This window comes from Macrotis lagotis, chromosome X (genome assembly GCF_037893015.1).
Source record: "Macrotis lagotis isolate mMagLag1 chromosome X, bilby.v1.9.chrom.fasta, whole genome shotgun sequence".
Taxonomy (NCBI): Eukaryota; Metazoa; Chordata; class Mammalia; order Peramelemorphia; family Peramelidae; genus Macrotis; species Macrotis lagotis.
The window spans coordinates 704,079,774-704,151,862 of NC_133666.1; the positions used below are offsets into that span (position 1 = coordinate 704,079,774).

Genomic DNA, 72,089 nt, shown 5'->3' on the forward strand with positions numbered 1-72,089 from the left:
AAATTATGAAGGTAATCAATGTAGACAGGCCTTTCCACAGAAGTTCAGCCTTCAAAACAGCATAGAATGCACACTGAAGAGAAACTTCATGATTGTGATCAATGTGGAAAGACTGCCTCAGAGTGCCAATTTTATTGCACATTAGAGAACCTACACTAGAGTGAATGTAATCATTGGGTAATCATCTTTTATACCGATGTCCTGCCTAAATTTGCACTTTCCATCCATAGCTCTTGGTTAATACCAATTTAACTATAAAATATATATGAAGAAAGAAACTATCTGAATCCAGAGAAAGAGTTGATAAATAAAAAGTTTGTTAGAAAAATTGATGAATATACCTGTGCATGTCTAATGGTAGCTGTCTGTAGGGCAGGGGGATGAAGAGAAAGAATAAAAGGAAATGTATATGATCATTTTGTTTTATTTGAAAGGAATAGCTAATTATGCTGAGCAGATTTGCATATGCAATCATTTTTAATGTACAATGTAATGAAAATGTCTTTTATTTCATAAGTTAAAAATAAAAGGAACACATCAACATTTTTAAGACGGAAAGAGTTCTTACTAGCCCACGTTTCAGACTTTCAGCTAATCATGTTGTCCCTGGTCCCATGACACTATCAGTCCTTTAACTAATTATAGTGTTTTTACTCCCAATCAACTTCTGTTCTTTGTTCTATCTTTAAAAGGGGATGGGAGCAGCTAGGTGGCACAGTGGATAGAGCACTGGTCCTGGAGTCAGGAAGACCTGAGTTCAAATCCAGCCTCACACATTTAATAATTGTCTAGCTGTGTGACCATGGGCAAGTCACTCAATCCCATTCTTTTTTTTTTTTTTTAAGTTTTTGCAAGGCAATGGGGTTAAGTGGCTTGCCCAAGGCCACACAGCTAGGTAATTGTCTGAGGCCAGATTGGAACCCAGGTACTCTTGACTCCAGGGCTGGCGCTCTATCCACTGCACCAGCTAGCTGCGCCCCCATTGTCTTAAATAAAACAAAAAAAATAAAAGGGGATGTCTCTTCTCAATACCTTTGTATTCAATGAGAAATTCATTGACTCTATTAGTAAATTTATTCTTAAATAGTAAACTATTACTAACCAGAGTTTTGTACCTCAACTGACTGAATTGTATTTTGGACAATTAGGCCTAGTTGCCTTGAAACTACTGGTGCAATCTTTCCTGAATGAAGGCTCTAGTTTATAAAATCTATGCATGGAAATCACTGTTATCAAATTAGAACTGACTGTCTTGAGGTCATCTTATTTGCTGTTCAGTAATTTCAGTCAAATCTGACTCTGTAGGCCCCATTAAGGATGTGGAGGAGGGGTTTCTTGGCAAGGATACTGGAGTGTTTGCTATTTCCTTTTCCAGATCATTTTACTGATGATGAAACTGAGGCAAACAGGGTTAAGTAACTTGCCAGGGTCACACACTTAGTGTCAGAGGCTGAATCTGAGCTCATGAATTTTAGTCTTTGTGATTCCAAGCCCATCCTCTATGTGGTGTAGTGCCACCTAATCGCCCTTAGAATCACCTTAAAGGAGGTATCAAACAATTGTTCATTTCAATTTTGCTAACCCTTTTGTGACTCTATGGACCATAACACAGCAGGCCCTCCTATCCTCCACTAGTTCTCAATGTCTTTCCAAGTTCATGTTCAAAATCTATCCCATTTCTTCTTTTGTCTTTGATTGTTCTCAAGATCAGGTTAATTTTCCTTGAACCCCGACTTCTCATTTTGCAGTCAAACAATATCAGCTTCAATGTTTGAAACCTCCAGGGTATAACTGAATTAATTTTTTGATGTATTGACTGATTCTATTGTTTTGCTATCCAAGGGAATCTCAAAAGTCTTCAACGCCATAATTCAAAAGCTTTTATTTTGTGGCAATCAGCTTTCCTGAATGCAAATATTACAGTCATACATTGTTACTGGAAACCCCATTGCTTTGACTATGTGGATCTTTGTTGGCAAGGAGATGCCTCTGCTTTTTGGTATGGTGTCTAGATTTGTCATAGTTTTCCTCCCAGGATCAAGTATCTTAATTTCATGACTGCAGTTGCCACCTGCCATGATCTTTGAGCCCAAGAATATAAACCTGACCTACTTCTATCTTTTCCCTCTGTTTGCCAAGAGGTGATGGGTCCACTTGCCACGTCTTCATTTTTTGTTCATATTATGCTTCAAACCAGCTTTTAAACGCCTCTTTTACCCTTATCCAGAGGATTCTTATTTTTCCCCTTGACTTTCTGCCATCATATATCTGAGATTATTGATGTTTCTCCTGATAACCTGAATTCCAGGTTTTGATTCCTCTAGTTGGCATTTCACGTGACGTACTTTGTATACAAGTTAGATGAATAAGGTGACAGCATATAACATTATTCTATTTCTTTTCCAATAGAAGCCCATTCAATTATTCCATGCTCAGTTCTAACTTTTCTTTTGTGAGCCTCATGTAGGTTGCTCAGGAGGTAAATAAGATGATTTGAGGACTTGCTGGATTTTTGTTGCACACAGTCCAAGACTTTAGTGTAGTCAATGAACCAGAAGTAGAGATTTCCCCCAAGCATCACCACCCCCTTGGATACTGAGAGGTCCTAGTCACATGGAATTGGCTTCATTTAATAACTTCTTCTCCTGAGGATAAGATCTTTCCAAAGAGAAGATCCCAAGCTACCTGGTAAGTCTTCAAAGGACTTCCCAGATAAAGAGAATTTACAAGGTCTTTTGTTCCTTTCCCAAATAGTAAATTATCATTATTTGTTTTAAAATAAAGAACACCTAATTCAATACTTAAGTTGTTCAGCATTGTGACCACACTATTGAGGAATAACTCATCATTTGGCATCTAGCTCTGAAGAGGAGTTAATTTAATAAGGGTGCAATTGCACTACCCTCTAGTAAACTTTTTTTATTAGCCATATCTCATGCATGTTTTTAAAATACAACTATAAGAAAGATAGAAGATAGTAAATGAAATGATAGATTTATAATGACATAGTAAGTGACATCAATTCAGATGAATATTTCTAAATTATATTACATAAAAAAATCACTCCATGCATCTATCAGTTTGATAGCCTAAACTTAATGAATTCAGTGACCAATTAGCTGATTTTAGTTATATTACATTTTCATTTCTTAAACTGACATTTCTAAATATATCACCCTAAATGAAATTGTAACTTCTACATTCAGGTCTATCTTACCTATACAAGGTCAAATATCAGAGTTATCCTAATAGGAAAATATATGTGATGTTAATACCCCATGGTTTGGAACAAACTCAGTCCCATCCAATCTGGATTTACAGTTATAAATGGTACCACACAAAATCCCAATTTTCTTAAGAACTGTTTGCTGTCAGCACTTTAAATTATTGAGGCCACAAGTGTACAAGTTATTTTACCTAAAGAGACTTTTCTCAACCCAGTGCATTAAATCCTGCCAAAAAATGATGCCACACCTTCCCCAATATCTTGTTTGGCATTAATTCAGCTATACCCTGGAGGTTTCATCATGTATATAAAACAAAAATGCCTCTTATCTGTCCTCCATGAAATGAATGATATTGTTTGCAAGAGAAAATCACAGACTCCTTTGTAAAGTTCCATATGGTGGGAGTCCACATTCTGGGTATCTCTAGATCTGCCAGAGATTTAGAGTTAAGAGATCTTAGAATCTGATAGTGTAAGAGCCATAGCCAGAGGAGCAGTGTGGTCCTGTGGACAAAGAACTGACTATGGAGTCCATAGACCTTAGTTCAAATCCTATCTCTGATGCTTAAGACTTGTGAAACATTAATTGTCAATTAACATCCTTATGCCTCAATTTCCTCATCTGCAAAATGAGGGAATTGGACTTCATGGCACCTGAGGTGCCTGTGAACTGACAAGAAAATCACAAAAATAGCAACTGATGGTTCTATGTTTTACATACATCCATATTATATAAATGTCAATGTTCATACATATTTACTTTACAAGGACCATCTTTTCAAAGAGATGTCCAAGAATCCTTACAGAGGACACATGGGGAGAGGAGGGTTAGAACAACTTCAGAAGCTGTTTCATTTGATCTTAAGGACCAGTGTCAGGATCGTCAGCTTTGTTGCCTTTGTTCCACCTTTCCCATCTATCTCCTATTAGATTTTATCTTTGATAAATGCACAGCCCAGGTCCAGTTCCCTGCCATGCAATTGGCCTGACTGCTCCCTCTCAGTCCTCTGGAACATGTTCTGCTAGCTTGTGAGTGTGAGGGCTACAGGGAGGATCTTTCCTCCTGCAGTGACCCAAGCAAGTCATTCTAACAGTGCTTCATCCTGGCCCCCTAGCCATAGTCTATAAATGTTTCCTCTGTCTCACCATTTCCCAGTGTCAAAGTTTCTTATTGAGGTCGCTAAGAAGTGATGTGGACAAAGGGGGAGTCTTGGAGTTGGGAAGACCTGTGTTTACTAGCTATATGATCCTAGGTAAAACCCTTAATCTTTCCCTGACTCAGTTTTCTCATCTGTGAAATGGGCATCTTACCTTACAGGGCTATTATCAGGATCAGATGAGCTCAGTTATGTAAAGCATTCTGAAAACTTTAAAGAACTAAAAAATCCCAGCTAATATTTCATTATTATCTTTTGTGCAAAACCCATCTTTCATCAGTTACTTCCAAATCCATATGATCTGTCTCCGAGAAGTGAGAATCGCCACCTAAAACAATCTGAAGACTAGGTAGCTCTTCTGTCCAACTATATCAGAGCATTTTGTCCATTTCCAAGTTCCTCGGTGTGAATAGACATTGCCTGTCAGTAGACATTCAGTGGAAGCCAACAAGGAGAAGGAAGAGATTGGCTATGGTATCACTTGAGAAGCAGAATGATAGAAACTTGGAGGGTCTGAGTTGCAATTCATAAAGTAAAGAGAAAGGTAACAGAGGACTGGCCAATAAGCGTATTATCCTCATAGCTTCCTCTACTCTACCCACTGCCCAATCAGTTGGAGGAGCATGGTGTAAGGGGTGCAGACTGGGGATTCAGCTTCTGGATGGGTGTGATAGTGTGTAATGGAGGGCCTGGGTCTCCCCCTTAGAGTGGGTACAGTTTTCTCTCTTCTTTTCCACTTCCTTTTGTTTGTTCAAGTCTTTTTGTACAAATTGACTTAGAGGGAAATGTTTTACACAATTTCACATGTATAACCTTTACAGAATTGCTTACAGTCTCAGGGAGGAAGAGAAGTGTGAGGAATGTAGGGTGTTCATCTTCACAGGATGGAGGGGAGCCCATAGGGAATCCATCACAAAGGGGAAATGGCCTAGCCAGTCACAAAACTGGGAGAGTTTTCTTAATCCCATTCCAGAGATGGCAAACCCAAAACCTAGAGATCTTGACCTGATGCAACGGAGTTTGCTCAATTAGGTAATTAAATATTAACCCACACACCCCCTGTGATCATGCCTCTTATGATGTGGGGGCAGGGATCATATTAGGGGCATATCATGGGATGAGTGGACCTCTTAGATTGTAACTCAAATGCTGAGAGCCTATGAAAATCCAAGAGGGAGGGGAAAGAGTTTCTGAAGACTAAATTACCTGATGTTCCAAGACCACCTTGAGCCTCACACCAGGTGAGGTCCCCATATCTTGCATGGTTCATGAATAAAATCTACAATTTTCTCCCACTCGAGCAGGTTTTTCTTTCATTCATTTATGACAGGAAGGAAAGAGAGGAGGGAGGAAAGGCCAGATGGAATCTAGTATTCAGAATGTAAAAACAAATGTTAAAAATTGTTCTGACATGGAAGTGAGGGAAAAAATAAAATAAATTTTAACAAAAGAATTCAAGCTCCTTCAGGATGGTAACTAGTATAAATGGCTTGTGAATACTTAGTCCAGAGTGATTAAAATGGTTTTTTAATTAAGACATCTCAATAAATGCCACACCTCTCTCAAGGTGGGAGGGGGCAAGGAATCCCAGAAATGTTAGCTCTTTTATGCACTTTGAAAGGCTTTGTTCCTGCCCGTTCATGCTAATCACTGGCTGGGGGTCACAATCTAATTGATACATTGGTTCCCACCCTGCCCTGCTCATCATACTAATGAGCAAGAACAGCTAACTTCTTGAACATGTATGTGCAAAGGAGAAGGCAGAAGACCTTAGATTAATTTAGAAGTAGATGAGGCTGACCTAGCCTAATCTTAGTTTTTGATGAGGTTGAGGCTAAGTCTTTTGTCTTGACTCGCATACCTGCCCATAGGCAACAATACAGGCAGACTCCAGTCTTTGTACTGTAAACTCATAATTTTCCCTTCACATTCTTGTGGAACCCAAACACCCCCATATTCCTCACAGTAACTATCTTTCTTTTGGCTTTCCTTTGTATCTCCAGAGCTGAGAGTGATATACATAGTAAGTGTTGTATAAATTCTTGCTGATTGACCAATATATTGATGAGTGATGGAACAAGTCCTGGAAGAAACAGAAGGGGGTGGAATCAAAGCATCGAGTTAGCCTTAAAAAGGAGACTCACCTTATGCTTTAATTCCAAATGTACTCTATTCCTTCCTTCCGTGGTCAGAAGATTTCTTGGAAAGTCAGAGATTTAGGGGAATCATTCCAATCAACTTCACTTCCACAAATAGTTTAAGCATTTACTGTGTGGAAAAACCAAGGCTTAGAACTATGAGGAGACCATGTCCCGCAGCCTCTCGTTAGAAAAAAGCTCACCTCATTATAATATTCATTCTCATTAGTTGTTGACAAATCAAAGTTGATTTCTGTCCTCAAGAGTATGCTAATCTAATTAAGAAATTGCTTATTAATTGCCAAAAACTCCGTTTCTTGGAAATTTTTATATATAACATCTGCATCTAGAAAAAGATCTGGCAAATAGAAACAGGTATAAAATGACTTTACATATATACATACACACATATATGTATATATATATGCATATATATATATATACATATTTATGTCTAATGGTCATTATCTAAACGGGTGGGTAGGGTTGGAGGGGGAAGGAAAGAGAAAAAAGAAAAAACAGAAATTGATAGACATAATGGGTTTGTAGTTTCATGTACAGTCATCTCTTTTTATTCTACTGTGTATTGGAAATGCTTGTTTTTCACAAATTTAAAGAAAGAAATGGCAGAGGATGAGCTGGATAGTCTTATGGAAGCCTGAGCTTGTATTGACTTTGGGAAATGCAGGACAGAAGAGTCTGTTGAGCTAGGATCCATGGGATCATGAAGAATTAGACAGGACAGGATAACTCAGCAATAAAAGTAATCACATCAACAACCCCTAGAGATCATTTTTTAAAAAGATTTTATTTATTTATTTTGAGTTTTACAGTTTTTCCCCTAATCTTACTTCCCTCCCCCACCCCCCCACAGAAGGCAATTTGTCAGTCTTTACATTGTTTCCATGGTAATACTGATCCAAATTGAGTGTGATGAGAGAGAAATCATATCCTTAAGGAAGAAATGTAAAGTATAAGAGATAGCAAGATCAGACAATAAGATATCAGGTTTTTTTCCTAAATTAGAGGGAATAGTCCTTGGTCTTTGTTCCAACTCCACAGTTCTTTCTCTGAATACAGATAGTATTCTCTATTGCAGACAGCCCCAAATTGTCCCTGATGGAATGAACAAGTCCAACAAGGTTGATCATGGCCCCCATGTTGCTGTTAGGGTGGACAGTGTTCTTCTGGTTCTGCTCATCTTGCTTAGCATCAGTTTGTGCAAATCCCTCCAGGCTTCCCTGAAATCCCATCCCTCCTGGTTTCTAATAGAACAATAGTGTCCCATGACATACATATACCAGTTTGCTAAGCCATTCCCCAATTGAAGGACATTTACATTAATTTACAATTCTTTGCTACCACAAACAGGGCTGCTATGGATATTTTTTGTACAAGTGATGTTTTTACCCTTTTTCATCATCTCTTCAGGGTATAGACCCAGGGGTGGTATTGCTGGGTCAAAGGGGATGCACATTTTTGTTGCCCTTTCAGCATAGTTCCAGCCTGCTCTCCAGAAAAGTTGGGTGAGTTCAGAGCTCCACCAACAGTGTAATAGTGTCCCAGATTTCCCATAACCCTTCCAACATTGATCATTGCCCTTTCTGGTCATACCGGCCAGTTTGAAAGGTGTGAGGTGGTACCTCAGAGAAGCTTTAATTTGCACCTAGAAATCATTTTTTAACTAACACTATTTTGTAGGCAGTGGTTTCTCCAGAGTCCCAGTATAAGAATAGTAAAGATACTAAGACGAAATCAAGGTTGCATTTACAAATTAACTTCCACAGAAAATCACTTCCTACATCTCTCAGTTTGACAATCTGAACTCATTTACATTCACTAGTAGAGCAAATTTTCATCCAATTTGATTTCTTTTTATTATAATTTCTAAATATCATGTTTTAATTTTAAGCATATTTTGCATTAAGGTCTAACCTACCTAAGTCAGGATCAAACATCACAAGTATTCTAACAGACAAACCATTGTGACTTTAAATGATCCTACATCAGAATTTAATTTAGGACAAACTCCCATCAAATCTGGAATCTGTAAGTGGGACCATGAGATATAGGGCCACTAATTTCGGTGAGTTTGCCCCCCCCCCCCATGGCAGTCTTTCTATTTAGGAGGAGGAGGAAGGTCTGAGAACTAGAACAGGATGAAGGGGTGGGGGGGGACTGGAGGAGGCAGCTTCCAGAGATAACCTCGACGGGGCAGTTAGCAGCTCAGTTGTCCTGCCTTCATCCCAGGCTCACTGCAAATTGATAATGAATGAAATGGGATGTGTCACACTTGGGTCTTTGGGTATTTGCTGGCAAAGACTCCAGCGAACAGTGGGGAGGGATATAGCGGCAGAGACTGGGCTTCTGCTCACGAGAAGGCAATGGAAAAGTAAGGCAGAATGAGGAAGAAGATGGTGAGGGGGAGAAGCAGAAACCATAGATTAGAGATGGCATCACTAGGCACACGGACCCTCTGGAGGAGGAAGAAGACTGGAACAAAAGGGAAGAAGTAGTTTGAGGCCTCTTTTTAGAGTGGGAGAACAAACACTTCTGAGTCACATTGCCATTCCAGTTATCCTTTCCACATCATGGGAGAAAGGGGCATGGCACCACTGCCATCTGGAAAATGCAAGTTTAGTTTTTGACCCTCCCTTTGTACTTGAAAATGTTTGAATTTTTTGTTTCTTTTATGGTATCTTCAGTAACTTATTATAAAATTTGACTTAAGTATTGGGTCATGGGTTCTGTGTCATCTCTTAGCCTTTCAGCCCCCCAAATTCCCATTTAATTTCTTATATCAATCCATGATATATTGAAGCCACAATGAGGAAAGAAAAGATGTGATTTGGAAGGGATAACATACTTCGTGAACATCAGAATCATCTCCAAGTTATAGATAAAACTTCGGTCATCATTCTAAAGATGTTCTGCTGGTTTGGAGCTCAGGAGGTTGGGATTGGCTTTGGAATTTACATAGTCTAAGGCAGCTATATGGTATAGTAGGTAGAGCACTGGCCTTGAAGTCAGGACCATCCTGAGTTCAAATCTGGCCTCAGACACTTACTAGCTGTGTGACTGTGGGCAAGTCATCAACTCTGACTGCCTCCCATCCAGGGCCATCTCCATTCATCCTGATTCATATCTGGCCACTGGACCCAGATGACTCTGGAGGAGAAAGTGAGACTGATGACTTAGCACAACCCGCCTCCCCCCAATTCAATTCATAGGCTTGTCATGGCATCACCTCCCTGATGCTATGGTCTTCTCAAAGAAATGAAGGACAAACATCATCATACATAGCCTAGAAGCAGAAACCTTGACAAATAACATCAAAATGGTATCTGCTGATATAACATGTTGGTAGAATACGAATTTTAGTTCTAAATTATGCTCCTTGGCTCTTTGGGGCAATTTACCTGGGTGAGATCCAGGTTCCCCTTTGCAATCTTTTCTCCTGTTAATACTGACTAGAAGGGGAGAGGTAGTTGGGGATCAGAACTAGATACTTTTAACACAATCAACTCTTAGCTGCTCATCCTCTACCACCATGTCTGAGAATTTATCTAAACAAATCACAGTTAAGAACAATAATCTGTGAAGGCTGAAATCAGAAATCACTGAGGAACCAAAAGTGAACTTCTGGGCAAATCGATTCACTAAGCAATGCGTACTTATTGCAAAACCAATCAAGACCAGGTCTCTACATGTGCATTCACAGCCCAGATAAGGTGACTTTGTGTTAAAAGAAAATAATGAAGAGAAAATAAACCTGGATACAAGATTACATAATCTAATTTCTTGGAAGACTAGGATCTTTCTAAATTGGGAGGGGGAAATGAACAGGTGCAATGCCCTGAAATCAGAAATAGAGGCTACCTTTGCCCGAAGTGTCTATATTCAAAGAAAAAGGAAAGAACAACTGATTGACCAGCTTAGGGCCAGTTTTCAGATGAGAAAGAGGTACAATCATGAGCAAACTTCTTGTATCAATATTCACGTCTGACTGGGTTTCTGGTCAGCATCACCAAGGTCCTTGATTAGAGGTCTGGAAGCAGCAGAGACAAATGCTTCACCAGCCTAACCACTCAATAAAGCTTTCTTATAATTCCAATAACTGAATAGCCTTTTCTCACAAGATGAAAATTGGACTAGACCTACAATTGAATAGAAAGAGGGTTGAGCTAACTCCAGAATTAATCACAAGATCGAGTCAGTGTAGTTCACTCAATACTCAAGGTACTTTGACTCACGAGGGTGCTCAACTTGTCCTGTCAAGTGAGCTGGTGGCCTTTCCAATTTGAGCAAGCCTACCACTGCAGGGGTAGTTAGGTGGTACAGAGAATAGAGCGCCAGGCCTGGAGACAGGAGGCCTCGACCCTTACTAGATGTGTGACCCTGGGCAAGTCACTTCATTCTGTTTGCCTTACTTATGAAATGAGCTGGAGGAGGAAATGACCAATCACTCTTTTAGTATCTTTGCCAAGTAAAACCTAAATGGGTCAGAGTCACAAGATGAATCTACTAAACAAAAATAAAATGTGAATGTGGTAGGTGGCAATGGGAGCGAGAGAGAGAATGAACATTAAGAACACATCTCTGCCCTCCAGGAGTTTGTGGTCTAGCAGACAAGCTCACAAAGCAGTTTCAAAAGTAGGGAGGGCAAATTTCCTGACTTTACAGGTAAGACAGGCAGGACAAATGGTGCCGTGTACATTATACTGAGAATAAGAAAGATCATTTACGTCAGACTGAGAATTCAAAGCCAAGTCTTCCGACTCCTAAACTCAATTTCCTTTCCAGTGGGCTTCATTTTACTCACTTAGAAAATAAGCCCATTTAGATTTTTTCCTTTTATTTTTTAAATGACATTAAGAGAGATTTAGAAACTACAATAACATAGTTCAATAGAAAAGATGATTATACATGATACAGCAAATCTACGACACACAACTTGCTATTCCTTTCAAGTACACAACAAAATTGACATGTAAATTTTTTTCTCCTTTTTTCCTCCTCTTCCCCACCCCCACTCTACGGATAGATATCATTAGACAGAATTGGCATCTATATCTCTATCTCTACATAAAGAGATGCATATATGTAAAATTATTATTTATGAGTCCTTTCTCTGGATGCAGACAGAATCTTCATATATTCTTTATGGAGTTAATTTGAGTATTTATAATAGTTGTTCTTAAAGTTGTTTTTAAAACATTACTGTTATGCAATATTCTTTTGATTCTTCTTTTTTGCTCTTTTTTTGTATGCAGTGTTCTTTTTAAAAAAATTTTTTTTTAGGTTTTTGCAAGGCAAACAGGGTTAAGTGACTTGCCCAAGGCCACTAGCTAGGTCATTATTAAGTGTCTGAGGCCAGATTTGAACTCAGGTACTCCTGACTCCAGGGCCGGTGCTTTATCTACTTTGCTACCTAGCCCCTGCAATGTTCTTTTGATTCTTCTTTTTTGCTCTTCATTATATTTAAAGAAATTACTTTAGACTATTAATTGGAAGGTTAAGTACTAAAGCTGAAGCTTAAATATTTGGCCCCATAATGAGAAGCTAGGACTCACTGGAAAAGACCCTGATGCTGAGAATGATTGAGGGAAGGAAAAGGAGATGGCAGAAGATGACATGGAAAGATGGTGTCTTGGAAACCATAAACATGTTCTTGGACAGGCTCTGGGAGCCAGTGCAGGATAGAAGGACCTGGAATGCTCTGATCCATGGAGTCCTAAAGAATCAGACAAGACTGAATGTCTTATCTACAACAAGAATCAGTCAGTAAGGGGGTGGCTAGGTGGCGTAGTGGTTAAAGCACTGTCCCTGGAGTCAGGAGTACCTGAGTTCAAATCCGGCCTCAGATACTTAATAATGACCTAGCTGTGTGGCCTTGGGCAAGCCACTTAACCTCATTTGCCTAATATATATAAGGAGATAATTAATATTTAAATCTATTAAATCTATGTTTATATATGCATTTTTGCACATAAAAAATATTTGTGTGTGTATTTTAAGGTTTTTGCAACTGACTCCAAGGCCAGTGCTCTATCCACTGTGCCACCTAGCTGTCCCATGTGTTTGTATTTAACACAAATGCAAGGTAATTTAGCATATGGAAGCAGTCTGAAGTTAAAGAAAAGTCTTGGGGCAGTTAGGTGGCACAGTGGATAGAGCACTGGCCTTGGAGTCAGGAAACCTGAGTTCAAATCCGGACTCATACTTAATAATTACCTAGCTGTCTGATCTTGGGCAAGTCACTTAACCCCATTGCCTTGTCAAAAAAATAACAACAAAAAACCCAAAAAAGCAAAAATAAATCACTCAAGAGATAGCGTATCTTGTTTGAGGAAACTTAAGAAAAAACTCATGAAGCAGGTTTCACCTGAGCTGACTTCCATAAGGACAAAAGTGAAGAAAAAGCAGAGCATACCAGATCTGTAGGATGACCTGGGGGATATCTCTTTAGACTCTCCAACTTTACAATATGCTGCTCTTATACAAAGACTTACAAGAAGCTGACATAAGGGTTGTTATTTTCCTTTCCAAGAAAAGGAAATTGAGGCTCACATTGTTAGAAAGAAGGATTTGCACCCATGTCTTTCTTAACTTCCTATCTATGGTTCTGATATCCATTCAATTTCAACTTCCAAATCATTTTCTTCTTAAAAAGAGACCCTTTACTATGCACAGAGAACATAGCATCTTGTAATCCTTTATTATTGTTATAGGAATTGAAATTTCTGGGGTTTTACTGAGTTTCCCCTCTGAAAAGTTGATTTAAGACTGCGGCTTTTCACCAAGTTCTTGAAATTATTGTGGATCCTTAAATGTTCCTTTTTGATCCTTGAGCAGCATGTTCAGTTTAGGGGTCTTGGATTTGGGGGCGAACTCTAATTTCCTTTGATTTTTCACAATGTCATATTTTATCAGTTTCTGTCATTCATTGGAAATGTCTTCAGTCCCTGTGACCCTTCCTCTGATTGGCTGGTTCCTCCCAGAACCACCATTTTAAGGAGGTCAAAGACTCAGAACATCCAAATCTTCATTCCTCTCCAATCAGTCCTCCTGGACTTTCTTTACTATGATCTTTATTTCCCAACTGAGGAAATTGTGAGAATTAAGGAGATTAGGCCAGGAAATAGTTAATTGTGGGAAGTGAATGAACAGCTCATCTTTCCCTTGTGCCTCAGTTCTGGAGTTAATTCAGTTGCCCTTCTATTCTCTTGTGGGTCTAGTCTAATTTCTGTCCTGGGAGAAAATTTTATTCAATTGTGGGAATTGGAAGAAAACCTTATCGTATTGTCTGAACTTTGTCCCATGTGGCTGGGAAACTGGACTCCCTCTATTTGCTGCTGAGAGACCCTAACTAAGCCCCTCAGTTATACTGAGCAGAAACCCAGTCAGATCCAAACACTGATGCTAGCAGTTTTCTCACAGTTGTACAATCTCAAGCAATTCATGTCTCATTTGAAAACTGTCTCTGCATTGAGAAATTGGGGACAACCAGGTGACTCAGTACATAGAGTGCTGGGTCCAGAGTCAGGAGACGTGAGTTCAAATCACAAGCTTGAGTCACTTCTTAAGTGTGTAACCCTGGACAAGTCACGTCACTGTTTGCCTCAGTTCCTCATCTATAAAATGATTGGAGAAGGAACTGGTAAAAATTCTAGTCTCTTTGCCAAGAAAACATCAAAAGTGGTCATGAAGAGTGACTTAAAATGACTGAAAAATGATCAGTTATTGTTTTCATTTTTCTTTGATTGTTTATAGAAACACAGGGGAGTAGGATGTCTCTACTTTTCTGAATTCAGAAAATAATGTGTTCACTCTCCCCTAGACTTGAAAAGTCCCTAATCTTTCATTCAATTAAAAATCAGATTTCAAATGATCTATTTTTTCCTTTTTATTAATTGACTTGATTTGATTACTTACTTTTACAATATCAAAGTCAGTCTCCTCCTGAATTTGAAGGCTAGGCCTAAGCCGGAGAGGTCTGGTCCCAATTCATTGGACCATGGTCATCCTTGACTTAATAAACTGACAACTTCCTTTGGTCATTTCTTCCCTTCAGCTGAGGAGATAGGATAACCTTGCCCAAAGAGAAGGTCTCAAGGCAATGACTTGGTTAGTTACCAAAGCTCTAAATAGAAAAAGAGAATTTAATTTATTTTCACAAAGAGCAAGTTATTTTTTGTTTATTTTAAAGTAAAAATAAGCCCAAATAAAGCTGTAACACTTTATAAACTTAACCACGCTCTCTTCCAGCCTCATTCCTAATTTCATAGCATCCAGATCAGATAAGAGGTTGATTTTCTAAGGAGACAATCACATCACCATCTAGAAGTCAGTTTTCAAGTTCCAGTGTTTCTTAGGAAATGGTTTTCTCAACATTCCAATGGGAGAAAAATTCAAAGCAAAATAATAATATGGACAATTTTATAGATGAAAATCATGAAAGAACATTGCCAAATGAGATGGATTCCGTTCGATGCATTTCTGAATTCTCTGGCAGCACAATCACCTCCTCCAGCTGCACTAATATTGTAGACTGATTGCAATCAGAGCAAGAGCAAGTCCTTCTGATCCAATGGCTTTTCACTCTTTTTCCTACAGTTTGTCATTTCATCACCTCAAAACCCAATTTGAAGTGCATTTTGGTCATCTTGTAGAAGGTCCCATGGGATGGGACTCCATCCTATATCTACACTTCCAGGGGGGTCCATGGCTTCCCAGGTTTCCCCAGAGCCATCTGCTGCCAGTTCCTCAAAGCAGAGGCTTCATTCTTCTCAGGGGGGCTGGTGTTGCAGGTTTAGCAGGGCAGGAGGAAGAGGAGGAGATGGTGAGTCTCAGAGGGAGGGAGGGGGTAGAGGACTGGAGAGGAGGAGCTGTCAGAGATGAGCAACCTGGTGGGTAGGGCCAAGGCTGAATTTGAGCACTAGGGGTGGGGTTTGAAGTTGGGGAGAAGTTTAGGGCAGCAGAAAGTTTAGGGAGGAGAGGCAGTCAGGGTTCTGGAGTCCCAGCCCCGGGTGTGATGGGAGGATCCTGAAGGCCTCATATAGGGTGGTGCTCTTGGGACTAGGAAAAATCTCCCAGAAAGGGCTGAAGGAAAGGAAGAAGCAGGAAGTTTTGGAATTGAGGCTCTACCTTCCCTGGATCTCCAAGCTCTGTCTTCTCTTGGGACTAAGATCCCTTTGCCTCCTGTAAGCCAGTTCTGTGCTTGCATGTCACATCAGAGCATATACACTAAGGAACAATCTTATGAATATAATCAATATGGAAATACTTTTTCAATAAAGACCTGTCTTATTAGACATCAGAGAATCCCCACTGGTGAGGAACCTTATAAATGTGATCATTGTGTCTTTTACATGGAAGTTTGGTCTTAATGCACACCAGAAAAAAGATACTGCAAAGTAGCTTTATGAAGGTCATCAGTGTGGAGAGACTTTTCCATGGAAGTTCAGTCTTCTGAAACATCAATGCATCCACACTGAAAAGAAACATCAAAACTCTGCAATGACTTTCAGATGTAAAAAGACTATCACTACACCAGAGAATCCACACTGGAGAGAAATTTTAAGAATAGTATCTATGTAGAAAGACTTTTTGACAGAAGACATCAGAGAAGCCACATATAAATGAAATCTTTGTGGAAAGCCTTTCAGGGGGGGCTAGCACAGTCCTTGGGCTAGCCCATTAAGGAACCACAGGACAGCAAAGACACTGTAGAGCTCCAGGAGAAGGCCACATTGACCATTCCAAACAGCAGCAACCCAGATGAGAAGAGCCAACGGGCATTCATCTGGTCAAGTAGCACCCCACTCATAAACTTGCTGATGGCATATGTTGCTGACTGGCTGCTGGTGTTAAGTCCCAAGTCATCCTTATCTAGCGAGATCTCTTCCACTAGTGAAGGCATGACAAAGGAGAAGGTCTTCCAGTTGAAGTAATACAGACTGTAGTCCCCAAACATGGCAGAAAATATCATGGTCCAGTAATAGCTATAGCTGTGGGCCACCATGATGACGGTTGGTGGGGAGCAGGGGCCCTGGTCTCGAGGACTTCAGCAGCTCTGGCAGCCACTAACCTGCTGCTTGGCTCTTGGTTACACACCTAAACTGCTGAGCTGGAGATTTCCATCTCTGTCTCCAGTGCTGGGCTCCCCAGCTACCTTTATAACCAACTGAATGGACACTCATTAAGCTCTGGGGCAGCTCCCTGGGAACCAGTGTCCTGCTTGAAGCCACTCAGGAGTACTATTTTCAAAGTTTCATTGAATGATTGATTGATTGCTAAGCAGCTTTGCCTCATAGTCACTAAGCATTCTCCCCTCTTCTATCTCATTAGACATTCACCTCTCAAGAGTTATAAAATCACATCAAATTATAATCACTTTGTACTTTTCTCTCTTTTCAAGTACTCTCAATATGATGCAGAGAAACCTGGGCATGGGAGTGATAAGATCAGTTGGAGACAAACTTGTAAATCTTTTGTTCCCATTGAAAAGAGAATCTTCCTTTATCATCTAATTTAGGTCACACCTGAGGATCCGACCTTCTACTTGGATTGCATTGTTCTTCTGGGGAGCACAGGCCTTGGAAGACCACCCAAAAGAGACCCCTCCCCAAAAGGTAAAATCTCCAATGAGGGACTTGGGTCACTCCCAGGTCTCCAGCCTGTCCCATGGACTGTGAGAGAAAATTTAAGGCAGTCCAAGGGGGGAGGAGGCTCTTTGATCTTCCAGTCTCCTTGGGAACCCTGGCCAACTGTCCTGGCCAAAATTCAATCAGCAGTCCATGTGGTCCAGAGAAAGAACTATTATTATTATTATTATTATTATTATTATTATTATTATTATTATTATTATTATTATTTGTGTCTATCTCTTCTGCCTTTGATCTTTATTTCTTTTTTACAAAGATTTTATTTACTTTGAGTTTTACAATTTTCCCCCTAATCTTACTTCCCTCCCCCCACCCCCCACAGAAGGCAATTTGCCAGTCTTTACATGGTTTCCATGTTGTATATTGATCCATATTGAGTGTAATGAGAGAGAAATCATATGTTTAAGGAAGAAACATAAAGTATAAGAGCAAGATCAGACAATAAGATATCAGTTGTTTTTTCTAAATTAAAGGCAATAGTCCTTGTCTTTGTTCCAACTCCATAGTTCTTTCTCTGGATACCTATGGTATTCTCCATCGCAGACAGCCCCAAATGGTCCCTGGTTGTTGCACTGATGTAATGAGCAAATCAAGGTTGATCATCACCCCCATGTTGCTGTTAGGGTGTACAATGTTTTTCTGGTTCCGCTCATCTCACTCAGCATCAGTTCAGTTCATGCAAATCCCTCCAGACTTCCCTGAATTCCCATCCCTCCTGGTTTCTAATAGAACAGTAGTGTTCATACATCTACCACAGTTTGCTAAGCCATTCCCTAACTGAAAGACATTTACTTTATTTCTAATTCTTTGCCACCACAAACAGGGCTGCTATGAATATTTTGTACAAGTGATGTTTTTACCCTTTTTCATCATGTGTGGTCTTCTCTTCAAACTAACTTTTCTCTCTCTTTCTTAATATGCTGTAACTTCCTTTAATAAATCTCTATTTTCTTTCCAAAACCTGCATTCCTGAGTCTGAGTTGCAATTCTTTGCAGGGCAGAACTGAACCCAAGAAATAAATCAGTGGCTACACATGGACAAACAATCCTCATGAGCCAAAGCATCATGCAAAGTCAAATTATTTCATGAACTATTTTTAACCCCACCCCCACCCCAAGCCCACTGCTTCCAATTGTAACCAAAATGTCTTGATGTTTTCTTTTCCAGTTCCTCTAAGTACACTCTCTCCTTTCTCTATAGTATTCCAACCAGAGCCTTATAACCCTTCCCAACCAAAGTATCAGGTACACTTTCTCCCACTTCTAAGCTCTTTATGTTCATCCCTTCTAAGTACACTGTCCCCATTTTCCCCTATGGTACTACAGCCCTCTTTAACTAAGGTGTCTAGTAGAGTAAGGCCACTTCTGATTTAATTATGTCTAGAGCCTCTAAGTTCTCTAAGTACTGGGCCACTCACTCTGAAAGTTCTCTCCGAAGGAGTTTAGAGTTTATTGTAAGGCATGGGAGACACTGGCAAAGGACTGGCCAGCACAGAGTGCCCTCATCAGAGAAAGTGCTGAACTCTATGAGGAAGGCAGATTTAAAGTCCGTCAAAGGAAACACGAGATGTACGTTTAGAGTAAACATCTTAGCTATTCAGCTGGACTATTTGTCCCTGGCCCATCACAGAGCATTCTGCACTCATGTTGGTCTGATCAAAAAAAGTCAGACACACTGTAATTTGTCTCAAACATAGTGATGTCATTTTGGTCTTTGATAATGAAGGACAAGAATCAACCATACCTGTATCCTCTAAATACAATCCCTTCAACAAAGGCATTCAGCCCTTTAACTTTATTAAAGAGAAATACAACTCTCAAGTTATAACTTCCCTTGAATGTATACAATCGAATGTTCTTGTTTAGCAATTTTTTTTTGCCCTTTCCATTTGCTTTTCTATGCATCTCTTGAGAATTGTATTTGAAGATCGAATTTTCTGTTCAGTTCTGGTCTTTTTATTAGAAAATTTTGGAAGTCCTCTATTTCATTGAAAATCCATCTTTCCCAGACTTGCATGAATTGATGCTGAATGAGACAAGCAGAACCAGGAGAACATTGACTTGCTCACCCCATCAGTGCAATAATCAGGGACAATTTTAGGGAATCTGTGATGGAGAATAATATCCATATCCAGAGAAGGAACTGTGGAGTTTAAACAAAGACCAAAGCTTATTATTCTCAGTTTTTTAAAATTGTCTTACATATTATTAATTTTACTGTCTCTAATGTTTTCTTTCTTCCTTTTGGACCTGTTTCTTCTCTCACAACATATTCAATTTTGATCTATGCCTATCATAGATACAAATACGTCAGATTGCCTTCTATTGGGGGGGAATGGGGGACGGAAGGGAGGGAGGGAGAAAAAAATTATAAAACTCAAAACCTTGCAAAAAATGATTGGTAGAAACTACCATTATATGTAATTGGAAAACAAATAAAAATTTATATAATGGGGGAAAAAATCCAGAATATTGCTGAATTTTGCAGAGTAGTAAATTCTTGGTTATAATCCAAGGTTCTTTGCTCTCCAAAATATCATATTCCAGGCCTTCTAATACTTTAATGTTGAAGCTGATAAGTGCAATTCCTACTGAGCTATTCTATTTTTTATTTCTTGCAGTACTTTCTCCTTTATTTGAGAATTCTGGAATTTGGCTATGACAGTTCTTGGAGGTTTTTCTTTTCCTGGGGTCTCTACCTGGGGGTGTTCTGTGTATTCTTTCAAGGACTATTTTGTCTTCTTTTTTTTTTTAACATTTTTGCAAGGCAAATGGGGTTAAGTGGCTTGCCCAAGGTCACACAGCTAGGTAATTATTAAGTGTCTGAGATAGGATTTGAACTCAGGTATTCCTGATTCCAGGGCAGGTGCTCTATTCACTGCGCCACCTAGCCACCCCTGTGAAATCTTTTTTAAGCTATTCTATGTGGCTTTGAATTTGAGTCCAATTCACAAACTCTTTTGAGACTTTCTATGTAGGTAATTTCTCAATGCATTCTTCTGAGGTGACTTTTTTTTTAATCATTTCTATATGAATAGTAGCTATGGTTAGTACTTTTTTTTTATTTGCTCATTTTGATTGTTGAGCTCTACTCCTACAGGGAATATAATCCTGAACTTTTTGTGCTGGGACTGGGGTCTGATCCCTGGTTGATTGACAGATGTTGCCTATGCAGCCCAGGTATTGCCTTTGTAGAAGTTTGTTTCCTCCTCTATTTCCTGATTCTGCCTATGCAATAGTTTGTTTCCAACCCAGTCCTGTCTGTTGCCCCAGTGATCCCAGGGTTCAGACTTTTCAGGGTGTACGGTTAATATGTAAGATATAATATTTTCAATAGTAAGGCCTTATGGTTCAGCTATAGAGAATTACTGACCCTCAATTCACCCCTGATGTATGAGGAGATGAGCAGGATTGATTTTATGTACATATTTAAAACAGCTTGAGCATTTAAAAGAACCACTGAACATGCTTGACTAGTCTGGCAAGGCTGTACTTGATTAACACTGCCTATCTTTCCAGGAACTTCATTCTTGAATGTAAACACCATAATTCTTGGGGTTCAGGGTGGGGTGGCTCCCCCCCTCAGACAACCTGGAAAATTTGGTTTTATTCCACTAAAAACTGGCAAAAAAAACCCTTTCTTTGTTTTCAAGCTACTTAAAGCCTAGTTAGACCTTAGCCTAATTGGAGTCTCACCCACAGAGAGGATGCTCTGCCTGGGACTTCTGATCAGGACTCTGGAGACTGTACCCTAGGACTCCCCAGTCATTATTGATACAGATGTTGAAGCTCCCCCAAATTGGTGATGTTTTCTCTTAATGTTTGTGTTTATGTAGGCTTTTCTCTTTTTATTATATTAGGACTTATTGGTTACTTTTGCTGTAAAACTGATTTATTTCTACCTCTTTTATAATCACTTTATTATTTATTTAGGGTTTTTTTTTTTTTTGCAAGGCAATGGGGTTAAGTGGCTTGCCCAAGGCCACACAGCTAGGTAATTATTAAGTGTCTGAGGCCGGATTTGAACTCAGGTCCTCTTGACTCCAGGGCCGATGCTCTATCCACTGCGCCACCTAGTCACCCCAAAACCAAACTTATTAATCAAAAACAGGGGATGATACACTCTCTTCTGGTCTATTATCTAATCTTCCAGGATCTACGCTGTTATCTAGTTGATGGGACCTGAACTGCTGTCTAGCTGCCAGGACCTGCTGGACTGCTGAGTAGCTGCCCTGCTGGGACATAGGTTGACTGTGACTAGAAATCTCCCACTGGTTTTCCCACCTAGCTGGGCTTTACTTCCCCTCTTCCCCCAAAGAGAAGTACATTTACAAATTTATGAGTTTGACATTTTTCTTCCTTTCTCTCCCTTCTTCATGGCATCAAACAGCTTGGTAAAAGTTGTACCTGTATAATTGTGTTTGCCATATTTCCATGTTAGTCATATTGGGAAAGAAAAAACCCCAAGAAATTAAGAAAAAACACAAAGGGAGCATTAAAAAATGAATCTAGTATACTTTGCTCTATATACCCAGACTCCACAGGGTGTTTTTTCCCCCTCTGGATGCGGATGGCATTGTCCATAGCAGGTTTCTCAGGATTGTCTTTGATCTCTGAGCTCCTGGGAGGAACTGTATATCTCATAATTGATCATCTCATAATGTTGTTATTAATATGAACAATGTTCTCTTGGTTCTGTTCACTTCACTCCATCAGTTCATGCAAGTCTTTCTATACTTCTCTAAAGTCTGTCTACTCCTTTTTTCTTACAGAACAATAGTATTACATAGCATTCATACACCACAACTTGTACTGCCATTCCCAAATTGTGGGGTATCCCTTCAATTTAAAAAAAAAGCTGTTATAAATATTTCTGAATGTGTGGTCTTTCCCCATTTTTTATCATCTCTTTCAGATATAGACATAGTAGAGGTATTGCTGGATCAAAGTTTTATTGCTCTTTGGGTATTGTTCCAAACTGCTTTCCAGAATGCTTGGATTAGTTCACAACTCCAAGAACAGTTATCATGAAATAACTCTAATATTTCCCATATGCACACCAAATGGCACAATAGTTAAGAAAAAAGGATTGAAAGTACAAACAATGAAAGGAAATGAGAAATGCAAAGACTGAAAATGAAAACAATTTTTCTAGTACCATGGACAAAGCATACCTAGTCACATAAATTATATTCTAGTCTCAGTTGTTGGGATTTGGTCAAGTCACTAAGCCACTCTGAGCTCACTGCTTGTGTTAAGAATGTAATGAGAATGATGACCCTGTCTGGGTCATAGATTTGTCAGGATCCAGAGTTTATGCTTTGTAAACTATGTCATCCTGAGGATATGAGCAAATGGCATTTTAAAATGATCGGTTCTGTCCATTTAAGTCTGGAGAATTTTTTCTTTTCCTGTAGAAATGGAAAGTACTGTTCTGCAAATGGAGAGAAGGGTTATGTGTGTATGTGTGTATATATGGTCGGTGGCTATTTTGTTGTTTATTTCTTTTAAGAAAGAAAGTGAAGACTTAAAGGTAAGGAAACAACCTCAGAGATAAACCTTTTTGTGGAAGAAACTCAAATCAAAGTTTCATAAGTGACAGTCCCTATGACTGTACTTAGAGGGAAATCTGTGCTACAAATCAGAGAATCCACCCTGGAGAAAAATGACAGGATTATAACCAATGTGTCAGGAGCATCTACACTAGAAAGAAACAATATGATATAATCAATGTGGAAAGGCTTTCACCCAGAGGATTCATCTCATTGCCCCAAGTATCTATATTCAATCAAAGGACCAAGGACAAAATTGTCATCCTCCATTACTCACTCTCTCCACCCAATTCCAATTTGTTGTCAAGGTCTGTCAATTTTAACTTCACTATCTCTTCCATATGTGCCTCCTTCTCTCCTCTGACGGTGTCCCTATCCTAGTAAAAGGTTATCGTCACCTCAAGCCTGGACTATTGCAATAACATGTAATAACATGGTCACACTCAGATCCATGTTACAGTCTGGGGTGTCCATCAAGAAAAGGAGTTTTACTGCCATAGCAGAGCAGGGACCCTCCACATGGCTCCAGGTCGGAGGGGAATGCTTGTGATCATACATAGACCAGAACACAGGCCAGGAGAACAGTCAGAGTCTCTCATAAGACTTTAAAGGAATGAGGTCCTTGGGGGATGTACCTGAAAACAGCTGCAAAAACCCTTAAAAGCTTGGGACAATGTTCTCCACCCCATAGCAGAACCAAAGCCACCCTAACAAAGAGTAAAATTACTTTGGTCCCATGGAGGATCAAATAACACACTCAGAGATAACAAAATCAAAGCTTCTGCATCCAAAACCTCCAAGAAAAATATGAGTTTATCTCAGACAATAGAAGAGTTCAAAAAAGATCTTGAAAATCAAGTAAGGGAGGTAAAGGAAAAATTAGAAAGAGAAATGAAAGTGGAGAGTGATGCAGATAAATCATGAAAACCAAGTCAGCAGCTTGGTGAAGGAATTACCAAAAAAAATGAAGAAAAGAGCATCTTAGAAATCAGTTTGGGTCAAATGGAAAAAGCAGACCAAAAGGCCAATGAGGAGGATGCATTAAAAAGCAGAATTGGTCAGATGAAAAGGAGATACAAAATTCCTTAAAATGTAGAATGGAACTAAGGGAAGTTAATGACTTTGTGAGAAATCAAGAAACAATAAAAACAAAACCAAAAGAATGAAAAACTAGAAGAAAATGTGAAATATCTCATTGGAAAAATAACTGACCTGGAAAACAGATACAAGAGAGAGAATTTTTAAATTATGGGACTACTTGAAAGTCATGACCCAAAAAGGGCTCTTGACTTCATTTTTAAAGAAATTCTCCAGGAAAACTGCTCTGATATCCTAGAAGCAGAAGGTAAAATAGAAATTGACAGCCTGATCACCTCCTGGGAAAGATCCCCAAATGAAAACTGCCAGGAGTAATATAGCCAAATTTCAGAACTCCCAAGTCAAAAGAGAAAATATTACAAGAAGCCAGAAAGAAACTTCAAAGATTGTGGAGCTACAGTCAGGATAACACAAAATTTAGCAGCTTCTACATGAAGGGTTCATAGGGCTAGGAATATGATATTCCAAAAGGCAATGGAACTTGGATTAGAATCAAGAATCAACTACTCAGCAAAAGTAAACATACTATTTCAGGGTAAAAGATGAACATCCAATGAAATTGGGGACTTTCAAACTTTTCTGATGAAAGGACCAGAGCAGATCAGAAAGTTTGATCTTTAAGTATAGGACTCAGGTGAAGCTTAGAGAGGGTGGACAGAAAGAGCAAATTATGAGGGACATAATGATATTGAACTGCTTGTATTCCTGCAGGGAAGATGATCCTGATAACTCACATGAATATTCTCATTTATTAGGGCACTTAGAAGGAGCATATATAGACAAGGCACAGGAGGGAGCTGAATTTGAGGGTATATTTAAAAAATGGAGTTACTGGTTGAGAAAGGAATGTACTTGGAGATAGGGAAAGGAGAGGTAGAATGGGGTAAGTTATTTTACATAAAAGAGGCAAGGAAAAGCTTTTGCAATGGAGTGGAAGAGGGGTAAGGTGAGGGGGAGTGAGTCTTTACTCACATTGGAAGTGACTCATAGAGGAAATAACTCAAACTCAATTGCATATAAAAATCCATCTTACCCTAGAGGAAAATGGGAGAGGAACAGAATGGGAAAGGGGGGGATGGGGAGGGGAGGGAGACATAGGTGAGGTGATAGAAGAGAGGGAAGAGTAATCATATACAACACACTATTAAGGAGGGACCCCTGGGTGAAAGGAGAGAGAGATTAGAGAAAATGGGGTGCAAGGAATAGGATGGAGGGAAATATAGCTAGCAATAGCAACTGGGAAAAAATATTGAAGCACACTTTGTTCTACCTTTATTTTTTTTGAGGTTTCTCTTTCTTAGTGTGTGTGGGGGGTTATGTTTACTTTTATAAGATGACTATCATAGTAATATGTTTCATGGTGACACATTTTTTTTAGGTTTTTTTTTTTGCAAGGCAAATGGGGTTAAGTGGCTTGCCCAAGGCCCCATAGCTAGGTAATTATTAAGTGTCTGAGACCGGATTTGAACCCAGGTACTCCTGACTCCAGGGCCAGTGCTTTATCCACTGAGCCACCTAGCTGCCCCCATGGTGACACATTTTTAACTTATACCAAATACCTTGCTTTCTAGATGGGGGATGTAGAGTGGGAGGAAGGGAGAGAATTTGAAACTTAAGGTTTTGAAAGTAAATATTGAAAATAGCTTTTTTTTTTGTAAGGCAATGGGATTAAGTGGTTTGCCCAAGGTCACACAGCTAGGTAATTTAAATGTTGAGGCCAGATTTGAACCCAGGATTTGAACCTGACTCCAGAGCCGGTGCTCTATCCGCTGAGCCACCTAGCTGCCCAAAAATAGCTTTTGTATGTAGTTGAGGTAATTTTTACATAAAATAAAAAATAATTAAACTTCATACCTAAAAGTGTTGATTTTAAGTGGCACTTCATTAAGGGCTAGAGGGCTTGAATGATATGAATATATGCATTTGCCTTGCCATAGAGTTATCCATAATATCTTTACAGAGTCTAAATATAGCCCTATAGTAGATATTCTTCCTGGGAACCTAGATCTGCCAGGGTGAGAGCAGGTGGAATGAGGAAGTCAACCTAAGAGAATACATGTACACACTCAGTTCATAAAATATCATGCACCATGTTAAGTACAAGGGTTTGCAAATTCATTCAAAGATTATACTTGGCCAATATATTGACTTGTTTTGCTTGATTCAATTTATTTCTTTTAAAGAAGGGATTTGTTGGTGTGGAAAGACTCAGAAATGACAGTGACTTTTTTGAAAAAGAATCAATTCAACCAGGGTAGGGAGTGGGGGTGGGGAGGAAGTGCAATGTGGACACAACTGAGGACATCTCAGTCGAACTGTGTCCCTCAGCTGCTTCCTAATAGGTTTTCCTCAGTTTAGGGTCTAAATTGGGGAATCAATTGGAGTGGCACAATATCATAGGACCTCAGACATGTATCCTATTTCAGAGCCCAAAGGTCTTATACCTTCAGCACAGTTAATATCCTCAAGGTGATCCCTGTAGTCAGAGGACTAGTCTCACCCACACCACTCCATTGTGCCCTCTAGGACAGTGCTGACTGAGGACCTTTGTCTGCAAACATACAAATACATACAAAAAAAAATACTTATTTCAAACTTGGATTTCATGTGCTCAAGTGTCATTCAATGCAAGGGTGGGGAAGAATGCACTGAAATTCCAGGGAACAGCTTTTATTGTTGATCACTGGGTCTGGGAAGGATGCCTACCTCCTTGACTATCTAGTCTCATCCTCACAACATTTTCACACCTGAGGTAGCCATCAAGGGATGTGATTGCATCTACTTCTGACCCTGCTTTTGTGGTGGGGAAATAAGGACTGATCTCAGAGTGGATAGGATTGAAGAAGAAGGAATCTGAGGCAGGGACAAAATTTGGAGTCAGAGGGCTTGAACAGCAGTTTAGCTCTGTAGGATTTTGGCAAATTGTCACAGATCCTTAGGCCTCAGTCTCTATCCTAAATGGAGTAATTATCAAACTGATGGCAAATTCTTCAACTTGAAAAGGCTGCAAACCAAGACCAAAGTTGAGGAAGTGTTAGTGAATGATTTTCTGTTTACAGATGGTTGTGCCCTCAATGCAGCCTCTGAAACTGAGATGCAGCAAAGTATGAGTCAATTCTCTGCCACTTGTGCTAATTTTGGTCTAACAATGAACACCAAGAAAACACAGGTGCTCCATTAGCCAGCACCACACCATCCAGATGTAGAATTATTGATTACATCAAATGGGGAAGCTTTTGAGTACTGTGGACAAGTTCACTTACCTTGGCAGTGTCTTTTCCAAGGAGGTACACATTAACAATAAGGATGATGCATGCATTGCTAGAGTTAGCTCAGTATTTGGAAGGCTCCGAAAGAAAATATGAGGGAGAAGAGATAATAGACTGACAGCCAAACTGAAGGTCTACAGAACCATTGTGCTAACCTTATTGCTATATGACTCTGAAACCTGGACAGTTTACCAGCACCATGCCAGAAAAACTGAATTGCTTCCATTTAAATTGTCAGGGGCAGGTAAGTGGTGCAGTGGATAGAGCACCAGCCTGGAGTCAGGAGTACCTGAGTTCAAATCCGGCCTCAGATACTTAATAACTACCTGTGTGACCTTAAGCAAATCAGCTGACACCATTGCCTTGCAAAAAACTAAAAAAAAAATAGTCATAGGAAGATTCTGAAGATCACCTGGCTGGAGAAGATAGCAGACACTGAGGTCCTTTTTGAGCTACACTGCCTAGCATTCCAACATTACTACAGAGAGTGAAACTATGATGGACCAGACATATTGTATGTTTGCCATATGTATGTTTGCCAAAAAAACTATTTTATGGAGAACTCACACAGGGCTAGTGTCCACAAGGCGGTCAGAAAAAGTGCTACCGAAACACTCTGAGGGCCCCTTGAAGAAATTTAGTAATGATCGACAGTATGGGAGGCACTGGCACAGGACTGCCCACCATAGCATGCCCTCATCAGAGGCAAAATGGAAGCAGCTCAAAGAAAATGTGACATTTATAAGTTTAGAGTACCCACTCCAGGTGTTCACATGGACTATTTGTGCCTGTCCTGAGGTAGAGTATTCAGAGCTCATATTGTTCTTATCAGACACAGCTGGACACAGTGTAATTTAACTCAAACACAGTGATGTCATTTTGTTCTTCTCTAATAACAAGGTCAAGTACCGACCAACCAGGTAATTGCTAAAGTTCATTCCACCTCTAAATCCTATGACTCTGATACATCCAACAAAGAAAGGAAGTCTAGAAGATTTTATAGGTCTCACCCTCATGACTTTGCTAAGTTGAGGCAATAAAATGAATTATTAAAGTGGGTGTTGGATATATTAGAGTCAGAGGAACCTCAGTACTTAACTCTCTGTGGGTTCTTAGAACTCAACCTAGGATCATTTTGGTACAGGAACTAAATCAGGAGTACTTGAATGGGGGCCTTAGAATTTTTTTTTAGGTTTTTTTTTTTTTGCAAGGCAAACAGGGTTAAGTGGCTTGCCCAAGGCCACACAGCTAGGTAATTGTTAAGTGTCTGAGGCCAGATTTGAACCCAGGTACTCCTGACTCTAGGGCCGGTGCTTTATCCACTGAACCACCTAACTGCCCCAATAAAATCTTTCTTTAAAAAAATTTAATAAATGTCCTTGCATGGTTGGGGAGAAGATCATGGCACCAGTTTGGATTTAGGAAATTTGGTCTTGGTGCAATTTCTTCTTAGAAGGATGGAGAGACATCACACCCAGTTTGGATCAAGGTACAATATGGAAACAAAGTAAAGACTGACGGAGTGCTATCTGTGGGGTGGGGGTGGGGGGAGGGAAGCAAGATTGGGAGAAAATTGTAAAACTCAAATAATATCTTTAATAAAAAAAAAAAATACATGAACCTGGAAAAAAAAAAGGATGGAGAGAGCCCTGGGATTAGAGGGAGGAATGCCAAAGGCTACACCCAGCCTCAGACAGTCACTAGCTCTGTGTCCCTTCCTCAAATGGGGATAATAATAGAACCTAACTTGGAGAGTTATTATCAGAGTGAAGTGACATAATATTGTAAAGAAAGCACTTGTCATAGCACCTGGGAAATAGCAGTTGAAAATAAATGCTTAATCCCTTCCTTTCCTAAATCTGTTCGAATTTTTGGGCAAGATGAAGGAAAATTTAGGACAAATTTGCCCTACTATGGACAGCTGGAAGCTTTAAGGTACAAACTGATGTTCGTTTAAAAGAGTATTCCAGGGCAGCTAGGTGGTGCAGTAGATAGAGCACTGGCCCTGGAGTCAGGAGTACCTGGGTTCAAATCTGGCCTCAGACACTTAACAATTACCTAGCTGTGTGGCCTTGGGCAAGACACTTAACTCCACTGCCTTGCAAAAAATAAAAATAGTTTTATAACTATTTTAGGATAATTAATTTTCTTTTCAATCTTATGTGTTTTAATCATCTCAAAACATTACTCTGAAAAGCAGTTCATAGTCTTCACGAGAGTGACAAAAGGGTCCATGACCCTCAACTAAGGCTCAAAATTTTCTCAGATATGAATGTAGTGTCAGATAAATTGTATTTTCATATGCACTGGTATTCTATGTTGGGTATAAATGACAGCATTCCCCCAGTAGATTAGGTTTGGAATTGAAACAAAATGAGTCACTCATACATAGTTCATTCATCAGTTAACAGAGATTTACTTAGCTATAGAGAAACGATATTCCACAAGGATCCACATTGTAGTCATCTCAAGCTGATTTAGCCGAGTGAAACTCCCTTTGCCTGTCATGGTCCACCAGTTAAGCCCTCAAAACATAAAGCCTCCAAATCACTAATAATTAGAAAAATGCATGGTAAAACAATTCTTAATTACAGACCTATTATATTGGCTAATATGACAGAAAACTAATAGATACTGGAGGGGATCTGGGAAAATTGGGGCACTAATGCATTGTTGGAGTTGTGTACTGATCCAGTCATTCTGGAGAACAATTTGGAACTATGCCCAAGGGACTATCAAACAGTGCATACCCTTTTGTCCAGCAATACCATTACTAGGTCTGTATCGCAAAAAAAAAAAAAAAAAAAAAACCCAAAGGAAAAGAGCCCACATAAATAAAAATATTTACATCAGCTCTTTTAACGGAGGGAAAGAGAGGATGCCTATCAATTAGAGAATAGCTGAACAAGATTTGGCATATGATAGTGAGAAAAATGATTAATAACCAATTACTTGAGGAGAATGAGTTTTTTCCTAAAGTTCTCATTTCAAGGTTCAGCCTGAGGATAGGATTGATTGATAGTAGACAGGATTAATATTCTCCTCAATCTAGATATTGCTACCCCATCCACTCCTTCAAGGAATTTAGCCTAATGTGAAATTTCAGTCCATTTTTTTTTTCTACTCAGGCTTGGAAAGGGGATTTCCTAGCTTTCTCCTAGGCTTGGGGATGATTTGTAAGGAAATGTCATGATCAAAGTCACATCCCCTAGTCTCTCATTAGAATAGATCCACCTATTAAAATATTCCTACCCTCAGGAACATCCACTCTTATAAGGACATATAAGCCAACAGCCATGAGACATCTTTGATCCCAGAGAGATGGTCAAATGGCCATCAATTTGATTAATAAGATACTTAATATAATTATTAATTAATAATAATAATAATGAGGTGACTAATTACCCAGAAAATATGTATCTTGAACTTTGAAAATGTCTCAATCCTAATGGAATACAGTTGTGCTGGAAGAAATGGTGACTAGGATGGTTTTAGAAAAAATCTAGAACTTACATAAAGTGATGCAAACTGAACTGAGCAGAACCAGAGTAGATTGTACACAGAAATACTAATATTGTAACAAGGATAAGCTGTGAATGATAGCTATTCTGACCAAGACAACGAGCCATAACTATTTCAAACGACTTGAAGAAAAATACTATCCACCTTCAGAAAACAGAAAAACTCTGAGTGCAGATTTTAGTAGAGTTTTTTCACTTTATTTTTTGTGGGGTTTTTTTTTGCAACATGCCTAATATGGGAAAGTTTTGCCTGATTCTCACATGTATAATGGGTATCATATTGTTTGCCTTCTCAATTGGTAGAGAAGGGACTAGAAGGAGAAAGAGAATGTGGAACTCAGAATTTTAAAAATGAATGTTAAAATGAACATTTTTAAAAAGACACATTCTCCCCTTCCAGGTCCTCATGGTTGTTTTGTACTCAGGGACTGAGAAAGTAATATCAGTAATCAAAGTTCTAAGACCCCTGAGCCAACCAAGACATAAGAAATGTCATAATTTTTAAGGGAAAACAAACATAACCTGCATAGGGGGTGGTAGGGGAGTTTTCTACCACCACCAATCTTTCAGCATTACACTCAAAAAGTTTCTCCATGGAATTCTCCAGTGTCTTGTAAGCTGTGTGCTCAGAAAATGGGTTTTCCTGCATAAATTGCATTATGAGACTTCACTCCGGTATGAATTCGCTGATGTTGCGTAAGGTGTGTGCTCTGGCGGAAGACCTTCCCACATCGATTACATCCATAAGGTTTCTCTCCAGTATGAACCCTCTGATGACGAGTAAGCTCTGTGCTCAGTCGGAAGGCCTTCCCACACTCATTACATCCATAGGGTTTCTCTCCAGTATGAATTCTCTGATGTCGAGTAAGCTCTGTACTCAGTCGAAAAGCCTTCCCACATTCATTACAATCATAAGGTTTCTCTCCAGTATGAATCCTGTGATGTACAGTAAGATGGCCCCTCTGCCTAAAGGCCTTCCCACATTCATTACATTTGTGAGGCTTCTCTCCAGTATGAATACGCAGATGTTGAGTAAGCTGCGTTCTCACTCGGAAGACCTTCCCACATTCTTTGCATCCATAAGGTTTCTCTCCAGTGTGAATTCTCTGGTGTTGAGTAAACTGGTCTTTCTGGTAGAAGGCTTTCCCACACTCATTACATTCGTGAGGTTTCTCTCCAGTGTGAATTCTCTGGTGTCTAGTAAGCTGTCCTCGACGGCGAAAGGACTTCCCACATTCATTACATCCATAGGGTTTCTCTACAATATGAACCCTCTGATGCCTTGTAAATGATTCTCTCAAGCAGAAGGCCTTCACACATTCATGGCATTCATAAGGTTTTTCTCCAGCATGAATACTCTGATGTCGGGTAAGCTGCGCACTCCAGAGAAAGACATTTCCACATGTATTACATACTAGAGGTTTCTTATCAGTATAACTCCTTTGATGAGAAGCAACAGAAAAGCTGTGATTGAGAGGCACCACAAATTCATTATATTCATAAGGTTGTAGTTCAGTGTGAATTCTCTGGTGTTCCATAAATTGAATATTCTGGGAAGAAATTTCTCCAAATTCATTACAGTTAATGGTTTTCTCTTCAATATCATTTGTCTCAAAGGAATGAATGAATTGGCTCAGGTTGACAGCTGTTTCACACTCATTATAGTTAATAGGTTGCTTTCCAGCATATAGTCTATGATATTCAATAATATCTGGTTTAGAAATTAGGGATTCCCCACATTCATTATACTTGGAAACTAGTTCCTTTGAGGATATTCTCTGACATTTACTTGGGTCTGAAGACACAATAAAACTCTTTCCATGTGCATCACATTTGTAAAGACTCTCTTCTATAGATACTCTCTGTTTTGAGAAAAGCATTAGTTCTAACCTGATGCTTTGGCCACAATCATAGCTTCTCACTTTAGTTGGAGTTTTCATCTGAGTCATTTTTATTTCCTGAGAATTCTTCTCTTCACTGCTCTGCTTGATCTTATGCTGGGATGATGGCTCTATAGAAATAAACATCTCTGAAGGGAAATCCTTGATTTCAGGTCTATATTCTCTACCTGAAAGATAAAGAAAATGGAAATATCACCTATATCCATCTGCTGAACACTTAATCCTATTTTATGTCTCTTTCTGAAACAAGAGGAAAGTAGGAGCCATACTTGAGCTGAAATTCAGCCACAGATACTTACTAGTTGGATGACACTGGGCAAATCATTTAATTCCTGCCTTTTTCAGTCTCCTCATATGTACAACAGGAACCATAATAACACCTGACTCTCAAGATTGTTGTAAAGATCAAATGAAATAATATTTAAAAAGCATTTAACACAGTGTCTAGCAAATAGTAGGCATTCAATAGAAACCTATTCCATTCCAAACAATTACTGTTAAAATTTAAAGGATAGAATTAAAGATAACTAATTGATATAATCACTCATACATTTTATTTGTTTTTGTTTTTTAGATTTTTCAAGGCAATGGGGTTAAGTGGCTTGCCCAAGGCCACATAGCTAGGTAATTCCACCTAGCCGCCCCTCACTCATACATTTTAAATGCTTCGGTTTTGGGGAGGTAAAGAAGGTAGTTATTAAAATGTTTAACTTTATACTCTGGCTTAGAACAAATTAATGATTTGCTCAAGGTCACAATTAATTAGTAGTAGAGTCATAAGGGAGGCAAAATAAAATCCTGGGAAGTCCCTTAACCTCCATCCTCCTGGTCTTCTTGCCATACCTCACTGCTGTCTTACCACGCAGTCAACACAGAGGATCTGGAAATATATAAACAGAGGCTGGATGACCATCACTTGGGGATAACTTGGAGAGGATACCTGCATTGAGGGGTAGGGACTCATTGGTTCAGTGTCTTTGCAAAGCTCAGATTTTAGGTCTTCTTTCTTTCTAGAATAATGATAGGAAGATGATTGAGATTAATGGTTCATTCAATCTGTTTCTTTCCCTTGTGGATGGGAACTCAGGATATGACATTTGAAGGTAACATAAACTGTCAATTAATTTTAAGAGACACAGATTAAAACCTAATTGAGATCTGATGGATACAGAGCAAGGATAAAGACTGGGATGATAACTAAATCAAGCCTTAAATATGACTAGGGTTTCTGCTCATACATTCCTGTCAACTTTATATTTATGACTTTATATGAATTTTACATGTATCCTAGCTTTAGTTACTATGAATCTATTTGGCTATAAATACATTTCCTCCAAGAATACATAAGCCCCTTGAGGGCAGGGATTGTTCCAATGTTTGCCTTCATATTCCCAGCATCCTGAATTTTGCCTGGCACATTGTAGGTGCTTAATGAAAAGGTTTAGAAATTGATGAGTATAGTTAGTTCTGTTATAACGTGTTTGCTTCCAACATGGTTGACATATTTGTGAAAAATCTGAGTTCTCAAATTTCACATTTGTTTATGCAAGATTTTCTCCATGAGATATAGTAGGAATGAAGAAAATAACTCCATTTTAGAGTAGCTCACAAGCTGCAATACTTCTGATACTTCAAAAAGCAAACTTCAGGTCTTTTACAAGGAAGAGCTTATGGGCGGAACAAAGCTAATCTATACCCAGAAACTCCACCTTCTACATGCTGCTGTGGCCAAACCCCAGCTCTCTCATACTGAAGTTGTAGCCCACTGGGATCATCCTCTCAGCAATAACTGACTTTGTTAAGAGTGGGTCTTGTGGGACCCAGGGTGCAGTCTGAGCAGCAGCTTAAGAGCTTAGATATCAGTAGAATTTATTGTAATATTTATATATTTTTTAATCACCTAACTTGAATAAAGCTATGCTAATGTTATTATTGTTTCTATTTTTTGGTCACTGATAAAATTTTGACTATTGTTCCCCTAACCTCCTTTTTTCCCACAAGTCCTGTAGTTTACCATGTGATTTTACATAGTATAGGTGACTTTTTAGGTACATATATACTATACTGAGTTTTAGCAGAATTGAATGTTCTTTCTCACACCCCACCCCCCATGAATTCACCAGAAATATTGTTTAGACAACAAATTGCTACCAGATTTTCTATGACAGCAGACTGCTGCCGAACAAAAATCAACAGGAAGATGTTTTCCCACCCGCTTCTTGTTATTCTCTTACATTAACTTAAAAGTTTTAAAACTTTAAGTGATTAAAAATTTCCTTTTCCTCTATTTGTCTGTGAATTCCTTCCCTAACCATAGATATGAAAAGGGCATCATTCCATCCATTGACAGTTCTTCCCTCCAAAAATATTACTTAGGCAACAGATTAATTTGAAATTTACTATGGTAAGATGCTGGTCTGTATCTCTTCTCAGTCAAGATACTAGCCATTTTCTCCAGGGTTCTTGTCAAATTAGGAAGAATTTCTCCAATTGTTTGTGTTCCTGGAATTATATTATTACAGGAGGAGGAGGGAAAACATTTCAGCAGAAGATAACTACTGCTTTGAGTGAGATGGGAGGAGAGAATATCTGGCTATTGTAGCTGAACTCAAATCTGCAGACCCAAATGAAATATAACTATGAGACTTGAGAGATCTAATAACTGGAAATTACTGAGTTATTATCAAAGATGTCTAAGATGTTTCAGAAATGGCCAAAAAGACAAGTGCAATAGGAAAAAAGATTTTCAAGAAATGAAGAAAGCAGTCTGAAAATTCTAGTCTAGATAAAGTTTAACTCCAAGCCAAAAGTTCAATATACATTCTCAAAGAAGCATTGAGTACCTAGACAGACCACCTGGTTGTATCACAAAGAACCAGCCAGGGCCCCCCAAATTCATCATATTTCCTCATTTTTCTTACTGGAGTCTAAAAGAAATACCTACTATATAGGATTTACAGAAATAAAGGAAGACCAAGACTTGACTGTTGGCATATATGGTTCATCGTCCCCTTGAAAAAAAAAACTTGAAATGATATAAAGACTGAGTGTTGGGGGGAGCTAGGTGGTACAGTGGATAGAACACAGACCCTGGAGTCAGAGGACTTGAGTTCAAATCTGGCCTCAGACACTTAAAAATTACCTAGCTATGAGACACTGGGCAAGTCACTTAATCCCATTGTCTTGCAAAAAACAAAAACAACAAAAAAAGACTGATGACTGCTGAAAAAAAATCAAAGATAAAGGTGATAGGAATAAACAGATAAGAAATTCAAGCATTCCCATAACTCAAGTTACCAAACTAAAAGCATTTTAGAACTCTAGTTCTGTGTCAGATAGGCTGAAATGTGAGCCTGGAGTTCAGGAAAGAGACCAGGGCTAAACAGCTCAACCTAAGTCATCTAAAGAGAGATGATGATGATGATGGAAACCATGATGGTCAATGAAATTCCCCAAGTGAGAGAAAAATTACAAAATGTATTGACTAGGTCCACTTTATTTTGGTATTTCATAACCTGAACTGGGCCATCATTGAAGAGGAATTTTTTTTAAAAATTCCTAATTTGAGGCGGCTAGGTGGCATAGTGGATAAAGCACCAGCCCTGGAGTCAGGAGTCCCTGGGTTCAAATCCAGTCTCAGACACTTAATAATTACCTAGCTGTGTGGCCTTGGGCAAGCCACTTAACCCCGTTTGCCTTGCAAAAACCTAAAAATTTAAAAAAATCCCTAATTTAATCTACTACTAAACACAACTTTGTTAAACCTTTGCATCTCTCCTCACACCTCCCTTGGCTCCTACTGTCTCCTATCCTTTCAGCAGAAAATCTTTTCTATTTTACTGAAAACACTGAGGCTCCATCTTTTCATCTTATCACCCAGATGCCTTTTGCCACTTTCCTCAACCTATCTTAAAGAGATGATCCTTCTTCTTGTAATGCTAAGTGCTCTACATGCACAAGTGATCCTGTCTCCTCCAAAAGATTACCTTCTCTATCATCCACACTCTTATTTGCCAACTGTCTACAAATAGACCCATTATTTCCCCCTATCCTCAAAAACCCCCTCACTGAATCTATCCCCACTAGTTATCATCCCATTGATCTCCCTTTTGTACCTAAATTTGGTAATGCTGACTACAATAGTTGATTCTATTTCCTTTTTTTTCTGTCAACTACAATTTAGTATCCACTCTCATTATTCAATCAAAACTGCCATCTCTGAAGGTACTGACCATCTCATTCTCAAATGTCTCAGTCCTCACCTTTCTTGGACCTTTAAGCAACCTTTGATGACACTCCTCTCCTTTGTTTTCACTAATTTTGCAACATTACTCTTCCCTAGGTCTCCTCCCACCTGACATGTCCTTCTCATTCTTTACTGAACCTTTATCCAAATCATGTCTGCTAATTATGGTTAGTCCAAAGGTCTTTGTCCAGGCCCTCTTTCTCCCTTTATACCATTTTGCTTGATGATGCTATCAGTTCTCACTGATTTATCATTTCGATGCTTGATGATTTTCAATTCATTTATTCAGTCCTAACCTCTTCTGACCTCCTATCTCCAAATGCCTATTGAATAATTTGCTCTGTATGGTCCATTGAAAACTTAAGTTCAAAATGTGAACCCCAAATCTTTCATTCTAAACCTTCATTTCCCCCTCAAATTTCCTTATTACTGTCAAGGTCACCTCTATCCTCTTAATCAACAAACTCAGCCTAGACCCTTCCTTCTCAACTCTCTGTCATTTTGTTAGCAAATCCTGTCAATCTCTTCAATATGCCCCCTTCTCTGTTCTTTGATGAAGGCCCTCATGCCTGAACAATTGCAATTGCCTTCAAGTGAGTCTGTCTGACTCAATCTCTTCCTGCTCCAGTTGCTCTTCCAGTCACCAGTGATTTTTCTAAAGCACAGGTCTCATCATGTCAATACCCCATCACTCCTAGAATCATATAGTCTTCTATTTGGTGCCTAAAGCTCTTCATCATCTGTCCATCTATCCTTCTGGACTTCTTGCACTTTATATTCCCCCACATATACTTTTTAATCTGGCCCCCAAGCTGTTCCTTTAACAGGACACTCCCATCTACTGACTGGATCCAAGTCCAAGCTAAAATCCCATGCCTTCTCCCTGATTATCCCTTCTACAGTTTACTAATGTGTCTTCAACATAGTAGGTGTTTTGTGGGTAAGACAGGACAGATGGGGGAGAAGCAGAAGAAAGCAGATTTTGATAATGTCAAAGGCAAAGACCATCTGATTCAGCAATTTAGATATCCCTGGAAATTTGGGGGAGATAGACTGCAGAGGGGTACAACGGAAGGAGTTGCAAAAGGGAGGAAGGATATCTAGTAACAGAAAATGGTTGGGTCATGGGTGGTAGGCATATAATGAGAACTGAGCATGAATAAACATGAAGCATGAGATGGAAAATTGGACAAATACAGTAAAGACTCACCAATTAGAACCTAGGACTTTTTGAGAACCCAGGTAATGGGGGAAGAGAGGATGAGGAAGTGCTAATGCTGGGCTTTTTTATCTGGTTCTAATGATTCCGTTTAATTGTTAGGCATATAGTATTTGAGTTTTTTCCTTCTTTCCCAATGTTCTTCTGTTCAATTAGGTGGCACAGTGAATAGAGTGGTGGTCCTGGAGTCGGGAAGATTCATCTTTTCCTGAGTTTAAATTTGGCCTCACATACTTACTAGCTGTGTAAACCTGGCCAAGTCACTTAACTCTGTTGACCTTATTTTCCTCATATGTAAAATGATCTGGAGAAGGAAATAGAAAATTATTCTAGTTATCTGCCAAGAAAACCCCAAATGTGGTCTCAAAAAGTTGGACATAACTGGAAATAAATGAATAACAAGCTCTTCTGGAAATGACATGATTCTTAAGATTTTCCTCAGTTCTCCATAATCATGAAATACACAGGAAAAAAGGTTTCATACCACGAAGTCACTCATAATCAGCCAAGGATTTCAAAGTCACTGATAAAAATCATACTACCACCTGGAGTGATTGCTCTTGCTGATGGGGGGAATCCGTCAAATTCAGTCTTCCATAATCCTAAATGTATACCTATGCAGGAATTAAAGATATCTTCTCTCCTAGCTCTTTAAAGACCACCTTCTTCCCCAAAAGGTCAGGCACATGTACACACACACACACACACACACACACACACACACAACTTACTTGAGATATAATCACCTCATGAAAATGAGTGCAGCAATGGACGATGTGATGGCTTAGAATTTACCTTCTCTCCAAATCCTTCTTCAATTCATTTCTTAGACCCTCAATGAATTAAATGCTTTCTTTTCCATTTTAAGTAATCATTCTATAAATCAAAGTTACTAAATCCACTGAGTGTCTCCTAATAAGTATTACTGTATCATTCTCTCATTTCTATTTTTATTGTGGCTTTAATGTCAATACACATGAACATTTCAATATACACAGAACAAAGACTATATGTGAAACTATAGATCTCTAATGGGAATAGCTGTTTTTAAAGTATTAACTGAAACATAAAAGGTCAAACCCTTTGAAAAAAAAAGTCCTCCCTGGTAAAACCTAATTATAGTAAAACACATTGGCTCTACATACAATATTTTGTTTCTGCCAAGAGATAAGAAACTTCATTATCAGTCTTCTGAAGTTGATTGGTCATTTCACTAATTTGTCTTTGAGTCTTTCAAACCTCTTTCCAAGCCATTTTCTCTCATAATACTCAAGATATGGTTTGACCAAGGCAAAATAATTTGGGAATGCCTCTCAATTCTTGGAAGCTCTCTCCCCAAGCAAAATGCTGACTTAAAAAGATTCTCACATGCCTCCCATTAATCACATCAAAATTGAAGAAAACTCCATAAAAGATGTGAAATAATTGTGTTTGATGATCCTAACTATAAGGTGGGGCATGTAGAAGGGAGACAATCCTTCTTCAAAGGTATTTATCTTTATAACCATCATGAAGGAGATCCAGCACTGAGTCTAAGATGATGAGATATTCTTTGGAGAGCTGGTTGTGATCCTCCAGGAGTTCCTCTGCATGGATACCATTGTGCTAGTTGCATCTATCTGCTCAACCCTGCAGAGACACTCAGATAAGATCTATGGTCAAATGTGTGGTCTAACTATTCACAATGAAAAAGTTTTTGATTGAAGAACATCTTTTGTCCATATGGAAATTAGGTGGATAGCCTATAGAACCTGGCCATCAGTGCATGTACATTTACATATAAATGGTTACATATAACCTAGTATACAGGGTATCATTTCTTCCTAATTCATAATCTTCCTAATTCATTTCTTCCTAAATTCATAAAAATATGAAAACTAAGTGTAAATTGGAAGAATAATCAAACAGTAGCAACAAATGTAATGGAATATTATACCGTTGCATGAGAAAAAGGAAGGTTAAAGATTTGTGGGTGGGGCAGTTAGATGGCACACTGGATAGAACACTGGTCCTGGAGTCAGAAGACTTAAGTTCAAATTCAGCCTCAAATACTTGATACTAGCTGTGTGACCGTGGGCAAGTCAAAACCCCATTGCCCCACAAGGGGCCAAAAAAAATATCTATTGGCACTGCTGCAGAGGAATAAAAAAATGGAGTCACTGAAATTGACACAATAATCTTCCCAGGCTAGGCCAACCTTCTAGAGCAGGCTATCTTAACCTAGGGCCAGGGAGTTTCAAAATTTTTTTTTCATATTTCATTATAACTGTAATACTAGGGATTTTATTTTATTCATTCAGTAACATTAATATGAAGAGTCCTTAAGTTTTCCTAAAGTTTTTAAGTCCTTAATCTAACAGATAGCCATGTCAACCCAAAAGATTCATGACACAAGAAAAAAATGAAGAATTCCTGAGTTAGAGGAACATCTCCAGAACATTTGATATTCATAAAATTTTTATCAAGGATGAATTGCCTCATGTGGGTTGAAGGAAACACAAGCAGAAATTTTTCTGTCATTTCAGTTAATAAGGTGAGATCATGAAAGTTCTGTACTCTAGTAAAAAGTCTTCTGACATCCTTGTCCATTATGTATGCTATTGACTAAGTTGTCCATTCAAACAGGAGGTCTTTTCACAGATGGTTTCTTTCAGCTATAAAGATATAAGTAACTATTTTTTTTCCCCTCTTATGGTGGGGTCATCCTATATTAGTTTCGTAAGTTTTCTTTCCAGTGTGAAGTGTAGGCTCTATATGAGTCTTCCCATAGTCATCATATTTATATGGTTTCTTCTATGAATTCTAATATCAAGAAAATTCTGTGTTTAGATGGAACCCTTCCTACATAGATTTTCCTCTAATGCTGAATATGGTGATTTTTCAGGTGGAAATCCTTCTCAAAGTCATCACATTTATATGCTTATTTTCTACTAAGAATTCTCTAATGTGGAATAAATTCTGTGCTCAGATGGGAACTCTCCTACATAAGATTTTTATAGGTTTTCTCTGCATTTCTCTAAATTCTCTAATATTCAATAACCTAAAGACCTGGCCAATTCATAAGATAAATGAAGCTTCATTTTAATATGAATTTGATCATGTTGACAGTGATCTCCCAGGTGGAAGATCTTCTCATATTCACTAAGTTTCTTTCTCATAAAAATATTCTGATATTTGAGATTTAACTTAATAGAGAAGATATGCTCTCTGTAGTCACTTGGTCTCTCACTAATGAATTTTCATGTTGGATAAGACTGTGTTCAAAAAGAAAGTCTTTCCTACATTCATTACATATAAAACACTTTCCCCTTATATGAATTCTATAGTTTCAGGGATACTTTGTTCAAACAAAAAAAAGCCTTCTCATATTTGTATAACACTTCCCTTCAGTATGTCTTCTCTAATGCTAACATGTTCTCTGAGGTTGAAAGTCCTCCCACATTTATGAGATTTCTCTCCAGTATAAATTTTCTCATTCATACTGTCCTTTTCATCCAAAGACCTTCTCATATTGATTATATTCATACATTTTCTCTCTAGTATGACAATGCTGATGTTCAGTTGGCTGGCCTTTTCCACCAAAGGCCTTCCCAACTTGATTACATTCATAAGATTTCTCTTCACTATGAATTCTCTGGTGGTTTTGTATACTCTTTGCATTCATAAAGTTTTTCTCCTGTATGAATTCTCTGATGTACAGAAAGCTGTGTCCTGTGGCCAAAGGTATTCCCACACTGATTACATACAAAAGGTTTCTCTCCAGTATGAATTCTCCGATGTATATTAAGATGGGTACTATGGCCAAAGGTTTTCCCGCATTCATTACATTTATAAGGTTTCTCTCCAGTATGAATTCTCTGATGTTGAATAAGGTGATGTCTCAAACGGAAGGCCTTCCCACAGTCCTTACATTCATAAGGTTTCCCTCCAATGTGAATTCTCTGGTGCCTGTTAAGATCTCTGTTCATATAAAAAGTCTTCCCACATTCTTTGCATTCATAAGGTTTCTCACCAGTTTGAATCCTCTGATGACGAATAAGATCTGTACTCTGAGAGAAAGTCTTCCCACATTCTTTACATTCATAAGGCTCCTCTCCAGTATGACTTCGCTGATGCTGAATAAGGTGATCTTTTAAGCGGAAAGCCTTCCCACAATCATTACATTCATAAGGTTTCTCTCCAGTATGAATTCTATGGTGTCCAATAAGATGTCCTTTACGGCTGAATGCTCTCCCACAATCAGAGCATTTGTAAGGCTTCTCTCCAGCATGAATCCTTTGATGTTGTGTAAGATGTCCTCTCCGGCTGAAAGCCTTTCCACATTCACTGCACTCATAAGGCTTCTCACCAGTATGAATTGTGTGGTGTTGCATAAGATGTCCTCTCCCACCAAAGGCCTTCCCACATTCTTTACATTCATAAGGTTTCTCTCCAGTATGAATTCTCTGATGTTGACTAAGTTGTCCTCTCCCACTGAAGGCCTTCCCACATTTATTACATTCATAAGGTTTCTCTCCAGTATGAATTCTTTGGTGTCGTGTAAGTTCTTTGCTCAAGCGGAAGGTTTTTCCACATTGATTACATTTATAAGGCTTCTCTCCAGTATGAATTCTCTGATGCTGAGTAAGATCTGTTCTCACACAGAATGCCTTTCCACATTCATTACATTCATAAGGTTTCTCTCCAGTATGAATTCTCTGATGTAAAGTAAGCTTGGTTTTATAGCCAAAAGCCTTCCCACATTCATTACATTCATAAGGTTTCTCTCCAGTATGAACTCTCTGATGTGTAATAAGTTGTGTCCTGTGGCCAAAACCCTTGCCACATTCTTTACATTCATAAGTTTTCTCTCCAGTATGAATTCTCTGATGTTGACTAAGTTGTCCTCTCCCACTGAAGGCCTTCCCACATTCATTACATTCATAAGGTTTCTCTCCACTATGAAGTCTCTGATGTGTAATAAGTTGTGTCTTATGGCCAAAACCCTTGCCACATTCTTTACATTCATAAGGTTTCTCTCCAGTATGAACTCTCTGATGTGTAATAAATTGTGTCTTGTGGCCAAAACCTTTGCCACATTCTTTACATTCATAAGGTTTCTCTCTAGTATGAATTCTCTGATGTTGACTAAGTTGTCCTCTCCCACTGAAGGCCTTCCCACATTCATTACATTCATAAGGGTTCTCTCCAGTATGAATTCTTTGGTGTCGTGTAAGTTCTTTGCTCATGCGGAAGGCTTTTCCACATTGATTACATTTATAAGGCTTCTCTCCAGTATGAATTCTCTGATGCTGACTAAGTTTGGTTTTATAGCCAAAAGCCTTCCCACATTCATTACATTCATAAGGTTTCTCTCCAGTATGAACTCTCTGATGTGTAATAAGTTGTGCCTTGTGGCCAAAACCCCTGCCACATTCTTTACATTCATAAGGTTTTTCTCCAGAATGAATTTTCTGATAGGAAGTTAGAGATGAACTATGGGTTAAAGGCTTCCCACATTCATTATGTTCACAAAGCTTCTCTTCAGTGTCAACTCCCTGGTGTCCACTCATTTGTATATTCAGGGGGGAAGTCTTTCCAAATCCATCATATTTAGGGGTCTTCTCTTCATTGTCAATTGCAAGATTTAAATTAATGAATGGGCTGAGTTTGGTCTTCTCACATTGATTATGTTTATGAGGCTGCCGTCCAACATATAGCTTATGGTATTTAATAAAATCGGATTTAGAATTGAAGAAATCCCTGAATTCATCATATTTAGAAAATATTTCCTTTGAGCAAATTCTATTGCATTCTTTATCATTTTTGAGGAAAAGCTTTGGTTCTGGCCAAGAGCTTTGGCCATAATCATATTCATGGCCCCTTACTATTTGCTGAGGATTTCTTTCCTCAATGCTCTGCTGCCTCCCTAATTTGGCACCACATGCCAAGGCTTCTTTCCAGCTTGAGACACAGAGACCATGACTCCTGAGTCTGTCCTGGCCCAGCGACTGCTCCACAAAAATGCTCAGCTCTGGGGGAGACTCCTTGGTTTCAGGCCTCACCTCCCCATCTGAAAGAAATAAAGAAAATGGAAACATCACCTGGACCCACCTGAGATACCTATAGTCGTCTTCTTTTGTGTCTCTTCCTGAAATTATTGAAAAACTTTTAAAGGGTAGGAAAAAAAATGGGGTCTTTTATGATTGTCAGATTATGCAGAATTCATGAAAAACTTTCTCACTGTCCACATAAAACTTTGGGAGGATTGGAGGACAGCAACAACATTAAATGAGAAACCTGAGGCTCAAAATGATTCAGTGATTTGCTCAAGGTCACACAACTAAGCAGTAGAGGCACAGCGAAATCTTGGTAAGTCTCCTAACCTCCATCCTCCTAGTCTTCTTGTCACACCTCACTGATGCCCTACCATGGAGTCAGCTCACAGGATCTGGAAATATGCAAGCAGAGGCTGGATGACCATCATTTGGGGAGAACCTGGAGAGGATGCCTACATTGAGGGGGAGGGCATTGTTTTGCCCCTCAGCGTCCTTGCAAATCTCAAATTTTAAGTCTTCTCTCTTTCTGCTTAGAACGATGGTAGGAATTAATGGCTGATTCAGCCTGTTTCTTTCCCATGTGGATAGGGACTCAGGATATGAAGGCACCACAGGCTGTCAATCTGTTTTAAGAGATACAGATTACAGCCTAATTGAGTTGATGGAAATAGAACAAGAATGAAGATTGGGGTGTTTAAGAAGGCTAGTGGCACTAGCTGACATCTGAATGGAACAAGAAAATAGAAGCTCATCTTCAGTCCTCAGGACTCCTGGCTTATTAACCGCACTGCTCAGAATTCCAAATCTTTCAAAGTTGTTTTTTCTATAATGTTGTGGTCAAAGTATAACTTGTTCACCTATTTCTGCTCAGTTCCCTCAGCAATTGTTCAAAGAAGAAAATCTACTTCTCCTGAAATTGTTCATTGTTATTTTTTTTGTAATATTCTACTACATATATATAGAATACATAGCATTTTCCCTATAGGTGGTTACTCCCTGAGTTCTAATTTTTGGCTACCATTAAAGAACTGCTATAAATATATTTATACACATGAGTTCTTTAATCCTTACAGTATAGGTTTACTAATCAAATCAAATAAACATTTATTAAGCACCTATTATGTGCCTGACATTCTGCTGTGCACTGTGATATAAAAAGAGGACCAAAGATAGTCCCTGCCCTCAAGGAGCTCACAATCTAACACTACAATCCCTGCTTCAATGTTTAATCATTTAGGAGCACAGTTCCAAACTGCTTTTCAGGATGGCTAGACCAATTCACCACTCCACCAAGAATGAGGTAAGATACATTTTCCCACAGCTCCTCCAACAGTTATCATTCTACTGTTTTGTCATCTTGGCCAGTCTAATAGATATGAACTGGAACCTCAAGGTGGTTAAAATTTCCACTTTTCTGATTATGAGTGACTTAGTATATGCCTGTACATAGCTTTTGATCATTTATCAATTAGAGAATGGCTCTTGGTTTTATAAATTCCAATCAGACCTTTACATATATTTATTATCACACAAGTATATAACTTACAGTGTTTTTTTTTTTTGGTCTCAATTTTTGTTCTAATTTTAAATACATTAGATTTGCTTGGGGGGGTGGGGGAGGGAAGTAAGATTGGGGGGGAAAATTGTAAAACTCAAATAAAATCTTTAATAAAAAAAATTTGCTTGTACCAGAACTTTTACATTATATATAATTTAAAAAATGTCCACGTTTCTCTGATCAACTCTATCACTTGTTAGGTCATGAACTAATTTTTCCCATCTCCACAGACCTGAGAGCTACTCATATCTGACTCTTCTATTTTTTATTTGTGATAAAAGCTTTTGTATTTTGATCATGTAGTTATATGCAAATAGCATTTCCCTGAACAGTACTGCAAATGAACACAGGCAATACAGTAAAGTCAATTTTCTATGTTGGTTGCAACATTGCTCACCTAAGTTGTTGTCTCCATTAAATGTGTTGGTTGAGATCAGGGCATTTTCTAGATATTTTTAATCAAAATATTTTACCTACAAAAGTTTTACCTTCAAGTATCCTGGCCGCTTCATTTCCAATGTTAAGCAAGCTAACAGTTCTTTCTCTTTTAAACTGGCACTCATCTTTTTTTCTGTTAAAGAAATATATTTTTGTTATATGGGACAGCTCTGTGAGTGGAAGTGGGGGAAAAGAGAGGAATGAGGGGGAAACTTATGTGTTGTAACAGCAAAATTTATCAACAAAAAATTTTTACAATTTGTAAATGGGTCCTCAGATATTGCTCTAAGGATTGTTCTCTACATGTGCTGTCATTCTCCTATTCTGCTTTTTTCAATTCTTTATTTAATCCTAAATATTTAATAAACCATTTCACTTCCTATTCAGTTTTACAAACTTTTATTCATGCATTTCACACTGATTTTATTTCATTATAGTCTGAAAATCCCTTGTCTTATTTTTCCTTTGCTGAATTTTGTAAAAAGGACTTCTCTTTGAAATAGTTAGTATTTGGTTCTTATAAGCATTCCACATTGTCCATTATCTGACTTATTTTTTTTTCCCATACACAAACTAATTGTAATAGTCCATTCAAATCTGGGAGTTCTTTAGTGTTTTTAGTTGACATAAATGATAGCAGAGCACAAAAATTCAAATATATATGTATATGCATGTGCACACATACACAAGAGTGTCTATATCACTGATGTTTCTTTGAATTCATCTGTCGAATTTTTGAATACAAATAGAGAACTGTTAATTATTTGCTATTCATTTTCCTTTGACAATTTTGTGATTGTCTCAGGCAACATTTTCTAGTTTGAATTCCACATTTAAATACCAATACTACTACTTCTACAATATTACGATTTACAACAGTATGATGTACTTTAGACTAGTGGTGAAACACTCAAGTAGAAATAGGGGCCACTAAATCAGGCAGAGATCCTTGCAGGCCACTTACTTAGTTTTTAAATGTAATCTTACTTATGTTTTATTGTATTTTTATTTTGGTAAATATTTTCCAATTACATTTTAAAGCAGTTCAGGTTACACTTAAGAGTGTTACAGGTGTCAGGTATTTGACACCTTTGCTTTAGGCCAAACTCTTAATTTAAATACACACACACACATACACACACACACACACACACACACACACACACACATACACACACACAAAGACATTCTCCATATGTATGTATATGTGTGCATATCTTTCTGTATAAATGCATATACAACCTAAAAGAGTAGATGTTTCTTCTATCAGTTAAATACAAGAGAGAGGTGTTTCTTTATTATCTAACTTGTTTTCTTAATGGGAGAATTTGGACCATTCAAGTTTCCTGTTTGAACACCTTAAAGGGATTTGTCAACTAACTTTTTTTTCCAAGTTGCTGTTCTTAATGTTTTCCTCAGAGGAAGTTATTCTACTTTTCTAATTCTATTTAAATTATTAAAATTGTTAAGTAAAACTTCGATGGTTCTTCAACTGTGTTAAACACCTTTTCAGTAACAGATCAAGATGTCTATTCATTTCTCTTATACTTTTTAAATCCAGATTATAGTATGATTATGTCAGAACAATTTATTTTATTCTTAAGTGTGTCTGGGTATATTTCAATATTGAAGGGTATGTCCAATCTGTCCCATTCATTAAAGTGATTTTCCCATTTGTTGACCATGAGAATAATTTTCAACTATGCCCACATACAACAAACCCTCTCATAAAAAGGGAAAAAAATCGAGCAAAATACATCAGACTAAGCACAACAACTTCAGACAGTGTAGTGTGTGCAGCAGGTGACACCCATGGTAAGCAAATTGTACCTCTTGAGAGGCAGGTAGTGCCTCTCCTCTTTCCTCTGGGTACAAAACTGGTTCATATATTTTGTCAGAGATCCTCAGGTATCAATTTGAGCATAGTTTTCATTCATACTGTTAGCTGGGGAGGGGGGTTGTTTCTCAGTGTGCTTCTCTTTAGTCTGTCTCAGGTTATACAACTGAAATCCTCATATTTCTGTCATAGAACTCCTTGGCAAATATACCTAACAGTGGGATCATGGGATCAAAGGGAATGCATGAATCTAAGGGAGTTTCCTTGCATAATTTCAGTGAATTTTCTAGAATGATGAGACTATACTGTAGTTCAACCAACAGGGAATTTATTTATCTATCTATTTTCAAAGTCCCTAGCAGAGGACTATTGAGTTCTATTGTCTTCACTAATCTAATGATAGAAGAAGACAGACTGATTCTGGACAAGTTGTTACAGTGTCTGGGTCTTAGTTCCCTCACCTCCAAAATGAAGAGGTGAGGTTCAAAGGTCTCTTGAGGACCCTTCCCATTCCATTGCTAGGCTTCTGTGAGTCATCCCCTATTAGAGGCTTGAAGCCATTCTTGTGAGACTTGTTGAGGCAACAGTGAAGGGATCTCCTAGCAGACAGACAACCTGGGCAGCTGGCAGAGGGGAGATTCCTGTCCAGTCCTCTAAAGGGGATTTCTCAACTGACCATAGAGACTCACCTGCCTGGTGCTCAGTCATTCACTCACCTGGATGACTGCTCCCTGGTACTTTCTCCTCTGGTCTCCAAGGAGCCTCCCCTCGTTCCAGTTGATAGATCACTTCAGGTTTGGACACAGTCAGTCCTGCTCAAAGGAAATGAGGGTCTTGAGGTAAAGAGAGAGGCCTGAAAAGTCCTAAGCAGGCCCAGCTCACCGCCCCCCCCCAAATATTCTACATCAAAGAGGAAAAAGAGCTAAGATAAAACTGAGATTAAAACGAAAACCCAAGGAGCTCCCCTGCCCAGTCCAGAGCTCCTGAAAAGAATGAATGAAAGTTTATGGGAAATCTACTTGGAGAGGAATTCTAGGGAGCTGGAAGTCAGTGAGACTCAGGTCCATTAAAGTCCTTTTGAGGGGTTCCCTTATACCAATGCTATGTAGTCCTTCAATAAGTCCCAACAGAGTGACCTCTGTGGCCTGCAGCAGGTCACCCCACCGGGGCCACCAGTGTTCATGGTAGAACACCAGAAGAAAGAGGTCAAACCAGGGATTAAGGTAGACCCCCATGAACCTGAGGCAGTAGCAGTAGGGAACATTAGCCCTAATTCTAAGAATAACAATTTAGAAACTGACTTCTTGACAAAGAACACTAATATCATAATCCCTGTCTATGAGAAGCTCCACCTCTAATGGGAGAGATAATACTTGAATAAGGTGGAACAAGGGAGGAAGGATAGAGGAGGGAAGGGAGGAAGAGTAGAGAGAGGAGGAGAAGGGAGAAGGAGAGGAGGGGAGGAGAGGAGGAAAGGAGGAAAGGAGGAGGGGGAAGAGAAAAACAGGAAGGGGGAGGAAGAAAGAAGGAAAAGGAAGAGAGATGGGAAGAATGGAGGGGGAGGGGAGAAACTTAGCCTTAAATCCCAAGAAAGACTGGTTTCATCCTGTTTCATTCAGGTTCTTACACCTGCAATGTATGATGGCTTGAGGGAAAAATTCAAAGTTTGTGTATTTTTTTATTTAAGTTTTTGCAAGGCAAATGGGGTTAAGTGGCTTGCCCAAGGCCACACAGCTAGGTAATTATTAAGTGTCTGAGATCAGATTTGAACTCAGGTACTCCTGACTCCAGGGCTAGTGCTCTATCCATTGTGCCACCTAGCGGCCCCTAAAGTTTGTGTATTTTTAAAATAAAGTCCTTGGGATAAATTCCAGAAGAGATCTCTACAGGGTTTTTGAGGGAGCAGGGGACCCTGTTTGTTGCTCTTCTTACTGTTCCTGATATTGTCCATTCTCACCTTTTCGCAGAGTTCTGCATCAGCAGGCTCACAAGCATAAGTGACTCCTGGAGGAGATCTGTCCCCTTACCAATTTTATCACCACCTTTCAAATTGTTTATCAAAGCTTTTTTTAACAAGAGGCCTTAACCCAGTTATAGAGTTTTTTGGAAAAGTGCCAAGACTTTCTGGGTGACTAAGCTTCCAAAAAGACAAGGCAGGTTGTCTTAATTTCTTGTTCTTGATGGGAACCTTCGAGTTCATCTATATCATCAACCAAAGGGCCCACGTGGTGGGGTGACACCCTGCAAGTACCCTCCCTCATTAGGGCAAAGTCAGGACAAGGACTGATTTCTTTACAACCGGAGTAATACAATGAGACTGGCTGCTTCTCTCAAGGCTTGTGTCTGTCAGAAAGAGAGAGGTCGGGTGGCTAAGTGGTTCAGTGGATAAAGTACCAGGCCTGGAGTCAGGAGTACCTGGGTACAAATCTGGTCTCAGACACTTAATAATTGCCTAGCTGTGTGGCCTTAGGCAAGCCACTTAAACCCATTTGCCTTGCAAAAACCTAAGAAAAAAAAAGAGAGAGGGAGAGAGAGAGGTCTTTGGATCTGGTTACATGTTAATAAAATACCTCAATCCCTCCAAGAGGTCAGCCCCTCCCCCCCACTATAATGGGAAATGGGGAGAGAACGAGGCAGGCAAACACCAGCAGCTACTGCCCTAGTCAAGGAGTGAGGAGATGAGGACTTGCACCAGGGTGGAAGGCAGCATCAGAGGAGTATTAGGGAAATGACAAGATTTAGAAACAGACTGTATACAGGGGGTGAGTAAGAGGAAGAAGTTGAGGGTGACACTTAGGTGTGAACCTGAGAGACCAAGAAGATTCTGATAGCCTTGGCAGTACCAGGGAAATTCAGAAACAGGGAAGGAGGTTTTTCAAGGAAAGACAATGAGATCTGAGCTGTTTCTAGACTATCCATTTCAAAGTGTCCAAAAGGTAGCTGGTGATATGGAAGACGAACCCAGGGGAGAAACTAGGCTCAATCTACAAATCAGGGAATCATCCTAACAATGAGAGAAGAGGCCTGAGACACAGACTTGGGGAACAATCAAAGTTATAGGATTAGTGAAGAAGGGGATGGACAGTATAAGGAAGGGTCTAAGGGATTACTGGTGGGACTTTAGGGGGACAAGACAGGAGGCAAGATTTTGGATGAAACGGCAGGGGAGGACAGACCAAGTGTCCTTTCTTAAGGACAGGGCAGACCAGGTGCCACCGAGGCAGTAAAGAAAGAGGAACATGGGTGTCTATGCCTAGTTTTAGGTTCTTTCTTTGTCTTAAAGGGAAGAGCACTCTAGGTGAGCAATGAGAAAAGGAGAAAGAGTTTTAGCATTTCTCCTATTATTGGAGTATGCCAAAAAGAGAGGTTTGCCATGAACATCAATCATCCTCTCATCTTGATGAGTCATAGGAAGGATGAGCACATAGTTTGAAGAAGAAATAAGATAAAAAGAGCAGGTAGGCCCATCATAGGTCAATGCTCTTTGATTTCAGAGGGGGGAGGAGAGAGGAAAGAGGTCCATTTCTTCTCTTTCCTCATTTTCTTTTTCTTTAGGGAAAGACAGGGAGCATAGAAAGGAATATGATGTGAGAAAAACATAACTAAATCATAAACATGAATATGAGGAATATGTACTCATCCATAAAATGGAAGAAGACATAAAACACACTAAAAACAGAATTCCCGCCAAGTTAAAGTAAGGAGAGGGAGTAAAGCTGAGATGATCAGACCCGAAGTGATGATCAGGGCAACAACTGATATTGTCATCAGAACTCAAGAGGTATCAGAGGCAGAATGGGTAGTCAGGTCTTCCCAGCTATAAGGTAAGTCCAAACTATGGGAAGAAAAAAGCAAAACAAAAATTCTTGGGGACTTCAATTTGCTCCTTTGAGTCTCAGACAAATCCATCAGAAAGATAAATAAGAAAAAAGTTAAACACCTAAAAAGAGTTTTTAGGAAATTAGATAAGAAGGTGAGAAGTGGTACAGTAGATAAAGCACTAAACCTATAGTAAGGTAGGCCTAAGTTCAAATCCTGTGTCAAACATTACTTAACTGTGTGACCCTGGGTAGGTCATATAACCTCCCTCTGTGCCTCAGTTTCCTCATTTATGAAAAAGGGATAGAACCTGATAAGGTTGTTGTGAGAATTCAATCAAATTACATATTTATAGCCCTGTGCAAATCTCAAAGTACTATTGAAAAATGCTACTTATGTGTATTTCAGTTTGATGATGCTCTGGTCAATTGAACTGAAAGGAATCCACTTTTCTCAGCTGTGTGTGAGTTAGAAAATCTGATCACATATAGAAAAAGAGAAATGCCAAACATGTCCTTTTCTGACTTCAAATGCAATAAAACTCATCACTTTGGGGCATGAGAAGAAAGTCTAAGTGGAAACAGAGACTAAAGAATGTGTGGATGACACCTAATGGCCACCAGGAGATGGAGAGATGAGAGGTGTAGTCAGTGTGAGGGTTTGACTAAGCTTGTTTTTACAAATGAGGGCTTCTGAGAGAAAGAGGAGAGGACAAGGAGAATAGATGCCCCTTTTAAGCACTTAAGAAAGAAAAGAACATCAATAAAACATTTATCACAATGTACATAAGAGGAAAAAAGGAGGAAGTTTGGGGAAAGGGATGGGTATGTATATGACACTATCAGGACAACTTAGAAATCTGTTCTAAATCAGTAATAATAAAAAAAATGCTGATCTGAGGTTCTATCTACCATCAGCAGATTGGCAAAAACAATGAAAGAAAAAAATGGTGACTGCTACTGGAGCTGGAGCTGTGGCCTGGGCCCTTGTCCTATCATCACCAAACTGTACAGACCCTAACGAAAGCAGGAATTGACTCCAGAGGGCAGAGAGAGAAGAAAGGGACCTTTGGGGAAGAATTATGAACTAAACAAAGATGAAAGAGGCTCTGAGAAGACAAAATAAAACTGGACAAATTTGTTTACATCAAATTACAAATCTTTTGCCCAATCAAACCAAAGCAGTTAGACAGAAAATGATTACCTAAGAAAACTTCATAATAGCCAATTTCTCTCTTAAAGGTCTGACAACTGAGTCATATAAGAAACTCAAATGAATTCATAAGTATAAGACCTATTCCCCAACAGAAAAATAATCTAAGGACAGTTTTTCAAGGAAGAAATACAAACTATCCACAAAGATACTAAAAAATGCTGAAGTTCACTCCTAACTAGAAATGCTCCATAAACAATGACCAAAAAATGAAAATGACCATTGTTAGAGGGGCTATGGGAAACAGATCTGCTAATGCCCTCTTAGGTGGAGCTATGAATTGGTCCAAACATTTTAGAAAGCATTTGAAATTAGGTCCAAAATGTCCATGAAAGTACAGAAAACCTTTGATATAGCAATTTTGATATTAGTCATATAGCCTGAGAAATCCAAGATAAAGATACCACTCTTGACAGCAGCTCTTTGTATGGTGACAAAAACCTAGAAATGAGGGGTATTTGTGTGATGGGATACTACTGAGTTGTTGGCAAGGAACAAAGTAAAGGGAACAGGAGAACCAATAATGAATAAACCATACTGAAAGCCTCAAGAACTGTGGTTGAGGCAATGTGTGACCAAGATATCATGGGGCACTGTGGTAATTAAAAGGCTCAAGAAACGGTTTCTAAATTTAAATAATTTTATTCACAAGGCTGGCACATTTATTAATAAAAAGATGGTGCCTCTCTCGGACCAAAGACAATCACGGTGGTGGGCCCCCTGGGCTTATATGTTCTTTAGGAAGAGGACAGTTCAAAAGGTTGGTAATCAACTCTAATTGGTTCACAACTAATGAGAATGAATATTACAACGAAAGGCTGGACCTGAATGCTGATTGTGTCACCCAAGTCCCCCCAGTCTTGGCAATCCATTCAAAGACTTGATGTCCACCCTTACCAGAGCAGAACATAATGGTTATTCCCCTGGGTGGAATCTGAACAAGAAAAGCAGTCCAATCTCATCAGCAATGTCCTTCAAGAGACTGAACTTTTTAACACACAACTTTAGAAAAAAGAGGAAACTTGGGATCTCCCCAAGTCATTGGTCTGAATGATGATTCCTCTCCAGACTAAACAGGGAGAAGATTGCCTACTTCTTGACAGAAGACTCTTCCACAGTCTCCATGGCCACCAGAGCCTGACTTGGGAGGGGGCTGCTTTTGCCTTTTTTCCAAGAGAGGGAGGGTGTGTTCAGAGTTCAAAAAGGCAGATAAGAGGGTCCAGTGGACAGGGAGGGCAGCTCTGAAAGCTTCACAGTCAACTCATATTCTACCCTGAGGGAAAAGGCTGCAGTTTGACCCTGTCTGTGAGAATGTTCCTTTTCCTTCCCTTGGCCTGTCACTCCAAGTCCACTGATCACAGTAAAAGCGCTAAAAATCACTGCCTCCATCCCACTGATCTCTCTCCTCCCTCTCCAGAAGTCTCTTAGTGGGCAAATTGGGCTATCTGCGCTCACACCTCGTCTGTCTGCCTCCCAGATCAAAGGAACACGCCTAAGCTAGAGCTCGGAGCCCAAGCCTTAGACCCTGGTGCCCAGCAACACACAAAGCTCCTCGAGGATGACAAGCCAGCCGGGCCGGCCTCTCCCAATGTGCAGGCCTCCGTCCCGGGCTCCACACCTCGCCTCTGACCTCCCTTCTTCTACACTTGGCAGGATCCCTTTAAAGTTCTGCTCAGGGATCCCCCCTTGTCCCACCTCCAGATCCACTCCAGAAATGATTCCCGTCACCCCCCCCAAACTTGGCCCAAAGCGGCAGAACCCCCGGGCCCTTTTTACCAAAGGAGACTAAGGCCTCTCGGGGGGTGCCCGAGTCCCGGGGAGCCGGCCTCACCCAGGCAGCGCAGGTTCTGGAAGTTCTCCAGCATCACCTCCCGGTACAGCTCCTTCTGGGGGGCGGCCAGGTACTCCCACTGCTCCCGAGTGAAGACCACCGCCACGTCCTCGAAGGTCACCGGCTCCTGGAACGCCCCATGTCTACATTTGTGTGTGTCTGGGGGGCCTGCGGGGGGCTGGGGTCGGTCCCCGGGTGTGGCCGGCCCCCGCCCGTCACCCCCGACCTCTGCTGACGCCGCTCCCTGCCAACGCGCCCCCTCCCCCGCGGGCCCGCGCCCAGGAAGAAGGGGATGTGGGGGGCCCCGGGGCGGGGCGGGCCCTGTGGGGGTCCTGCAGCCCCCCCCGCCAGGCCCCGCCCAGGACACACCCCCGGCCGCACCTCCCAGGGCACCCCGCCCCCACGGCGCAGCACCCCGCCGGCCCAGCTGCATCGGCGCCGCCAGAGCCGCTCCGGGGGGCCCGACCGGGCCGAACCCGGCCCGAACCCGGGGCCCGAAGCGGGGCCGAACCCGGGGCTCACCTGCGCAGCCCGGCTCAGCGGCGGCACCGGCGCCATCTTCCCCCGAGCCCCGGACCCTCCTCCTGCGCGGGGCCGCCCTGCGGAGGGCGGAGCCTGCGGGGGGCGGGACCGCGGGGGGCCGCCCGAGCCTCGGCTTCCGCGACCAGGGAGGCGGGGGGCGGAGCGGGGTCCGGAGGGGCCCGGCCTCGGGGGCCCCCGCCGGCCTCGGCCCGGACACGGCTGCGGGCGGCCACGCTCCGCCGGGCCGGGAGGCCCAGCCGCAGACGGCGGAAGTCACGCGGGCCCCGCCCTGCCCCCTCTCGGCCGTTGCCCCGGCAACTGGCGGGGAAGCGACGCCATTTCCTTCGGGTCGCCCAGGGCCTCCTGGGAAATGTAGTCCCTCGGAGCCCGCCCGCCCCGCAGGACCTCCGGCGGCCCCGCCCTGTGGGCGCGGGGAGAGTGGGGGGTTGCAAGGTCAGGGGCGAGGCATCTGCTGTCACCCTGCAAGGGCGGATGGTCTAAAGTGACCCAAGGGCCAGGCAGCGCGGCCGCTGCCCCTTCCTCTCGCCCTGGGCCGCCCGGCCCACAAGAGATGTCCCCAGTTACAGAACAGAGGCCCTCCACACGATGGAGATGCAATAGCAAGGGTTTGTTAAACTAGCTCGAGCTAGGCTTCCACCCTAGGTCGGGGCTAGGATCCTGGAACCCCGAGTAAAGTGAGGGTCTTGAGATGGTGCGGCGTGGTCTTATTAGATCCAGGCCCTGGGAGAAGCCCCCCTACTGCATGGTCCGAGAGCTGACCAGGCAGAATCCTCAGGAGCTCATCTGGCACAAACTCACCTAGCTGACCAAGCAGAGACTTAGGGGCAGAATTTAGGCAACGGTTCATAGGTTTCGACATTCAGGATCTTACAGGCGTTCAGGCTAAAGTTCACAGATTTCGAGACTCAGGGTCTTACACGGTGGGCACGCAGGGCATGACCTGGGGAAGGGCAACTGGGGAGGAATTCTAGGTGTGAGCCAGCAGAGTTTGGATCGCAATTCCATGAGAACAACACACCTGCACCCTGGGAAGCTAGGTGGCACAGAGGGCAGAGCACCGGCCTTGCAATCTGGAGGACAGGAGTTCAAATCCAACCTCTGACCTTGACTAGCCATGTGACCTTGGGCAAGTCACTGCATCCTCACCACCTCACATCCAGGGTCATCTCCATCCAGCCTGATTCTATCTGGTCACTGGACCCAGATGGCTCTGGCAGAGAAAGGGAGGCTGGGGTGCTAGCACAGCCCGCCTCACTCAGATCCAGTTCACCTGCTTGTCATGTTATTCTAGCTATTGAGCCCTCTAACTGACCCTGAGGGATGAGACCAGTCAGTGGATCCTGGGTCCGAGATCTCCCTCCCACTGGTCCCTGCATCCCCGCTCCCAAGCAACATCATCTCCACAATAGGTTGATCTAGGAAGGAAGGAAACCAAGTCAGGTGGAGGATGGGGAGGGCTCTGGGATAGGGCCTCTAAGGAATAACCAAAGGAAGCCAGAGGCTTTTCATTTTTCTCCTGCTGAAATTTTTGGGAAAGCATTTGCAATAGAGAAGTGCCTCTGAGCTGATGGATCATCTGGTCATCGATTGTGAACATTATTAAAGCCCACCTGGAATATATAATGCCTATATATCAAACTATGGAAGTGCTGCAGATACAAAGATCAAAGAAGAGGGACTAACTGTTTGTCCTTCATTTTGGAAGAAGGCCATGACATCAGGGAGCTGATCCCATGATAAGCTCATGATTTGGATGGAGGTAGGGCTTTGCTAAGTCACCAGTCTCACTTTCTTCCCCAGACCAGCCGGCTCCAGTGGCCAAATAGGGATCAGGACGACTGGAGATGGCTCTGGATGGGAGGCTATCAGGTTAAGTGATTTACCCAAGGTCATATGGCTAGTAAGAGTCAAGTGTCTGAGATTGGATTTGAACTCCCAGCCTTCAGACTCCAAGGCCAGAGCTTTATCCACTGTGCTACCTCACTACCCTCCTCTAAAAGGAGGGGAATGACCTAGCACCATGGATAGAGCCCCAGTCTTGGAATTAGGAAGACTCAAGGTTATGGGTTTGAATATAGCCTCAGGGGGCAGCTAGGTGGTACAATGGATAGAGCACCTGCCCTGGAGTCAGGAGTACCTGAGTTCAAATCCGACCTCAGACACTTAATAATTACCTATGTGACCTTGAGCAAGCCACTTAACCCCATTGCCTTGCAAAAAACCTAAAAAAAACCCCAATGAAGATAGCCTCAGATACTTACAAGTTGGATGACTCTGAGCCAGTCACTTCACCCAGGTTTGCCTCAGTCTCTTATCTATAAAACGAATTGGAGAAGGAAATGACAAAGCCCCCTGGTATCTCTGCCAAGAACATCTCAAATGGGGTCACAAAGATTCTGACATACCTGAAAAATATGGACAGAAAAATCTTTTTTATAATTAACCTATTCCCGGGGCAACTAGGAGGCACAGTGAATAGAGCACCAGCCTTAGAGTCAGGAGGACCTGGGTGAGTTCAAATGCAACCTCAGACATTTAATAATTACCTAGCTATGTGACCTTGGGAAAGTCACTTAACCCCATTGCCTTGCCAAAAACCTAAAAAAAAAAGATAATTCTCTCAGCACTGACCATGTACCTTATAAGCATCACCCCCCCACCCCCATCCCATAGTCCAAACTGTGAGATGAGGTCAATGAACTTAGTTTAGATTCAGGCACAAAACCAACCCCCCCTCAAAAACCTAGGGATCCCCTGCCTTAGCTTAAAAGGATTAAGTCTTTGACCTACCACCCCCTAATTGCCTGTTCTGGGGGAGTGGGATTCCCAAATAACCTCTCATACCCCTCTGCCCTTCTTTACTACTTCTCTGCTGATAACTTCTCTTTCTTTGGGAGGACAGCTCACTCTGGGCAGCATGATTCCTCAGGTAACCCCTTTGGGATCCCACATAGGATGAGATCAGTCAGTCTCCTGGGACAGAGTTCTCCCTCCCATTGATCCTCTGGCCTCCCTGCTCCCCCTCTCCCCAGTTAACACACTCAATACCTAGACAAAGGGAACCAGGGCAGGGGGGGAGGATGAGGAGGGCTCTGGGATGGAGCCTCCAGACACTGGGAGACAAAACCTAGCCTGGGATTCAGCCCTGAGAGAAGCAGGGCAGGGAAGCAGGAGTGGGACAGGAGGAGGGTCAGGGAGGAAGACAGGCTAACCCAGCTCGTGGGACCCTGAACAGGGACAGGAAGGCTCCAGGTGGTCTCTAAACCTGAGAAAGGAGGATGACTCTGATCTAATGTCTAACTTTGGCAACTAGGTGGTACAGTGGACAGAGTAATGGCTTTGGATTCAGGATGACCAAAGTTCGAATTCAGCCTCTCACACGTGACACTTGTGTGACCTTGGGCAAGTCACTTAAACCTGATTGCCTGGCATTCAGGGCTGTCTCCAGTTGTCTTGATTCATATCTGGCCACTGGACCCAGATGGCTCTGAAGGAGAAAATGAGGCTGGTGACTTGGCAACCTTCCCCCCAACTCAAATCCAATTCACATACTTGTCATGGTATCACCTCTCTGACTTCATGGTCTTCTTCAAGAACAAAGGAAAAACACTGTTATTATAATTAGGACCTGGGAAGGTCTCCTGGACCCCTTGGTGGAGCTTGGGCTTGGAACCCTGAAAGAGAAACTAGAGCAGGGAACCAGAACTCACGGACTGATGGGAACCAGTCCAAGAGACAAGTACAGATATGGTTGGGGAAAGACTAGAGTTTTGGTTCCTGCATCCAAGGAGGGGGTCCTGGGAGCAGGAAGGCAAAACAGTTGGATCCTTCCAGGTGACCAAGTCTGAAGGCAAGACCTTGGGGCAGGAAGACAGTTCACATAAAGGCTCAAAATAGGACCCCTAGGTCCCATCCCTATGGGCAAAGCCTGAAGTTTGAGAAAGTGCAACCCAATGATAACTCTGAGGAGGGTATGAATAGTGAATTAGTAGCTAAAAAGGGAGTTTTTCTCCTTGATGTTTATCTTCCTATGAATCTGCCAAGACCTGGCTCTGCTTCCCTCAATATCCTGCTAATGTCCATCCAACTTGTTTTTCATTCCCATTCCATGACTGACCATGTCCCTTCTGGTTTATACATACCCACCTAATATTGCAGGTGATTTAGGTATAAGTCTTTTTCTGTGGTTAGAATTTTGACTTTTCTCCTTCCACTAGATCATGTGTTTTATTACTCATAGATATGCATGTTCTCTGTAGAAACAGATGAGATGGGCAGTTGGCAATTCCTAAAAACACTACATCTGTTCCCAAATGAAACGCAGTCTCCTCTTCAGTTCTGGATCCATCTTGGTGCATGTTATCAAGAGTCCAGGCAATATTAGGGCTTTCTTCACTTCGGTATTTCATTGTGGAGACTGTTAGGTTGGTGCAGCCATAGATTTCCTTTCCGAGACTCTTTAGTGTTGGGCTGATCTATAGGAGGAAATGGAGAATTCTGCCATCCAGAGAGGATAATTCTTGGGTTTGGATTCAAGACATAAGAAGCTCCATGCAGTCTCAAGTTGGTGCAGAGGAACCTAAATAACATTTGAAACCCAACATTTTGGATTCTAATCTTGGCATTGTTATTTATTCTGATCTTACCTAGACTCCATTTCCTTTCCCAAAAAGGACTGGTATAAATGATTTCTACTGCAGATAATTGATTTTAGGTGCACATATTTCTCTTTTATCTTTCATGTCAGTGCTCTGCACTTCAAGGAAAATGTCTCCACTATGTCTGTCAAAGAATTTTCTATCTTTTTACCATAAGGTGGGAGATAATTGGGTTGATGAGAGCCTTTAAGTGTCTGTGGAGTTCTACTGAATCCAATGCTTTTTGAAAAATGATTAGTAATTGATATCTCTACTCCATTTTTCAATCAGTTAACTGACCCAAAATATGGTTTTGGAAACTATTTTGCAAATTCCTGCCTCCTCTCTCTTTTGAACTGACTCCATTCTGGCGGTGAACAGAGATCATTCTCATAATGATTTTGCAAAGATGGGACAACAGGCTGATGGGTTGCATGGAGTTACTTTTGTCTTCTTTGCTGTCTGTCTTTATTTGGCATGGTGGTGGTAAAAGACTCAGAACTTTGGAATTCTTTAGGGATCTTCCTCAGTTTGAAGGATCTTAACAATTGAAGCATCCAGGAAAAGGGCTCCATAAGATGTCACAGAGTCCATTCAATGCCACAAAATCATCAACAAAAATGACGAAATAAAATTCTCAAGAGAGAAAATATGACTCCCCCTCCCCCCAAAAAAAGAGATCTATCAGAGTGGGAAAGCATTATTATGGATTCAAAGGAACTGGGAGGCAAGGCTTGCTGGCTGGGAAAGTCAAAGCTGGAAGACTTTCAGGCAGGAGGAGGAAGAGGAAGAGAAGGAAGAAAAGGAGGAGGGAGATCTGAGATACTTAGACCAATGAGAAAAAAATGAACTGGTAAAACAAGGGCAGCAACCCCAAAAGCTGGATACAATAAAAATCACTGAAAGAATGTATGAGAGAAATAAAATTAGGTTAAAAACAAAGAGAATCATTAAAAGGTTATGGCGGGGGGGGCGGCTAAGTGGTGCAGTGGATATAGCACCAGCTCTGGAGTCAGGAATACCTGGGTTCAAATCTGGTCTCAGACACTTAATAATTACCTATCTGTGTGGCCTTGGGCAAGCCACTTAACCCCACTGCCTTGCAAAAAAAAAAAAAAGTTATTGGGGAGGGTGGTTCGGGTTAGATTGGACTAAACTTAGGTAACTTCCACTCTGATTCTGAGATGAATAAGTTTCAATAAGGTAGCAATTGAGTCCTAGGAATACCTGAGAAATCTCTGGAAATGATGAAACAAAATAATTTAGAAACCAATATAGAAAAAGAGTTAGAAATATAAACACATATGATTGATGCAAAGCAGAGTGATTTTGCAGAAGGAAATCCTGGGAGGAAGGAGGAGGAAAGCAGAACATCATTGTGAAATGGAGAAAGATCCAGAGAAACACAAGACAGACAAATGTGGCAGATTGAGAAGACAGATCAAGGAGTAAAGCATCTAAGGATAATTGTAGGTCCTTTAAGCTTCCTTCAAAGTGAGAGTTGTGGGGGGTGGGAGCAGAGCCAAGATGGCAGGAGAAGAGCCTCTCTTAGGTGCTCTCTCCAAAATATTTCAAAATATTTCAAGGTGAGTGTTTGGGGTAGCTGGATAGAAAGGGGATAAAGCACAGTCAGGAGGACCCCAGTTCCAATTGAGGCTCAGAAATTTGAGACTTATTAACTCTTGTAACCTTGGGCAAGCCACTCCATTGCTTTGGGAAAAAAACCCAACAAAAAAGAGAATGAAGGATGACATCAGCATCATCAACATCATCGTCTTAAATTTATGAAATCATTTTTAGCACCATTCATCTATCAATGTGGCCTGGCCAAGGCAGGGTATTGTGAAAGTACCATTTAGAGGGAAGAACGTGGCAGTTTCAGAGGGCAGGCAGTGTTAGCAACTGTAGGAGAGAAGAATAAAGGGGACTTCATCCTGACCTTTCACAGCTTTGATGTCACTGAAAGAATAGAAAAATCTACGTAACTGTCCCAGAAAACTGTATTAGACACCTGTGCTATGGAACTCCAACTAACAGCTCCACAACAGTCCTTCTTATCCTTAGGGCCTTCTCTTGATCAACACTAATTCATCCTGTCCTTTCTATATCTCAACTAAGTAATTTAGTCTTTAGCCTTGCCACTTATTTTTTTTTAGTAGTTATAAAATCCTGTCTAAGATAAGGTCCTTTAATTTCTCATAATGATATGGAGCTAACTAGGCAAATGATTGAAAGATTTGTGAAACCATGAAACAATTCTGGTATTTAGTGAGGTCAATATCATCTTGGTCTTGAATTTTATGTGGATGAAAAAAATAGCAGCACACTTAGTTATCTCAAGAAAAGAATGACTTCTGGTCTATCTTATCAATGACTTAGAGACGCTCACATTTCTTAGGGGATATTTACTGGCTAGAAGTTGGAAATGATGCATTAAAACTTACTTGATATGCACTGTTTTGCTATTGATTTCTCAGTATCTTTATTTATATATCCCATCCCAGAACCTTGTTACAACTGAGGTTAATCTGGCAACTTTGAAATGAATTCATTTTTGTATTAGAATTAGAAGCTCTAGACTGCATTTGAATGACTTTCCTCATTCATTACAGTGATAAGATTTCTACCTAGTATGATTTCTCTGATGGGAATTAAGGGCTGACTTTTTCCTGAAGGTTTTACCACATTGACTGATGAAGTTTCTCTGAAGTGTGGATTCTCCCATGTACAGCAAGATTGGAGCTTTTTGTGAAAGTCTTTCCACACTGATCACATTCATAAGGTTTCTCTCCAGTGTGAATTCTCTGATGCTCCATATAACTGTCCTTCCTTATAAAAGCTTTCCCACGCTGATTACAATCATAATGTTTCTCTCCAATGTGGATTTTCTGATGTGTAATAAGATGGGAATTCTGTAGAAAAGCCTTGCCACACTGATTACATTCATAAGGTTTCTCACCAGTGTGGATTCACTGATGTATTGCAAGATAGGAGCTTGTGGTGAAGGTTTTTCCACATTGACTACATTCATAAGGTTTCTTTCCAGTGTGAATTCTCTGATGTTGAGTGAGATGAAACTTGTGAATGAAAGTCTTTCCACACTGATTACATTCATAAGGTTTCTCTATTGCAAGATAGGAGCTTGTCGTGAAAGCTTTTCCACACTGTTTACATTCATAATGTTTCTCTCCAGTGTGTATTCTCTGATGTATTGCAAGAGAGGAGCTTGTTGTGAAAGTTTTTCCAGAGTGATTACATTCATAAGGCTTCTCTCCAGTGTGGATTCTCTGAGGTACAGCATGGATTTCTCTCCCAAGTGTAGTTATAGGAACCATCATTCACAACTCTTTGCTTGTGAATTTTTTGCCACCAAAGACTTCTCTTTGCAGCAATGTCTTTTGTTTCAAGTCTGATTTCTCCTAAAAGGAATAAATAATGAATAAACCTATACAATCACACATACACATGTACATAATTGTAAACCCTTCCTCCATTGGCAGAATGTAAATGGATTTACCCAGGGAAAGAAAAGTTTTCAAATTTAAATGGGCAGGTTCAATCATTTGAAAATATCAATAAGCTCACATCTGAAGAATGTTTTTATTTACAAAGAGTTTCATATACAATCACATTGGATTCTCAACTGTGACACGGGGAGGACTGGCATTTTCATTACATTCACAATTCAGGCCATGAATTCAGAGTGGCTGAGACTCACAACCCAAATAACAGCAGCTGAATCAGAATCAAACCATGTGACTGGGCATGCTCTGTTCACAGAACCAGAGAAGCAGTTTCACCACTGTCATTGTCTGCACCTTCAATCATTTCCTCTTATATCTTATATAGGCCAGTGGGGCACAGATATTAAAGATTCCTATTATTTCATAATGTAGCTTATGCATGAGCATACCATAAATACCCTGGGCACCAATTTCCATCATATTTATGCTGCTGCAATATTGGATATCACATGATGAATGCCAGCATGATTTCTTGTAGTTACCTGAGGTGCAAGACATTTTGTTCTGGCTCAGTACTCTTTGGCTAGCTAGCACTTAGTTATTTTTTTTAAATTATCTTTAAATACCTCCGCTCACCAAAACCATAATGAATTCCTTGTAATAAACACAATTTTAAAAAATGTACAGCATTTACCATGCCTTTCCTTTTCTAAGTTAATGGACAACATGCTTCCTGTTAAACTTCTTGCAGCACTTCCTATTTAGTGCTTCACAAAACTCTAGGAGGTTCTAGACAATGGTCCAAGGAGTTGGTGCTAAAAATTTGTTACTAGTATATTGGACAGTAAAAATGGTCCATTTTCTTATAAAGATATTTTGTTTTCAGATAATAAGCATATGCATGCTTTCACCATAACTGGATTCTTTCTGCAGTGATTCCAAAATCAAGGGCAGAGTGCTTTTGGGGATCACGCAGTGATGACATCAGCCTCTACTTCAGTCCAAGTGCAGCATATGCTTTCAACTTGACATGGAATGGCTTCCAAACTTCCAGGATGATTTTTTATTTATGTGTAAATTGTCACTGCAAAGCACAGACTCTCCTTATTTGAACCTATCTTTGTGATAACTGTCTCCCTGAAAGGTTCCTTTTAAAAAAAATGTTTTTTTCTTATTTAAGGCAATGGGCTAAGTGACTTGCCTAAGGTCACACAGGCAATTATTAAGTGTCTGAGGCCACATTTGAACTCAGGTACTCTTGACTCTAGGGCCGATGCTCTATCTACCATGTCACCTAGCTGCCCCTCCCTGGCAAGTTCTTAAATAAGTTGTTTGGAAATTTGTTATTCAGTGGGTTCTGAGTTGCTGGAATTGATTGCCAGCAGTAGAAAAAAGAAACTGAAGTCTGAAGAAATTCTATGCCCACAAAGGTGGTTTTAAAAATACACACTGTCGGGGTGGCTAGGTGGTGCAATGAATAGAGCACTGGCCCTGGAATCAGGAGTACCTGAGTTCAAGTCTGGCCTCAGACACTTAATAATTACCTGGCTGTGTGGCCTTGGCCAAACCACTTAATCCCACTGCCTTGCAAAAAAAAAATTTACAATTGTTTAAAACCAACAAATACCAATGTTTAAAAACAACAACAAAGTAGCATGTCCATTTATAATTTAATATACTTATCATGAGTCAAAACTCAAGTCTTTGATACAGTAACCAGCAACTGATTTTACTGGGTTTTTAAGGAGGTAAAAAGAAACAAAAAAAGCATTTTCATCCCTGAGCAAGAGAGCTAGCCCAGTTCTTCTCCCATTTCCCACCCCATGCGTATATAACCCTTTTTACAATGTTCTGTTTAAAAATCTGAATGCAGCTAAAAGTACAGTGAAAAGTATGCTGGCTGGGTCTTGAGTCAGGAAGACCCCAATTCCAGTCCCATGGTCAGAAAACTCTGTCTCTGTTTCTTCATCTTCACAGCACCTAACTCCCAGGGATATTATGTGCATCCAATGAAATGATATTTATAAAGGGCATGGCCCACAGTGGCTGCTCTGTAAATGCTGGCTAGTTGGATGGAGAACCAGGTCTAAACTCAGGAAGACTCATCTTCCCAAGTTCAACTGTGGCTTCAGCCGGGTACTCTCTGTGTGGTCCTGGGAGAGTCACTTAACCCTTTCAGTTTCCTCATCTGTAAAATGAACTGGGGATGGAAATGGCAATCCACTCCAGGATCTTTGCCAAGAAAACCCTAAATAGGGCCACAGAGGGTGAGAAAAGGCTGAAAAATGGCCAAGAATGGCATCAGCCTTCACTCCTCATGTACTGCTGAATGAGAGAGGAAATCATGAAACCAGGTTGCCAGTTCACCCACAAATTGAGGCTACACCATCTCAGCTGGGCCTTCCTGGGCCAAGACAATTCTTTGACATCCCCCAAGCTGACCCTTTATGCCCTTCACCACAGCAGCTTTGCCAGATCTTTTCATTCAACCCCATTCTCTCCAAACATTGTCCCCATCATCGTTCAGGCACCCATCTCCTTGCACCCAAGTCATGTCCAGCAGCCTAAAGTCTTCCCCAGTCCAGTCATTCCTCCCCCTCAATGTCAAGTTCATCTAACTAAAGTCCCATCTGACCATGTGGCCAACAATGTCAAACATAACATCCTCTCTAGGATTGCTAAACTAACGCCTCTACGAATCTACCATAATCACTACAATCCAGTAGTAGGGGGTCTCCTTTCTGTTTGGTAAATAGGATATCCCACCTCCAGACTGCAGTTTTTCTATCCTGTCACCAGAATGCTGGTCCCAGCAAGAGGCCACCTTCCCCACTCTGCCCTTTCCAATCCTCTTTAACTTTAGGACCTTCTAGCTCCTGACCAACTCTGATTTGTCCTGTCCATAGTGGGTTTCTATGTAGTTTTTGACATGTTATCTGCTCCTCCAGACTGTGAGTTCCCTGAGAGCAGGGGAAAGCCCTGGCCTTTTTCTATGTCCCCAGTACCTAGGGCATAGCATGCAGTAGACTCTTAATAAATGTTTGTTTACTTGAAGAATATCTAAGAACGAGCTCATATAACTAGCCTGACAACCTTTTTCAGGAAAGTTCCATGCCCTAAAATTCCAATTAATAACTTCTTACAGGATCATAGATTGATCCTTTCAAGGCAACTGAAAGACCTTGGAGTCCAAACTCCCTCATTTTACAAATAAGGAAACTGAGGCTGCTCACTGCTTCTGGGAATAGTCCAGGAAGCCACTGCTAACAAATCTGACAAAGAATTTCAAGGCAAGTTTTCCTACTCCCAATTCTTGCTCCCCCACAACACATGGAAGCCTTTTTAAGATCCTTAGCTCTCATCTATCTGCCTTCACCTGACTCACCTGGACAGAGGTTCCTCAGACCTTCTTGCACCTGCATCCATGGGGCTTCCCCTTGATCAAAACAAGAGATCACATCTTCTCTGGGAACTGGAAGCCCTGGACAGGAGGAATCAGAGAAGAGCTGGGAGAGAAACTTGTACTTTAGTTCTTTTTAGGGAAAGGACTGTAGATACCAGAGCTGCTCCATTTGGAGAATCTCTCCATTGGATTCAAAGAAATGTCTTGGTACTCCCTATCAGTACTGATTACCAAGTGGAGGTTGGACTTAATAAGCTCTGAGTTTAGTTCCGTATCTGAGATGCTTCTGCACTGATTTCATCTTTGAATTGAAGCTATGGACAGCTTCAGGAGGAACAAAGGAACTCTCAAGATCCTATCACACGAGAGACAAAGGCCTTTTACTCTACATCTGGACAGCAGGAGGACCCTGTCTCTTAGTCATAGGAAATCATAAATACTTCAAACACTGCCCACTAGGGAATGGAGACTCACAATTACCAGAGCAAGTGCCCTTACCCACAGAGAGCAGATTCTGGGCATTCTCCAGCATCACCTCTTTGTACAACTCCTTCTGAGGAAGGTCCAAGAGGCCCTATTCTTCCCAGGTGAAGTCCACAGTCACATCCTTGAATGTCACCAACTCCTAAATTATCAAAAGGAATAGGACAGGGGCTGCTAGATGGTGCAGTGGATAGAGTACCAGCCTTGGAGTCAGGAGTACCTGAGTTCAAATCCAAACTCAGACATTTAATAATTGCCTAGCTGTGTGGCCTTGCGCAAGCCACTTTAACCCCATTGCCTTGCAAAAACCTAAAAAAAAAAAAAAGAATAGGACAGATAGCTGAAGGCATTTTAAAATTCCTCTAGTCTAACCATCATCAATAGACAAGAGGAAACTGAAGCACAGAGAGGGATTTGCCCAAAGGTCACACCCTTTAAATGTCAGAATCAAGACTTAAAAACTTCCTCAGGAAGACCCTAATAATCAATTGGAATAAAGCTGAGAAAGGACTCCCTATAGAATTGGGGAAAATAGTTAGCATTTACAGAGCAGCTACTATGGGCCATGCCCTTTATAAATATCATCTCATTGGCTGTGATGTGAAATTTCTTCCTTTCAGACCTAGTGGAAGTGATAGTTCTAAAAAAAATTCTGCAAAGACTGAGAAGCTGACAAAATCAAGGTAGAGGGGGTGGGGTGGGGTGGAGGGGTGGGAAGGGGTTGGATTTTTACATGATCCCTTTAAAAGAGAACAAAATTAAAGATTGTGTTTGTTTCTTGATTGGCTGAAAGGGGGTCTCATCTGGAAGAGAATGTGAAGATTATAAGGGGCTGCACTGAGTGCTGGGAGAAGAGTTATCTGTTGTTACATTGAGGGCCTGACTCTTGGGATGATGTGTAATAGCAAAACTAGTTTATTCCTTTGCTGTATAATTGGTTTTATTTGTCTATGGCATAATTCATTAATTAAAATATTTTGTTACAAAGAAATAAGCACTTCTAAAATGGAAAAGGGAAGGTTGTTTTATTCATTTAAAAGGAAATATTAATTGCCTTGGGTTTTGTTTGAGGCAATTCACCAGTTTGTGAGAATTCAATGATCAAAATAACCCCTAGAACTCTAGAAAGTTGGGAAAACAAAGAGTCAAGAGAATGAGTAACAGGCCTACTGATGGGCATATACTAGAGAAATGGTTAGATCCAAACTACTCTGATACCGGGGAGGGGTCATCTCTATTTCCCATCTACTACAAGTACAACAGGTGCTTTGCCAATGTGCTTAGAACTTGATAGGTTTCCATTTCATCTTCTCCCTTTGCATCACAAGAATAAGATTCACTTTATTAAAGATTCTGATGTTTGAGAACCATTCTCCATTCTATGCAGAAAATTATTCTTTTGTTATTCTGATCCAAAGCAAAGTGAACAGAACCAGAAGAATGGTGTAGACATTCAAAGCAATATTATAACTGTGAATGGCCTAGTTATTCTTAGTAATACAATGACCCCAAACTCAATCAAAGGACTGAAGATGAATCTCACTATCCACCTTCAGAGAAAGAACTGATATTGCTTGAATATACACTGAAGCATGTAAATTTTCACTTCTTTTATTTTTCTTTGGAGTATTCTTTTTTTATTTATTTTATTTTTGCAAGGCAGTGAGGTTAAATAATTTGCCCAAGGTCACATAGATAGGAAATTATTAAGTGTCTGAGGCTGGATTTAAACTCAGGGTCGGCAACTCCGGGGTCAGTGCTCTATCCACTGTATCACCTAGCTGCCCCCATCTTTAGAGTATTCTTGTAAAAAAATGACAGATATGGAAATGTGTTCCATGATTGCATACATATAAAACATAAATCTGATCGCTTACTGTCTTACAGAAAGAAGAGGAAATGATGGAATTTTGAATTCAAAACTTTAAAAAATGTTTTAAAAATTTACTTTAAGGGCAGCTAGGTGAAGCAGTGGCTAGAGTACTAGCCTTGGAGTCAGGAATGCCTGAGTTCAAATCTGGCCTCAGACATTAAATAATAATTATCTAGCTGTGTGACCTTGAGCAAGTAACCTAACTCCCAATACCTTGCCCCCCCTCCAAAATTATTTTAACTTAATTGGAAAAAAGAAAACATTAAATTTTAAAAAATTTAAAATCTGATTTATGATCTATTTGTAATGTACATTGCACTTTCATTTCCTTTATTATTTTACTTCTGAACTACTGAGGAATCTATTGTTCTGTTCCACTTTTTGAGATTCCCAAGAATTTTCAAATTGATCCTTTTCTGTAGAGTGCCACAAGCCAATCTTTTTTCATTACATAATATACATGGCATGAGTTCTCATTAAAGGAAGTCAAACCTTTTACTGAAGGTTAAATGATCTCTAGTGATTCCCTAAGTCAGAGCCATCAGAAACTACTCCAAACATCCTCCACCATCATGGGGTAATGAATTCCAAACCACCTTTGAAGGAGCATCTTGGACATCTCATTACTCATGTGACTCTAGTTCTTTGGGACTTCTGGTTTCTCCACCAGGGCCCTGAAGTGGGACCTTCTCCTCACCCTAATCCCTTCTCATCCTTCTGAGTGTTGTCTCCTTCTGCCAAATTGTCAGTGACTTGAAGCTAAGGTAATTAAAAAACCCAGAATCTACCAAGGTAAGCTCAAAGAAAATAAAAGGGAGCACAAGAGACTGGGAACGTCAATACACAAACATGAAGGACAACTTAGAAGAAGAGAAGTAAAAAACAAGAATATTGAAAGGAAAAATTGCCTACTTTTGAAGAAAATAGACTGAACTCAAAGGCAGGACATGCACAGACAACCTAAGGATCAGAGGCTTCCCAGAACATGACTGGCTAACCTGATCACAATTATGATGGAAATAAAGAATTGACCAGAATTTCTGAACCTAGAAAATGAAATGCCAGTGGAAAAAATTCACAGATCACCTTCAGGGAAAAAAAAAACCCCAAAAACTCAAGGCTGCAAATTCCAGGAGGGATAATGGTTAAATTTAGTAATTCAATTCAGAAACAAAAATTCTTCAAATCATCCAAAGAAAGACTTTCAAATATAATGGAAAAAAAATCTTGGAATAGGGGCAGCTAGGTGGCACAATGGATAAAGCACCGGCCCTGGAGTCAGGAGCACCTGGGTTCAAATCCGGTCTCAGACACTTAATAATTACCTAGCTGTGTGGTCTTGGGCAAGCCACTTAACCCCATTTGCCTTGCAAAAACCTAAAAAAAAAAAATCTTGGAATAATGAAAGACTATTTTCAGTCCATTAGAAAGGAAGATGGAATGGAAGAATGTCTTCCAAAGAGCTTTGGGGTCCAGGATGCAGCCCAGATGTGCTAGTCTGTGTTAAAGAATAAGAGTTATTCAAAACTCTATCCTTTAGAGAATTCTCAGGCTTCCTATCGGTCTGGAATCTCTCCCTATGTCCATTACAAACTTAGGAGGACAATGAGCAGGATGTTGGGAGACTGTTCTGCTAGGAAGAGACGAGTTCCAGATAAGATTATACTAGGATGATAAACTCTGAGGAGCAGTTTGTGGACAGAGAAATTGTGCAATTTCTATGGTTAGACCACTTCGGAGGTTAATGACTTTCCCTATTCTCTGTTTCTATATAAAGTCCAATTTCTTTCCCAGTTAAGGGTAATCACCTTGAATAGATGAGATCCACCTAGGTTAGATGGTAAATCCAAGAGAATAAAACTTCATGTCTAATCCATACTTTCTGTCAATTTTGTTTTAATCCTATTTTTAAGGTTTCTTATAATTTTAGGGTTCACAATTGGGAGAAGATTGAATCAATCTTGTACCACTGATTTATTAACTCTATTTACAATGAACTGCTTTTGTCCTGTGTCTGCCCTGTCATGATTCTCCGAATCTGAATTTAGCTCAGAAGTGAGCTGGTCTGTGACGAATCAAGTATAAAAATCCTGCTCTTTTGGTAATCATGGCTCCATTCTTGTCTCAAGAAATTAGCTCACTCCTCCTCACCATCACCACCATCATCTTCCTCCTCCTCCTGCCGCTGCTGCTTCTCCCCCCTTTCCCTTGGAACGGACCCTCCTGGTGCCTCTTTTGTGAAGCGGAGGCTGAGAAGATCCTTGGAATCACCATGGCTGATGAAAAGCCAAAGGAAGCAGTCAAGACTGAAAACAACTACCACATTCATTTGAAGGTGGCAGGGCCAGATGGGTCAGTGGTGCAATTTAAGATTAAGAGGCACACACCACTTAGTAAACTAATGAAAGCCTATTGCGAAGGACAGGGTTTGCCAATGAGGCAGATCAGATTCCGATTTGATGGGCAACCAATCAATGAAACAGACACATCTGCACAGTTGGAAATGGAGGATGAAGCTGCAATGGATGTATTCCAGCAGCAGACAGGAGGCGTTTACCAAAGAGAACCTGCAACTGTACTCCAGAACTGTGCTCCCAAGGAAAACAATACATTCACAATTAGGAAACCAAGATTTGGTTCATCCACATCCTGACTACTGCAGTGTAGTTTCTCTCTTTGATTCCCTTCCCCCATTCCTTTATTGAACATAAAGTAACTGGTGTCTGTGCACAGGCATAATGCGTATTTTTTTTAAAACCAAATGGCCGATGGTATGTTTTGAACAACATCAAATGGAGATGGAGAGGGGAAAAAACAAACTGGTTCTGTGAAAATATCCCTTTTCTCCACTAGTGGCATGCTCATTCAACTTTTATCTTTATATTCCAGTAAGTCAATTTGCTCTCACTGTTTAACAACAACAAAAAAACCCACACAAAAAATCCCTGCATACCTTGTT

General features: G+C 40.3%; 3 protein-coding genes and 2 pseudogenes across 5 annotated transcripts in view; 2 read left to right on the forward strand and 3 right to left on the reverse strand.

Annotated features, from left to right (window-relative positions):
* The window catches only part of LOC141497105 (uncharacterized), a 19,452-nt gene extending 18,860 nt beyond the window's left edge, over window positions 1-592 (forward strand). The window contains exon 5 of one of the 2 annotated variants that reach the window (XM_074199702.1): window positions 1-592. This exon is cut by the window's left edge and continues 1,749 nt beyond it. In XM_074199702.1, the coding sequence (XP_074055803.1) occupies window positions 1-65 (65 nt within the window). In that variant the 3' untranslated portion in view covers window positions 66-592. The other variant, XM_074199703.1, reaches the window with a different exon arrangement.
* A 30,212-nt stretch (window positions 593-30,804) lies between these two features.
* Window positions 30,805-46,153, reverse strand: LOC141497144 (uncharacterized). 2 transcript variants are annotated; one of them, XM_074199788.1, is made up of 2 exons: window positions 46,079-46,153; window positions 30,805-32,696 (listed from the first exon to the last, which is right to left on the reverse strand). In XM_074199788.1, exon 2 carries the CDS (start codon window positions 32,653-32,655, stop codon window positions 31,255-31,257), a length of 1,401 nt encoding a protein of 466 aa, XP_074055889.1. In that variant the 5' UTR covers window positions 32,656-32,696; window positions 46,079-46,153; the 3' UTR covers window positions 30,805-31,254. The 2 variants fall into 2 exon arrangements, with proteins under 2 accessions (XP_074055889.1, XP_074055890.1); XM_074199789.1 differs by lacking the exon at window positions 46,079-46,153 and adding an exon at window positions 32,829-38,214.
* LOC141497085 (uncharacterized) lies at window positions 38,213-55,490 on the reverse strand. Its single transcript, XM_074199673.1, is given in 6 exon segments — window positions 38,213-41,486; window positions 41,488-41,635; window positions 41,637-44,046; window positions 48,582-48,677; window positions 54,728-54,854; window positions 55,250-55,490. Coding segments are annotated over 6 exon segments (2,946 nt in total). The 5' UTR covers window positions 55,286-55,490; the 3' UTR covers window positions 38,213-41,357.
* A 6,895-nt stretch (window positions 55,491-62,385) lies between these two features.
* On the reverse strand, window positions 62,386-67,815 carry LOC141497155 (uncharacterized; annotated as a pseudogene).
* Window positions 67,816-71,305: 3,490 nt separating this feature from the next.
* LOC141499675 (small ubiquitin-related modifier 2 pseudogene) lies at window positions 71,306-71,783 on the forward strand (annotated as a pseudogene).
* Window positions 71,784-72,089: the final 306 nt, after the last annotated feature.

Excerpts from the sequence above, each read along its gene's own strand:
- LOC141497144 (XM_074199788.1), bottom strand. The coding sequence starts at position 32,655 with ATGTTTATTTCTATAGAGCCATCATCCCAGCATAAGATCAAGCAGAGC.